The sequence below is a fragment of the Macrosteles quadrilineatus genome, unplaced genomic scaffold (assembly GCF_028750875.1).
Source record: "Macrosteles quadrilineatus isolate MER2022 unplaced genomic scaffold, UCM_ALF_1.0 Scaffold_4__1_contigs__length_99947679, whole genome shotgun sequence".
Classification (NCBI taxonomy): domain Eukaryota; kingdom Metazoa; phylum Arthropoda; class Insecta; order Hemiptera; family Cicadellidae; genus Macrosteles; species Macrosteles quadrilineatus.
Window position 1 is genome coordinate 69541093 of NW_026542597.1, and position 72089 is coordinate 69613181.

Below are 72089 nucleotides of genomic sequence, written 5' to 3' on the forward strand. Positions count from 1 at the left end.
CATATGTAACATGTGTAAAAGAGTTTTGAACAAGACCTCTGCAAAGATTTATTGAAAAGAAGATATAAGGATATTGAATGTTGGTAACAGATAAAATTTTGTCTGCAATTTATAAACTAAAATGTCAGTTTCATACAAATATTATTAAGTTGTTATATTATCTTGGGTAACCTATAACTTGATTAACATGTTTTAATCTGTTAACAGTGTTTTTGTCTATATATTTTTTTACTTATCCCCATTGCAAAACAAATAATCTAACCTCTTCCTTAATCTGCGAAATCAGTAGTCTAATTACTGTACTTACAAATAAAACACAGATTATAGCTACGCTGTAGTGAATGACAAAAATATCCACTAATAAATTCAAATAATAATAATAATTTTAAAAATAGAAACTTATATCCTCACTTTGTATGTAGTAGAAAATGGGCATATTACTTAGTAAAACATAATTTAAATAACCTGAATATACAAGAAAACACTTCCAGCGACGTGTTGTTTCACCAACTTAATAAAGAAAAGATATTACCGAGTACCCTGTGGAGTTTATAGCACCCGCGGGACTTTTAACCCCTTTAAACAAGATCGTGGCAAGAATTGCTAAAGGCAAATATGAGGAGGTGAAGTGGTAATAAAGTAATAGTAAGGGGTTTCTGAGTGATTACGTCTAATGAGTAAGCTAGGACCTTATCATGACCGTTGCATAACAGAAAGTTTAAAAAGGACTTGGGATGTTTCATAAACATTTGAATGGCGTACTAGAACAACAACAAAAACGTGATTCAATTTTGTTGTTGGAAGGAATTTTAAGTATTTGTTTTATCCTAGTATACATCTAGGTAACAAAGCACTTTCCAATATGGTTTACATTTTTTCTCTGCGTCATCGTTTTCTGTCTTCGGAGAAAACTGGGCAAGTAGAAATTTAAGTATAACCAAATAAACTAGACATTTTGGTTTTAATACGATTCACACAAAAGTGCAGGAAACTAATTTAAATTAACTTCCAGCTTATAGCGCCAGCCAGTGACTGGTCCCATTTTGCATGCTTGGCGTGGATCACCAAATCGAAAATATACAATAACATTGCATTGGCATTACTAAAATAAGCTTGTAAACTTATATGAAGAAATCTTAAAAATAGTATTCAGCCGAAATCGAGGAAATGATATTTTGTCCCGACTCGAAAAGAATCACTTGTAAATTATGTTTGTGGATTGTCACAACAAGGTTATAGGACTCGTGTAGTTCCTTCGACAACAGTTACATTTACATGACACGACCACACACAGGACGACTGGGTTGGACTGCTGGAAGTTGATTGTCATAAAGGGACGGATGTTGTTAAGGTGGATAGGTAATCCGGTGGGGTTGGGTAAAAAAATGTTGATTGAAAAACATACGATATTGTACTGTTACAGGACAAGTTGTGCAATAGGAACTGGTTACACTGATATGTTTTATATATTACACTGTATATATACACTGTACATATGTTAAAACATATATACACATTATTACACATATTAAATATATTCACTGTGATATATTACACTGTATTCATTGCATATTTAAACATTTATGTCTCTTATCATCTGCATCACGTCCAAATCATACGTTTTAATGAAGAACATCTAATAAAAAAATCATGATAAATCTTGGAACGATAACATTGTTTGAGGAATTACAAGATGATAGTATGGATACGACGCAAAACAGGTTTCAGCTAACAGTCAATGACACACCGGAAATTTGAAAAAAAAACATAGTTATTGAAAATAATATTTGTCAGTTGAGCACTCTACAGCCTGTTTATGAACTATTTTGCAGCCCGTAAAAGCGTAAAGCAGACTTCTCCCCTTGAGCGTTAAACACTTTCTGGAATATACTTATGTCGTAAAACATGATGGCATAAAAGATTTTGTATGAAGTTAAAAGTCTCATGCCACTAAGGAGCATTTTGGGGCTTAATAATAAGACCCAAGTTGCAACAAACTTACAGACTCTACAAACAAAATGTTGTTTTAATTATATTTCAAGTGAAGATTTGATTGTTGTTTACTAATGTTTATGTTGATGTACATGTAACTAAATGTTAAGTTATATGAACGAATGATAAGTAGCTAAAACATAATACAAACGCACTATTTGAAGTTATGCTGTGTTAATGATAACCTATCAATCCTTAAAAATGCATTAATGATATTGTTATTAGATTGATTCTGATTTTAGTAAAAATATTTCAAATTACAGATCACCAGTCAAATTCAGTATTCTTCAGGGTGGATATGTCAATGTCATACAAAATAAATTTAAAAATACAATATGCCTTTATTAACCTTATGATTAAATTTAAACACTACAGGAACACATAATTGCATAATTTCACATAGTTAAATGTTTAATGAGAACCTTATTTATCACTCACATTAAGAGAAAGAAAATTAAAGTTTTCTTTTAAAGAAATGTTTACACATTGAACAATAATCTATATTCTATAAAAAAAAGAATGCTTACTTTTGAAAATATATTCTTTGGCATAAGAGAATATCAAACAAAAACAAAGCTAGAGGGGATTGAACATTTTTGTCAAATGAAAGCCTCGAGACTTCGTTATATTTCTGCAGCAAAGCATGAAATAGAACCCTTTATCTTGGACGCGTCTTAACCGGATTCAACAGATTTCTGTAAGGTGAAAGATGTTCTATGCTGGCATTTCCGTTCATAGATTTGTAATCTTTCTTTCAAGTGGTATGGCAAAGTTTATTTTGTGGATTTAATAATAGTGAACTGCACACCTTTAAGGAACATGCTCGATTTGTTTTCTGGATCATCAAGCAAGTATTCACACACTCGTCTAAGTAACAATTAACATTTAGCTGCATAACGTAATACATTTGTCCACTTGTTATATCTGGTACATGAGATATTGGAATGTTATCTTGTATAAAGTCCAGGTTTTAATTTGAATTTTTTATGCAGATAAATTGGTAACTAAATGACTTAGAAACAAAAACTGTTTGCATGCTAGACGTTGAGTTATCTTAACTGAATTGGTAATAAGAAACCCGTAATCCTGTATACAACCAAACAGGATAGAGAAAAGTGAATGGGTTTTAAAGGTTTTTACATAACTATTCCTCAATTGGTACATTTCTTTTGTAGAACCAATGTCACCAGAAGTATAAGTCTCTGTCCTCGTAGCTCACATATTAATTTATTTCACTCGCTTATTACGAATATTACTTCAAGCACAATAATTTACAGTTTGGCACTTAATTAGCTCATAATCCTTCTCCATGGTTTATTGAAATATGCCTTACTACATCTGTGATAATCATATTCGTAACATATTACGATGAAACATACATTTCCATGAATAGAACACGAGCTTAGCAACTTAAATGCATAAATATGTTCTACATTTGATAAGAAGTCCCGTCTCCTGCTATAAAATAAAATAGCCAATAGGTTTGTCATAACTAATTTACTCAATGTAACATGCCCGTTGGTTGGTTTTAAAATGATAGTGCGGTACTTTGCGATAAGAAAGTACGTATTTAAAAGTGAGCATGCCAAGTAATATTTAGGTAATAAGTAGGTGCAAAATATGATTATTTATAATATGATAAATTTAAATATGCAGTTTGCCTTAGGCCTTGATAACAGGAAAATTGACTATTAATCAAAATGGTATCTTCGTATGGCAACAGCTTTTTATAAATTGTTCTATTTTAAGTTATAATTTACAAATTGATTGAGACAAAATGAATCAAATGACTGAGACAATAGACCAAAATCCGTTAACATTGTGAACTGCAGAGCACATTTGTTTGTCGTTGGCCGAAGTAATATTTCTCCTATTGTGATCAAAACCGGATATCTGCAAACAAATCAAACTCTGACAGAACAAAACACACAATTCTGCATTCATTGTGTTCAATGGAAACCAAATTTGGGGAAGTTTTTGTTTTCCAGTTTTTTAAATCCTGACAGTAAATATTTCACATAAAAATATGTAAATATAATAATTTAGTTAATTGATTAAAGTGATACTTCTGATTTCATATGTAGTTACATTGATCTGGATTTCCTTATAAATAAATGGCCTAACATTTGATTTATAAAAATATATTTATGTATACATGTATTTTGAATCACGGTCGTTATTAATATAAAAATATACCGTATACAGTAATAACGATTGGAATTAAGATATTTATATTACTATTGTGTCTAGATCAACCAGAGTTACAGTTTTTTTTTTGTTCAAGAGATGAAGGTTTTTGGGTTTCAAAGAAGGTAATTTTGAGTTCAACGAAAGATTTCTCACGGTAGGGACTCAACCAATTTTGTTTATCATTTATGTGGAATAACAGCTTGAGGTAAACTCGAAACCAATAGGTCGGTACGTTATCAGAGGGTGCAATGCAATGGATGATTTGTAGAAATTAATTTAGTGTTTTAAGAAAATATGTATCACGTTTTAGATCTCTAAAATGTAAAAATGTTTAAGTTAACGTTAGAACTGCCTTTAAATTAAGTATGAATTCGATACATGAATACCTAACAATATTTTTAGATTTAGTCACTAGGCTGGAAATATTTATAAATCGAATAACTTAAACTGTTATTGCTAGTTAAATGTTTAACTTACAAGAAAAAGTTCGTAAAGTATCAAAAGTTTAACTCCTTTGCTTTACAGGGATCGATGGTAATGGAACGTTAAAAGGTTTTCGCTTTCCTTTCCTTCTTGAAACAGTTAACGAACCTATTTGCATTTTAATTCAATAATTAATTTCCTCAATTTTCGTGAGTTTACATTAAGAAAATCTTGGATGAATTCTGTTGTACTACTATGTAAATATTTAAATTTTCATCATTTTAAAACAAAGTAAATTAAATGAGCACTTAGGATAAAATACAGTATATGATATAATTTGTTGTTTGGTTAAGAAGAGCAAATCACTCTAACCTGTTGGCTATCCTGCAAATCAGCTGTTATCATCCTTGGTCAAAGATGAGATTCATGGTAAAGTCATTAGTTCAGTTCTAGTTCATGTCTGGGCCCCATAGCAAACACACACTCGTTGTCATGTAAGTTACAAATTATATAATTTTAATATTAAGTTGAAGAAATATGTATTGTATTGTATTTCAGGTATCAAGAATCTTATATGGTCAAAAATACACAATTCATATTTTTGCAAGTCATCACAAAGTGTAATATTGTAATGTAAATACAAAGTCAATTTCCTGTTACAGATTGTATAAAAAGCACATGTTTCACAAATATTGAAAATTAATTAAATATTACTCAAGCTATGCTAATTAATGTAAATATGTTTGAATTAATAATTGTGTGATGATTTTATATAACTTCACCTTGAGAAACTGTTAAATTAAAATGTAAAGTAACAATTGTCACAGTACTATTCATGATTGTTTTGGTCAGGAAATCACATGCTGTGAAAGGTATGAATATATTTTAAAATGCTCTAATATTAAAATAATGATTACCTTTTACTAGTATTTTCTGGACATATTTCCAGAACGAGTTTCAAGTGTGCTGTGGCTATCAATTTGACAACTCGAATCCGAGCCCTGGGGTACCATTCCGGTACTATATTTGCAAGTCTACTGACTAAAGTAAGACTGTTCTTATTTATATTAGAAGTAATTAGTTACAAGAAGTAATGTACTTAGAAGGGAAGAATTTGATTTAATTAAATGTCATTGTATATTACTATGAAGATCGTTGATTGCTCACCATTTAACCAATTGTAGTATAGCATATGAATATCTGAAGAAGAAAATAATATTTACTATTTAAAAAGGCTAGACAAGGGGAAAATCAAATAGTAAAGTACTGTTTGTCCCAAAATTGGCATATAATTGGGCAAAGTGATACATGGGGAACCAACACTGCTGCTATCTAAAACATCTTGTAAATTACCCTATATCATCAAGTGTTTGAACAAAAAGTGCAAATTATGCAATTAATCATTTTACCATCAAATGCAAGCACTTGGTTCAAGGCTTGCGGTACACTGTGAACCAAGTGACATTCTCGTAGTTTGGCTCTTATATTGGGCCAATATTATTTATAACATTAACTGTTGTAGGCTTTATTCAATAGAAAATTATAATGTGGGATTTAACTAAGCTATTACTGTATACCCTCAAAGGTAATTTCTTAATTAATTCTTTTTTAAGGAAAATTATAGATACATATGCAACATTCTTTTCTTTCCTCGACATATGCTATTTGTTCTTGAACCATTTTACACTATAAAGCGTCTGTACCTAAAACAAGCGTAGGCCTACATAGCGATCCAAGTATGACAAACGACCCATGCTGCCACATATTCACGCTCTCTTTTACACTTTATGTGGTCGTTTCAACCGAGGTCCAGATTTATTAAGCGTTCACTTGCCAACCAAGCAGTTATAAAAATTTTCTCTCAAAATATTATTTTCATAATATCTCCAATTATAACTTTAATTGGCCTTATTGTATTGTTTTATATACGTATCAACAACACAAAAGCTCCAAATTAAAAATATTACAAAGTTATAAAATATTATTGCTTAACATAACATTATAGAGCATGTTTCATTAACTTACAAGTTTATTTTTAAGAATGAAAATCAGACTACGGTATTAGTTGTTTAAAAATGTATATACAAGTATAAATACCACATTTATTTACTAACCAATAAATAAATGCAAAATTAAATATATTACATAAAAAAAATAAACAATACATAAATACATTACGACCAAATCGATACTATATGTTTTGTTTCAAGGATACAATCTGTTTTTTAAAACCTTTTTAATATTATGTTTTTCCCAATTAGAAGCTAAGCTTGGAACATAATTTGTTTTTAAGTCCTAATTGAAGTTTCTAAGGCTTGTTAATATTAGTATCCTGATTATTTAAATTTCATCACTAAAAGTGCAAAATATTTCATAATATATTGTGGAGAACCAGAACGCTATAAAGTGTGCAGCAATGCAGGAATCTCAGTTCATAACAATAGGAATTTATCGACTGTCATGGACGCCTAAAATCTCACATCTACCAGTTGAGTATATGCAACCAAGATGTGTTTACTTTGATTTCATATAATTTAAATGCTTCATTAAATTAATACGGAAAATATTCTTACTAAATACAATCATGCTATCATATTTATAAGATTCATTAGTATAAAACTCTCCATTTTGAAAGTTAACCATATTAAATTAAACTTCTGTATTTTTACAAGTGTTCATATCAAAATATGATAAAAGTGACTTGAATAAAAACACACATTAATTTACACTTGAAAAATTTCTAGTACTAAAAATATAACGCGAAATAAGAGCAAACATTTTTTTAAATGTTGATAAAGTTGATATTTTGAGAATAAATTATCTTTTAACATTTCCTCTGATTTTTATGGGTGAAAGAAATATAATAATATAATTTTCGTATGTAGTATCTTAAACACTACACATTTAAAAGATGAATATTTTGTTATAATTTGAACAGCCATTACATAATTTTAGATGCGCAGGCCTAGAGATTTATATTTTAATATAGGCTGATCTATCGCTAAAAATATCTGGCTCACACTATTAATTCTTCCTTAGCCTTTTTTTTGGACAAACTATATCTTAATCTTTTAACGAACTCAAGGCTACATTAAACTTTTTAAATTAACATAATAATAGAAACTTAAATATTTTTAAAGAGTAACAGCAAGGGGATAAACGTAAATCCCCGGGCTGCAAAACCTGTATCGGTAATGGGCCCTTAAAAGGTTTCGATCGCTTCCTTTTGCCTGTATTTTTCATAACTTGTGTTGAAAAAATTACTTTGTTAAAGTTGATTAACTTAATATTCTATTTGTTACGGTTTTTCAGTGAGTAATATGTATCAAATTATATAAAAATCGTAGCACATGTATGTTAAATTAATAAAGTTTTCTCATAACTAAATAACTCTTTCCACATCTCCTTGATACTCACATCTTTAGTTTATGCGTAATAATGTTTGGCAAATAAGTGCCTTGACGAATCAGTATTTTATTGTGATAATACTATTTTTACTACTTAATGATGAAACCAATATTAAAACACGCCATAGAGTAAAATGTTGCTTAAAGTGCAAACACTCATTGAAAATTATTACAATAAAAGAAATTGTTCCTCGAAAGTGTTAAGCAATTTATCTGAATCAACACCAAACCTAAAATATGACACCGCGGTTTAAACAGATTAAATTAGCTAATGTTCAATAGAATAAAGCACCTTTCATTCTTCAGTGAAACCAAAATTCAATTAAAATTGTTCTTTATGTAAGTCATGGGGTTGTTCACGATTTCTAAATAGCTTGGAAACGATTTTTAAGGCTTAAAAATACTAACTAAAATACTAACAAGCAAAGATTTCGACCACTGTGACCTTTAAAATACATCTACAAACATAAACAAAAAAATTAAGAATACAAGTTTTCTTCTCTAAAATATATTATTTTGTAATAAAATGAAGGTTGGCAACGTATTGCATTAAGTCCAGGGGATTTTTTTTTATTCTTTCTGCCTTATGTAAATAATATCAAGCTTAAATATTTCTTAAGGCATTTAGGTCAGAGAACGTATTATTTATTAATATTTTAAGTAAAAGGCTTAACTATTAGATGTAAACATCAGAGCTTAATTACAAAGACTAGATTATAAACTATTTGCCTTGAAAATTGTTTGTTTGAATTGGAATTTAGGTTTTGGTTACAACGCAAAAAGTACAGACTTATGTTGTTAACAGAGGCTGACGATGGGTTTAGAAGTAAACTCAAAATATACCTACACATTTTTTTGCAAATTGTGTATGAATTTATATATATGATGAGTAGCCAACCAATCAACGATAATTGATTGTTAATCAAGATTAACATCAATAATACCATCAAGAAAAAAACATACCGAAATGAATAAAGTACAGACAAGCTCAATATTAAAACAATCTATTGCTTGTCTTTAAAAATGATAATGTACAAACAAAGTACTTCCGTCTATAGATGAATGATCCATATGCATACTTTATGTGAGCATTTGTATGAAATGACACCGGAACTATACGCCACATTGCTAGGCCATCCGGAGATTTAGTGGCCAGAGTGATGTGAACAGCTTCCACATCCGATATCCAATCCAGCTTTGTATTATAAAAACCTATTACCATGTCATTAACATTATAATCTAATAGCCTATAAAAATCTTAACGTTGTCTTAATTTGTATATACAATGGTTATGACATCTAATACTAAATCATATTTAAGTGTATATGTTTTAAGTATTACACAGTTTATCACTGTATTCCATTATTTACGCATTTAACATTTCGAATATTGATGGTTAGTAAAGGTGTCTGTTGTAGAATCCCAAGTAAAACTCTTAAGTAGTTATTTTATGTGTTTATAATTGTCAAGATTAAACATAAAATTCATTAAGACGGTTAAGGTACATGTAGGCCTATGACTTTGAGAATTTCCAAAGTTTTATTAGCGTATTTTCGGCTAGGGTGAGTGATAGAAGTTGTTTATAAGTTTTTATAGGCCATAAGTTTGCTTAAACGCTCTTTGTTCTTTAAGATTGGGTGTTGATACGCTTACAATGTAATAGTCTAAACAAATTTTAGAGGGATTTGAATGAATGCTTCTTGCAGTGCCTAACTATTTTTAAAAAAATGCAGATAATATTGTTCAGCAGAAAAACTGTATTAACATTTTCAATAGTCTTATTTTTATTTCTCGTGTTTACATTTTAAAGAAGTATATGCAAAGTATGACATTACGGAAGTGGTCATAGTTGTTGTAATTTTATTTTAATTTAAGTTGGCAAAAGACTAAACTGTACCATTTAGTAATCATTTCATTTCATTTATTTTACAATGATAAACCAAATTAGAATTATGGTTATACTTGTAACACAAATGATGGATTTAATTTATTTTACTCTCATTTTAATATACACGTGCGTTTCACCAACATCCTTATTCAAGCTTATACAGGGAGATATTCCATTGTATTACTTTTATGGATTTGCTTACCAGCCAATGATGTATGTAGAAGAGAAGCAGTGTATTTTAACGAGTACAACATCCATATATAAATCCCAAAGTACCCATGAACCTTTGAGAAAACTAAAAGGCACACACCCATAAACCATATACTTAAAATGTTCGTCATGACAAGAAACCTTGCGCAAAACTATCCATTGTTTCATAAATTGCCTTTTAAGGTCCTAATTCCGTCCTAAAGGGAACTTTCTATATACCTCCTCAGCTGTACTTATTTGTATGTTATTTTTATTTATTACTTATTAAAATCAGGCGTGATTATTTGTTTGTATTACTGTATTCTGGTTTGTTTATTTCAGCTTAACTTAACGAATCAATAGTTTTATTAATACTTATCAAGTCAAACGGGGTGAAGACCATGGGTAACAGCTAGTTTACTTAAAATCCCTTTTCTATACCTTCGGTAACATACAGTAAGAAGTAAAACGAAAACAATTAAGAGCAATTTAAAATATTATTTTACAGTTAAAACGTCAATAGGTTTTTAGTAAAAAAATATATATTTGGTTTACTCTAATCCAATATTATGTTTATATTAATTTCTTCCTCTTACAACCTAGTACATGTTCATTATTGATGTTAAGATACTTTTAAGGATTTACAAAGATGTTAAGATACAAAGGATGTTAAGATACATTTTTATTACACAGACATTTTAAACTATAGTTAAACATTTTTTATGCGAATTTTACGTAATGCAAATAACTTATTTACCTGAAATAATGTATTATTTTCAAACTAATATATAAATCCCAGTCACAGAATAAAAATTTAAAAATTGATGAATTGAAACATTTTTTACCAGTCGTGTAAATCCAAACTGAGAAACTCAATCACTCCAGTTGAGTGAAATGGATTGTGTTTTACGCTCTAACGCTGCTTGTATTTCGATGATAATACTCTGAATCGACTTTCAAACGAAAAATACATATTTCAGTAAGGAAAACCTTGCATTTTTAAATTATAAAAATAGAGAAATAGCTTTTAACAAATTTGTCTTTGGTAAAAAAAAAACAATTTCTAAATCTTCTTTCAAAGTCCTTAATGCGTTTTAAAAAAAGTAATGCATTAACAATCATTTTATTGACGCTTGGTTTTCCAAATACCCTTTGTAAGAAAAACAATATTTTTTATATTAATATTTTAACAATGAAACTTTATCCGGCAATATATTGAAGCTGCATATTACCCTTGTACTCATGAAAAGAAAACCCGCCTAAAAGTAATAGTATAAAGTACAGGACATTTTCAACATGTTTGCCGCTATTTACCGCATACCATGGATTTGATTTTTTATTTCAGCAAACAAAAAATAGTAAGGCCTATGACTGTAAAATGCCTTATTTAAATATCAAACAAAAGTTCAATATTAGCACCAATAACTTGAAAACTTCTATTAAGATTACAATTAGTTAAACATTTGTTAAAGGGATAGGTAAAAAGTTACAGTTTGCTACAAAGAAACTGTAGATCCCATTTTCTTCTCAAATATTTACATTTAACACTTGCATATTGTAGAATACAAAAAATAATTAAACGTAGCATATCCAATCTACTGTATATAGAGATTGCCAGAAAAACAAAACCAGTTAAAAATATAACCGATGAGTCGAGATTGTCCGGGTCATTCAGATGAACGGATAAATGGTTGTAACTCAAACTTTATTTCTGTGATATTTGACCTTCCACGGTAGATTTACCAAATCGGAGAGAGGTTTTTCAGTATTCGAATCCACATCACACTAAAAATCGTATGCTTTTTTCAACGGAAATGTATAACGATAAATCAAGAATATTTTATTTGATAGTATATTTATGATCATGTTACGTCTTAGAGCTTTTCTGTGATTATGTTCCATGCCTTTAAAGACGAAAATAGAGAACGTCTCCATAAGGCCCATGTTATATACAACAAATTCATTGCTTTATGAATGTTAACGCTCCTGCGCTTGAACTATCCACTGTAAACTCAATTACTCTTAAGCAGCTTACTAATAGCACGTGTTTAATCTATTTAAGTAATAAAACGTCCAAAGCCTTTACATGCATGCCTTGATAGTAGCATATATATGAAGTTGTCTAAAGCTATACAAGAATACGAATACATAGTTTAAGATAGCTGGTTAAAAGTGTCAATGGTAATACGTAAAAACCAATGATTTAAATGATTTTTTTTCAATTGTTAACATCATCTGAATTTATAAAATAATAAATCACAACTTCTTATATTAAAAACCTTTCCAAGCCCACTAACGTTTTATGGATACCAAGGCTTAAACTAATTCCTTTCAAAATTAATTCTGAGGTGAACACTAGTCAAATCTTTCTAAAATTGATTCCAACAAAAATCATAAAACTAAATTACGGATTATCTGAAAACAAGGTGGTTGATTCTGTTATGGTATGAAGCGTTTAGCTTTTAAATTATAAACATGTTTAACCAACTTCTTAATACAAGAATGGAATTTATTTTCTAAATTACTTTTTGCGTATTTGTATAAATGCAACGATGTATTCAGTGAGATAAACCTCCACAAGCTGGAAGTAAAACGGGGTTTTTATGATGCGATATGACTTCCGGTATTTAAAAGTTACTGCTACGTTTCATGTTCAATGTTTGGGTGAAAATTCCATCCCTTGTTGAATGCAGCACTTTGTAAAATGTTCGCTTTGGAAAGCTTTAATTTCAATACTAATGTCATATCATCAACCCAAACTATTAAATTTGCATACTATAATATGTTTGTAAATACGTCCATCGAACATTTTGGTAAAATTTTTTATATTTTTTTTTTCAAATATAATTGTTTAACAATAACGGATGTGACAATATATCATCGCAGCAGACCAATATCGTTCCACAGTGGCCATGTCTACATTGTTGTGGTGACAATACATGTTGATGGCCGCTGATACAAAACAAGCGCTGATGCCTGGACACTAATTGATTTATAGTTTATGGTAACATTGATGAAGTTTTGATGTTTCAAACATTGACAGTGAGTTGTTTGTCAATTGTATTTAGAATGTAAAACAATTATATTCATATCATGTCGTTTATATGATGTAGGGTCTTTTAGCTTTAGAATATATTTAATTGTTTTAATTTAAGATAAAATGTTTAGATTTTTATTATAAAATTAAGATTAATTCAGCTAAATAAAAATTCTTAAATAGGGTTTGTAAATTGTTTTTTTTTTCAAATGTATTTCTTCATAAATTAATAAGATGCAAATAAAAACAAAGCGACTTAAAATTCAGAGGTAAATTTAAATTCTAAAATAGATCACATTTATTTACTTGGTTTATTGACTAATATTGGTAAATATACTGCCATGCGTTCACCATTAAAAGGTTTAACACTGGAAGCAGGTGATGATACAAGCCTATAGTACAAATATGATCACTTAAAGTTTTGGACAATTCAACACTTAGAACATCGTTTATTAATAGCCCAAGTTATATTTACTTATACATTATGCCAGATTTGATTAACTAAAATTGGTATGCATGTGCGTTCTAACCAAAAAATAAGTAAATATTGGTCGTAGAATGAAGTTGCCTGTTGATACATTAATACTGACAAGCCATTTTTCTACCCAAGACTTCGCCTAACGACGAAGAAAAGCTGGGTTCAGTTTTAATTTAATTTTTAAATAATAATGACAGCTTTAAATAATAATAGATTTTAATAATAGCATAATAATTATAATAATATATTTATATAATCCAATGTAATAATTATTATAATAATAATAACGTTTTAAATACAGGGTGGTTCTAAATTATTGTTACACTTTTGAAACTGTTCATTGTACGGTTTTTAGAGGTTTTAAATCATAATAAACGAAATGCTTATGTAAATATGGTCATTTGAATCTAAAAATTTTAATAAATATGTTTAGAAACGGGCAAGCTCAATTTACTATCCACTACTTTTATACGTGTTTTAATTTGAAACAAATAGCTTTGACGAGTGTAATGTTGCTGGATACAGTTTAATGTAGATTTATAAATCCTTAAATGTATTGCTACCTTAGTTGAAACTATTTCGTTACTATTTTATTAATGACTCACGTTTTTATTTACAAAAGAAACATACAACAGAAATTGCTAAAAAACTATTTCCTTAACACAATTTACGTTTTATTTTACTTCTATGTGTGTACTTATCTTTTTTTCCAAAAACGGCGTTTAGTGCACAGTTATGGTTTTCTAAGTACATATGTTACACAAAAAGTAATGTAAAGTAACAAGCACACAATAGCTAGAGATGTGAGATCTTTGAGAATATCTCCACAGACTTGGCATCGCCACAAGGCAGCGATACTTCGTGTGATGTATTTTAAAGTACATCTTACTTAAATATTGTACTTATATGAAATTTTAAAGGTTGTACTTATGTGATTCTTTTCTGTCAAACCGAACATTTTTTTATCCAACAATAAGACACGTTTCATTTTTTTACTAAGATAAAAAATATATATTACGAAGAACTTATGAATTGTAAACTACGACAAAAACTTTAACAAACAAACCTAACTTCCACAAAGGTATGTGGCTTTGCTTAGTTTATCCCACATATAGGTATATGCTTTGATGTGGCTGAAAGCAGATTCGGCTAACCGTCGTAAAGCTGGCTGAAACAGTTGGATCATGTTAAAACTTGCAGTTGGTAAGCTGGGTTTGTTACAGACATCATTAAAGTAGCGCGCTTGAGTAGAGTAAAACTACTCAAAACTCAGTAAAAATGATTAAGACCTTTTTATGTAATACTACAATATAAGATGCTATAACATTTATAAAGTAAGATAATTTAGTAATGTCAGTTTTAAGTATTACTACTGACTATATGATTTGCTATAACCTATATGAAGTAAAATGGAACTATGGAAATATACATAACTATTTTCGTCTTCCAGAGCTTTTCCGATCATAATAAACACCTTGCATTTAATACGATAGTTATTTAATTTAGAATGCTAAGTTATCGAGAGGCGAAGATACGAACTCATTAGATCATGTATTCCGATGCTAGGGAAGGGGTTTTTTTTATCTTGGATTACAACATTCTCACCATAGCATATCCCCGACGGAAAGTTAATTTATAATTTTAAAATCAATTTTAATACTATCACTAATGCAAAATATACTTACACTGGCAATTTACACTCCTTACATGTTAAAATACAATTTGGAAATTAAAGGTTAACAATGATTAACTTAAAAACCTACATTGTTATTTATAATAGTCAAGTTGTATTAACCTTTTTTTTCTTAACAATTACCCGTAGTTTCAATGGTTATATCAAACCGTTCTGAAAAAGCTTTATTCAATACACGTATTTTGAATTCGAGTTAGTTTAGGTTATTATTGTGAACAATATTATCATTATTGTTATCAATTGAAATGGGACGCCACTAAGGTGCGTATTTAACCCAAATTTGAGTGAAGAAACAGTTTAGAATGAAGTGAGATAACTTCTTTTGTGTCTGTTTTACTAATTTAGATAACATTTTTTCTTAGTCCAATAATATAATTACTGCTAAAAGACCAATGATACGGACAATTGGGTTTAGTTTTGAACAATCAAAATGCTTCCTAATTTTCTCAGAATTGAATCGGTGACCTTTTGGTAACCAGGCGAGATCTATAACCACTAGCTACGGCTCATAATATCACCGTATTACGCCGTACGGCTTATCACCGTATTAATGGCTCATGAAAATAAGATTAAATAAATTGCATAAACCTCTCAGGAAGCAATGTTCTAAATAACGTTATGCAAAAGCTGGTTTGGATGTCCTAAGGGATATTTAATCATCACCTCAAGGAATTGTTACTTCATGTAATTTTAAGTACGCAAGCATATTTTCAACCGAATCCAAAACTGGCTTTTACGCATGCACGTTAATGTGATTTAGTATTTGTTATTATTGCTTTAACTATTTGATGATCAGCATAGTTAGTTGTATTTTTATAAACATTCATATTATAGACCAAATATTAAAAAGTGTATTCGTATAATGCCAATTTTATTATCGAAACTGGTAATGTCTGAATATGTTTATGCTATTCATAAACGTAGATTTTTTGTATAAATCCCTATTAAGGAGAAATGAAAGATTTACTCAAATCTTCTTTATATTCTGGACAGCCCTTCATATAAAAACAAACCTGTATTTAAATACTTTAAAAAATTAAAACATTACTATCCTAATAGTTATTATACTATCTTAATATTATTAGTTGTTTTATCTTGAAAAAAGCTTTTCTGGAAATGGCATAGCTGGCTAAAATTTGTCGTTTCGGCCTTTTATAATTTTCCAAACCACTGAAAACGTAAGAGCCTCGCCGCTTTTATGACTACACGTTATTAACGTTAAAAGGTTCTTAATGCCTTTTGTTTTTATAAAGCTTATAAAATGATGTATTTGCATTTCAATGATTATATGTTTTTTGTCTCTTTTGAAATGATTTTTTTACTTCCGTATAGTATGGTCACTTATAAATTATGGGTTAAAACATCTAAACAGCTGTTCTAGTGACTAAATTTTTTTACAATTTGAGTATGTAATTCAAAAATAAATATTTAACCTGAACCAAAAAAACACATTTTCCAAACTTTAAATTCACTTTTTAAAAACAAAAACCGGGTTTTCACTCTTTAGTCTAGTGTAACGTCTCTTAAAGGAAGGCACGTGGTTTTACATTGCATAACGTAATGGCATAAGTTGCATATGTATATGAGTCAATCATTCTGTTGACTTATACAAAAATATAGAGTTTTAGTGTATTTTATATTTTTACGTGTTTAAGACTTCAGTATAATTTAGAGTCTTGTTTATAATGCTCCTAGACATCTTGCAACACATACCGAAGACAATCATTACTTGATTAATTTTTCTAGTTTAATTTTAAAATGGGAATAAGTAAACACAAACCTTTAATTTTCCCCCAAAAATTTAATCCCTTTTTTATAGTTCAAAAATAGCATGCTTTAGTTAAGGCAGTCTACAAAATTATACATGTTTAACTGTAAGAACACAAGTATATTAGTTAAATAATATAACAGAAAGTAATTGTATTTTCCTTTAAAGTAATAAAGTCATCAAAAAATATTTGTTTTAGGAAGTCCATAAGATAAGCGTCCGGTAGATAATGACAGTAGTCTCGTGATGTGAGTACAAAGAGCCTTTGTATGTAGACAAACAAGGAACAATAGAGAGGATTTAGTAGCTGGACCCTAGTAAGTAAGAGACCGGTCATTATAAAATGTTTGTGTTAACACGTTTTAATTAGTCGTTGCAACAGAAAAAACAGTTCTGGTTCAGCAAAACAATACAATATGTAGCAGTTCGGTGTTTGATATTTAAATAATTATTGTTTTGAATTTCAATCAAAGACTTTGTTCACAATCTGGCTTCTTTAAGGAAGTAGTGAGGTTTAGTTAAACTATACACGTTCTTTATATTTGCCATACAATTCTAGATTTTTTTATGTTATTCCTGTCAAAAAATATACTTTTTAACCCCTAAGATATTTAATTTAGGCATTATGCCTAATCATGTTAAAACAGTTCAGATACATCTAACATTACAGAATAATCGGCGAAGAGGAACAGTTGAAAAAAAGTATTTGTCAAAATCGATTAATTCTATTTCATAATTCAGTATAGTTTAAACTATGACACACATTATTGTTTAGCTTATTTGAAATACCATAAAAGTAATATTCAGTTTATAAATGACAAAATGCATTATACATTTTCTTATTACGGATTAGATGCCAATAGTATTTTAGGAAAAAACTTCTTAAAGACTTAAAAAAACCTAAATAACCATGGCTTTCTAAAGCTAAAAACTTTAGTATTTTCCCATGAAGGAGACTTTTTGAAAATAAAAATATTTGTAGAATAGATAATAATAATGCATTGGCATGTAAAAAAAAGAATTAAAATTGGATAAAACCGTATCAAAGAAGACAAACGATAGACATCTCATCACTCAATAGTAAAAAAGAAGATGATTGATGAAACTAAGCGAGGTTTCAGATTATATCAGACGCTTAGTGTAAGGTTCACGATAAAGTGCTTTTAGAATATTATCAGCTGATTCAAAGTTAATTATTTCTAAAATGTGTAAGACCCTTAGGTAACTTTTCATCACGATCAATATAAACCGTGAATGTAACCAAATAAGTACAGTTTTAATGTCGGTGAATAATCTGGGAAAACATTTTAAACATTATAATCTGTTATACTACCTTAAGATAGCACATAACTAAAATCAAAATCCTTTAAATGATAAGCCGTAAATATAGTAAAAAAAGGTATTTAAAAAAAATTAACAAATGTTTTTTTTACAATGACATTGGATTTCTACCACCATTTTTTGCAAAATTATAGAGTAATGTTGCCTAATGATTTAGTAGCCCTCACATCCCTGTGAGAGGGTGTGTTTTGTGTTTGTGTTATTATAGTGAACCATTTTGTTAGAAGAAACACTTAAAGCACCTAATGAAACATCGTTCTATGAAATGTATATAACAAGCTTCTCATATTATTCCTTAATCATTGGATCAAGCATGTATGCTAATATATTCTGACGATAAACACATACTACACAAAATTTTGTAGATTGCACCAACATTTTGAATCCTGTGGTAAATGCCAATTTTTTTAACTTTGCTTATGAAAAAATACTTTCTATGATTACATTTTTGAATATAGACACAAGGCTTTTGTAAACTAAAAGATATTAAATCTTTACATGTTGTGATGTGTTGTTTGGAAATTGTACATAACATGCCTAAAATCTGTGTTATTTCATGTACATTTATGCGGAGGAAAAGTACATTTTACAAACAATGCAATAATTATTATACTTCGTAAATTAATCGCTTCAAACAAAGTATTCTAAAGAGCAGTAACTGACTAAAATGTATTGTAAAAGTAACAATGTAAATATACAAGGTAATAATATGCAAGGTAATATACAGAGAAAAAAACCGCATGCTTACTTTTGTTGGGTAAGCTCATTAAAGATAGGTTCGTAGCAGAATTTCTTTATGGCAGAAATACTGAATGGCTGCGTATTTTTATTCACAGTAATATTTTATAAATAGTTAAAGCAAAATATGTGTTCCTTTATTTTTTTTTTAAAGCTTTGCACCTTTTTATCATAGTCCTTAAATAAATTACATTAAATAAATGAACTTAAGCTATTTTTACATCAATCGAAAATGAGTATGACAATTATATGAGTAAAACCAAATATTTATATTACTTCGTGAAAAGTCTTAATTAAAAAAAAACTTTAATATGGTAAATATTTTGCTAAAGCCAACCCAGATTAGCCTTAAGTAAAATATAACGCCACAAGGTACATCCAACCAGACAAGGTACCTGTCATTAGCCTGTGGTGGGGAGAGGAACTCAAGATATATTATTATTAAATCAACCTCCTCCTGCCTAACATTATTATACTTTCTTCGTACTCAGTAATGTAGGTCCTATAAAGCATAAAATAAAAATGATTTGGTTTAAATTCAACAGTTGGAGAACACAAGGAAATACGACTGGATGCATATTTGATTTAGCAATAAGTTATAATACCTGGTAAACGTCTAGCGTGATTTCGGAAATAAATAGTTTAATACTGATTTAATATGTTATTTGTATTTCTTCCTATTTGTATGAGGTGTTGTTGAAAAAAAAGAATCCAAATATTATTATAATTGGATTAGCTTCGTTTTTTCACGATAAAATGGCCATTTAAAAATAATTTTCTGATTAAATTGATAATTATTAAACTCCTCTAAGCACAAATCACAATTTCATGAGATATTTCCACACCGGAAGTCTTTTTGCAGATTGTTTTTAGATTTTGTAGGTATATTTTGAGAACTGACTTATGGACTTTGTATATAGCATGTACACTGCTAAATACAACGTTATGTCATTCAAGGTTGACAGATTATTGATGATGCTGAATAACACGTAAGATAGTTGCAGGTACTTGTGTATTACAAGATGTAATACTATTCCCAATCAATATTTCCTTTATTTGTTTGAAGGCCGCTTGGAAAGTTAAAAGAATATAGTCAAATAAACTCTTTTGTATGGTAAGGTTTTCTATTTAAACAATTGCAACTGGTCTATGATTAATCTTTAACCAGAGGCAAGGTTAAATCCCTTGAGACTAAGCCAACAGCTGGCTGAAGCATACATTATGTATAGATCAGCAAAGCAGCTCTGTAAATCCATATTTAATTGTGTGTATTGTAGTGGTAAATCAGGTATTTTAGTGACAACTATTCTGTTGATTATGTTATGTAACTGTATAATACACATATATTTTAGTAACTTTGGAAAACAATGCAATTCCGTTCATGCTAACGAGCAAATTTTAACACATTAGTTATTCAAAAATAAGTTTTGATTATTCTTAGACTTTGAAATGTAAGAGATAAGTTTTAAAAATTACAATTTATCTAAAAAAAATGTTTTGGCCTATTATCCAACGTGAAAGATTAAGGATTTTGGATTAAGGACATTGTAATATTATGCATTAATGTTGTAACAAAGTCAGGATACGTATTTATGCAAATCATTATAATTATTTGATAGGAAAACAATTAATTTATGTTCTTAAAGCTATTGCATTTCCTGTATATTTTATGCCTAAGCAGCATCTTCACACAATAAAAGGAATTGTTAAATCGAAAAATACTTTTTAGTATTCCATACAAACGCAATTGATTCGATACTTTTTGGATAAAGTTTACAGTTTATGACTTAGGTTTTATGAGCAACCAACTTTAATGTACAAAGAATGAAATTATATGGTATCTTAATATATTAAAGTATGTATCCTTATCTATAAAAGCTAATCAATCTCTTCACTACCTTCCAGGTATTCGTACCTTTATTTTATAAGTAACGATATAAATCAAAATAGGCCTTTATTGTTATGTTGATCAAACGGTGCATATAAGATATGTTATACAAAACAACAAAATACTCAATATTTTAAATATAAAAGTACAGTCTGGATAAAACTACAACTTGTTGTAAAATCTACATATTTAGAATGGATATAGTGTATTTAAATATGCTCTAAAATTGGTACTAACGGATACTATGGGGTTTTAACGGAAAAAAGGTCGTATCAATGCTTATTCATAATGTATCCATCTTACAAGCTGCAAATAAAGATCCAGTGTGGAATATATTGTAGGTAAACACAACATGAAGCAGCTATATGAGGTAATCTCCAACGGAATATATTTAAGCCTTCCTGCAGCGAAATAGCTCCTCTATTCTTCTATTCTATGTTTTCCATTTTACATATTTCATATTTTGCATTTTGCCTTTAAACTTGAATATTGAAAAGAATGACATTTTCAATATTTTATTTAGAGAAATTTGATCAGCATGATTTACAGAAAATCAAAACACGTTCGTTCGTAATAATCAAGGTTAAAAATGAACGTAGATGAATTGAGCCGGCAATCTGGGTACTTTAATGTCTGTTACTGATTTCTACTTAATAAACCAGATTTTAACCAAATACAACTGATAGCACTATTAGATGGAAGCAAAAACATAGTTTTCAATTCAACTAAAAGTAAGAAAACCTAAAAGAGAAAATATAATCAATATTTTAGTGCGCTCTGTGAGTAATTGATAAAACTATGTTGAATTTTCACAAACAATCTGTGGCATTCATTACATTTTAATATGACGTGTTCTTTACTCTCTAAAAGACAATGGTAATATAAACTGACAATTTTCTTACTCACGTATGAGAAAAAACCGTTTCCAACTAAAGTTTCACATTATTTCAGCCAAAATAGTATTTTCAACTAATGTACGATTTTAGAATTTAATCTTTGATCAAAATTAGTTGTTTTAGTCTTAGGATCAACAAGCGTCTTGAAAGTGACATGAATTTGCATTACTTCTGTAACTAGTATTATGTGGATAGGTAACATTTGTAAAGGATAAGGTTGGACACTTTGCCTTTTAAATAAATATTAAATTACCTTTCTTTTGTTTTATGGAAACGTTCAAAAATCCTCAGAAGAAGGAAATTAAGGACTTGAAGTTGGAGTTCGCTCGATGTTCTTTCGGCAAAGAACTTATTGAACTGTCATCCCTTCTCAAAGAGAATAAAACTAAATATTTTCCTATGAAACATTTATTAACTTTCTTAACTTCCCGAACCACCATTATAGTACTGAAACAAGTAAAATATACTTAATACATATTATTATAAACATTCGACAAAACGTGTATTTTACTTTTACAGAAGAAGATGTCATAAGGTTTCTTAATATTTGTTCTGATTCTGATAATGAAAATATTGGTTTAGTCTTAAAAACAATGACAATAGATTCACTTAAGCTAGTTTTATATTTGGATATAGCTATAGTTATTTCTTTAAAAACTCGTGTTACCAATCCAAAACCAATTTTTAAAATAATAGTAGTGTAAGGTATAAATCATTTAAAGTGTAAAGTTTGATACTTTATTTTAGTTTGAATACCCGTTATATTTCATCTAAAGTGTATCGTCAGTGTCTTACACTTAATAAAACTGTACTTATAACTGAATTTTTACTATATCTAACACCTTTGTTAAAGGTTAAACTACTTTACCTACTCACTTGTTCTTAGATCTAATCTAGACATGTGATTATAGTCTATAGTTTAGTTTTTAATGGTAAGTATTGTTAGACATATTTTTAGATTGGTACGTGAAGAAGCAATGAGAGCAAATTCGTATGTTAACGTATAGTTCGTAATCGTATTTTATATACTCATCTATCAGTTTTTGTTGGCAATTCATTGTACTATACAATATTTGTGGCCATGCTAATGAAAGTTCTTTGCACTTACATAAACAAGAGTTTCTACCTCGAACATTTTGTTTAAGCCATTGACGTCACAGGTAAATTCGATAAGAAAAATGAAATACACGTTTTTGTACATATTTGGGAATTTTGATAAAAAATATGCAAAATCCAAATTAATTTTCAATGGACTACATTTTCGTTTAGAAAATTATGTATTTTATCATTTCAGGGATTTAAAACAAGTAATTTAAATGTAAAAGGTAAAAGATCAAACACTTTTGATAATTTTATTCTAATAATTTAAACGAACTTGAGAATTTCAAGTTAAAATCAAATTTCAATTAGCAAATCTGTAAATTACTTTAATAATTGTATGAATGGGCCGTTAGTTCTAAGTCTTGTTGCATATTAAACCTAATTTATTTTCAATCCGTGTTGTCCTACATATAAGTGCTAGCTTGTAATTGATTTTCAGTTGTATACTGGATATTTTGATTCAATAGTAATGGAATAGTGACAGTTTCGATCAAATAACAATGTTTGTTCAGTGTTGGAAATATGTTATTTATCTTACATTATGTTATGTGGTTTTAACATATAAAAGTAAAAGGTTAAATGTGATTTATTTAACAGTAATTGACGGTTTTATTCTCCTGGTGTATGCCAGAATGACAGTATGATCAACAACCATAAGGATTACTTATATTTTTACCATAATAAGAAACACTATAACTAATTATACATACAATACGTCTACCGTCTTTTTGTTGGAATTTAAAAATAATAAATTAAATGTTAAATGATCACTTTATGTGATCGTGACGTTTCAGTTGATGATGTGTCCTCTGGGGCTGTCCTCAACTTTACCTACAACAATGAAAACATAATGACAATGACTTACAATTATGACTTACATGTACAAAAACATGTTTCCCATTTTTCAAAGTGAGCACTTCAAAGATGCAAGTGACGTCTGGCAACTTTTCAAGAGTTGAATATAATGCCAAGTGGGTCGGGATAGAAGAAAATTATAGTTCAGTGGGACAAATGGCTTACACATCGATAACAATGGCTACGTGCTTTTTCCAAGAATATTTAGCAGTACATTTTTTTTTTAAATTTACATTCATAATGTTTTAATATAAGTACACTAATGTTAGTATTATGAGTATAGGCTACGCTAGAGGAAGCGAGTTGGTCTAGTGGTAGAGCGTGGGGCTTCGTTGCCCGAGGTCCCAGGTTCAAATCCTACCAATGGATTATATCTATGTAATAATACCGCAACGATCTAGGACTAGCCTGAAGTAAAACAGTTCCAAGCTGTACCGTATTTATAGGCATGCACTGTGGATGCGATACTCCCTGGTGTAGATTAAATACAGCACGAGTGAGTACTACGACTATCCGCAGTACTATTCTGATAATTAGACCAATTCGTATATATATACCAAGGCAAATATGTGGTTCGAATTCCACTATAAACTTTAGGTCCCTTAGTTGTCATTAGCTGTATGTGCTATTAATTAACAGCTGTGTCTAAGGAATGTCGGCATTAGTCACTAACAAGACTACAAGATCACCCCGCTCATCCTACACTCATCTATTCATACTTGGCTTAAAATACCTACTTTGTATGGTCACCATTTAATTAGAAGGTATTAAAGAAAGTTTTAAAGTATTAAATAGCGTCCTTGGAAGTACGGATGGAACATTAAAATATATAAACAAGTTGTATGAGTTTCAAAGAAATTTAAAAGCAATTTGAATAAATTCAAAAGACTATCCTACAATACATTTGGGATAAGGTATCTGTTTTGTAGCTATAAACAAATACAATTAGGATGCAATTAAAATGTAATTGTTAGTAATTCAATTTTTGATACGTGGTTTTTCGAAGAGTTAAACACACATTTTCTAAAAACAAATAACAATGATTTATAAATACAACAACCTTGTATATAATCGTATTTGTATACTACACATTTATGAATACATCCGACCAATTCATACCAAAATCTTTTTACACATAACTTTTGGGGAGGCGACTGTGGTCGACCTTTACATAGACTTAATTCTGGATCTGAACCTCTGCAATTACCAATTCTATTTTAGCTGTTAATCCAAAAGCTTGAGAAATAACAAAATAGGGCTGATGTGCGGGGAAAAATAAATGTAACTAAAATTCATACCTTACATAAACAGAATATACATAGACACCCCAAGCTTATTAAAAATACGTTACGACCCTGGAAAACATCTTATTAGATTAAAACAAGTCCTTGCCTCTTTGTGTGTAGAGTTCTACGTCGTAAGGACGCAAGGGAAATCATTCTTGCTCACAAACATTTAATCCAATTCACTTTTACGTCTGTTAGTAAAATAAAAAGGACTGGAGGGCAGCACTCACTTCCAAACTGGCTGAGTAACACTTTTACTTAACTAAGCAAAGTATTTAATCTAAAAAATGTGTGTAGTTGAGGCAATGCGAGAACTTTAACACAATCAATGCAAAATCATAATTTTGTTTGTAATTCTATGAGTTTTATTGATAAAATTAAGTTCTTTAAATTCCTAAACAATAGTAAAATTATAAGGTTTTCAGTATTTATTATTTAATTTTCTTCATTTTATTAAACTGTATATACCAATTAGTAACACATTTTGCAACAGGATTCATAATTATTAATCAACAGCAAATTTTAACCTTGTGATTTAAATTATAACCAATTCTGTAATTTTGTAAAACTAACTAAATGTCTTAAACGATTTAACTGTGTATTTTGAAGTTATAAACAATAACTTGTTAAACAAGTTGTTACTTTTGTGTTTCGTTTTCAACACTCGACTTTCCTAGTTATGACATACTTCTGACATTTTACACCCTTAAAATTCTTCCACCCTGGACTGCAGCCCCTTCAACCCCCCCCCCCCCCTAAGTCCGCCACTGCATGCGCATTTGGGGCCTTTCATAATTATCAGATCTTCAGTTAAGAACTGTCACGTCACAAAACATTGATGGCCAGGCTTTGAGACTGGCCAATTTTGAAATTTTAAAAGCAAACCTATATTACCCGGAATAAACTTATGTTTAAGGTAAAAACTTGCTTATGGCAAATGCACAATTTAAATATACTGAGAACTAATAGCATAGGTCTTCACGTACCTGGATCATGACTGAGACTGCCTCTTATCGCTTGGCTTCATCCTCTGATGGGTTATAGGGCGGACAGGTACAGAGTTCATTTTAGGCCCTATAGCCCATTATGCTATTGTTCTTAGATTGTCTGTTTCCTGATTATTGTATGAAAACTAAACTAAGGCTCTTCTACCTTTTCCATAATATTAATTTTGATTTAATAAATAAACTTTTACTTTATAACAACACCTCCCCGCCAAAATAAAAAAGATTTCTTCACGTTACACAAAATGTATTTACACAAAAGTTTTTGGGAGGTTAGCTCTTCACCTTACATGTCCATTCTTGGGGGCACTCTGCGGCTTCTTTGAGAGCGCCGGAGGCTAGGTACCTCAGGTTCCATACTATTGTTCCTCTGTTGTGGTGATTGTCTTGGACTTACAAGTCTCGGTGATGAAATTGGTCTTGAAATGGTAGGAGAGCTATCATGGTCAGACGTTTTCTCAGGTGTCATTTGAAGTGTTACGACCTTTTGAGCTTTTTCATATAATTCCCTGGGAAATTGGATCACAATGTCGTCATCATCATCTTGGCCTGACGGGTTACTCCTCAAGTGGTCTGCATGAACAAACCGAATGCGGCCCTCTACTTTAACTAAGTAGGTTACCGGACTTATAACCTTGTTAATGATACCTGGCTGCCAATTTACCTTCTCGTTGCGTACAGTACGAACATACACTGCTGCTCCTACTTCAAAGGCACGAGCTTGGCCTCTGTACTTGTTGGCTTTTTTTACTAGGATTTCTTGTTTATCTTGCATTCGTTGAGGCAATGAGTGTGGCTTCAAGAGGCTAAGGTGAGTCTTAGGCTTGAATTTGTATATTGCTTCAGATGGTGATATACCTGTGGTAGAGTGAGGGGTGTTCCGGTAGGTAAACAAAAATGAATCAATCCGGTGTTGTAGAGAGCGGGTTGTGTTATGCTTGGTATCATGGAGCATCTGTTTGAGGAAGGCTTCCTTGACAGTTTGCACTGCTCGTTCGGCTAAGCCGTTTGATGCAGGGTGATAGGGCTTAAGAACTTCGTTCTTTATGTGCTTCTTCCAAATATAGGTGGACTTTTTCCATTCAGTAATAAATTAATATGGTTATCAATATTCCTGTGTAGTTTAAAGTATCAATTGCGTAAAGGAATTGGATAATATGAAAGCTAGGATGACATGAGATTTCTATATTTCCAGTGATTTTTTTAAACTGTAACGGATAATGGCAGGAATAAAAATAATCTTACATCGCCTGAATATCTTAATATGAGAAACGCATTAACAAACTTCCTGAGACAACATTGATAATGACTGAAACTTTGTTTGTTGGGATATGGTTTAGGTTTTGGAGACAAATGCTGTGTATTGTTCTTTTAGTATTATATATTTTAGGTTTCAGCAAACCTATACATTGTATTATATTAAATCATACATACAAATTATCACTACTTGTTATGGTAAATATGATATTTTACAAGTGATCCCCGTAGTTTTAAAAATTTTCCTAGACAGTTTTTTTCTCATAAAAAGAAAAAAACATAGGTAAATCAAACCTTTTTTTTATTGTTAAGTCATATGACTTGTGAACTGGATACGTATTGGGTAAGTTTGTTTGATTAAAAAAACAACTGTGTAAATCAAATTAATTTTAAAGAAAGTAATTCATAAGTATAATTCAAATATAACAAAATAGTTTATGCTGTTTGAAAACACTATTTTGTATTGCCGTATGACAAAACAATATTTTAAGTCAATGATATGCGTTGATACTGGTTTTGACGTTACTTTTTTTTAACAGTTATACATTAGATTACATAACACATTACCAAAATTGGACCACCACAATGAATCATATTCCAAAAAAATATTGTTTTGCTTTATATTTGACAATAATATATCTTTTTTCAACAAATAGCAGCCCACATTTTGTGTTTTATTTCATTTCATGCAAAGATCTTGGAGCTCATACATTGTGCAGTGCAAAGCCTATGTAATAAAATGTTTCCAGGTTGACGATACAACCCTCGTGAAATCCCAGATGTGTAAGACTCACACGTCTGAAATGTGACTCATCAAAATGAGAACACTTCCAGCCTGGAATCATTAAAACTAACTACAAAGTCGACACACGCTTTGAAAGACATTGACAAAGACAAACTCTCTATGCGTTTGGTTGAATAAAAAACGCATAATGATTTATATTACCGTCATTAAAATGTATTTAAACGGTTGTTTAGTTAATAATCCAGAAAAAAATTTGGATTTGTATAATCCCCTATAAATATAAATTATCCTTAAATTTACTAAAATAGCTCTTGATGAGAATACGAAGTAAGTGGTTACAACTAACTATGGGTCTTAATTCTCTTAGATAATTCCATAAACTTGAAAAAAAAACGCTTTGATTACTATAAAGCATAATATAGGAGCAAGATGGTGAAATGATAAAGCGGGGACTTCGGTACCTAAAGTCTCGGTACACACTTATCAATTGTTAAAAGCTTTTAATAATAAGATGTTGGATGATGAATCCTGTACAACTAACCTTATATAATGTGTAAATGGTTTCACGATATGGCTAAGTAACTTTAAAAGTAAAGCGATAGCTAAAAAAAAAAAACAACAAACGATATAACATAATCAATATTCTTGTATTGAAATTGTATTTTTTTACAAATACTGTACTCAAATTTTATTGGATTGAGAAAAAAAACTTCTTTCTTTTAAGCTACCGAGGAATTTATGTTTTAATAATTAGTAAGGACTGTACCCCACAATCACATTCAACATGGGGAGTAATCCATTTACACGATGCTATTGTAGGGGTTTTGCTGTAAACTGTCTCTATTAGCATCGATAAGTATTGCGTTTAATTTAAAACATATTTACTGCTCCATAAAAAATAGAAAACTTTTCCAAAACATTCAAAATCAAATCCTTAATAAGATGTCAATTGGAAATTCATAGAATGATTTTAAAACTGCCTGTAATATGATTTACTCTAAGTACGTATACACCAACGTCTATTGAGAATAACCTAGGCAACATTGGCATTCACACGCTTCAGTCAGCCATAGACTTGTTACACCAAACATTAAACTCCTCAGCAAAGATTGAACTTACTGTCATCAAGGTAGGTGGAAGGAAGAGCTCATTACATCCTTTGTTGGGAAGACTCCCAATAAACTCCACCACTCCACCATTATTTTCTCTCGTGACAAGACCTTATTGCATTCCTTTCTGAATATTTTACTTTTAAATGTCAATAAATGCATTATACACATGCAACCTATTATATTTTCTTTCGCAAATCTTCATTAAGAAAATAAATAACAATTTTTTAAACTACAGTAATTAGTTGCGTTAATTATACTGTAGTGTAAATCTGTGACATAAGTAAAAAATAAAGTAAGAAGTTATCTGGAAGTTTTCATTTTGGTATAGGATCGGTCCTTAATAATGAATTCCAATCACAAATTTATAAAACAACTTTGAGGTAAATTTATCATATAGGTTACATTTAGTATATCTGAACTACAATTGAAAACATCTATAGGTAAACAATTATGTAAATGAAAGTGACTGTAAGTAGACAATGTATTCAACAAAAACGGAGCAAATAGAAAACATAATAAGATACAACAGGTATTATACTGGAACAAAGAAGCTATTTGCCTCGCTGCAGGAAGGCGTAAACTGATTTTGAAGATCATCCACGACCGACTTCAAGTTTTGTTTACCAAGCAAATGATCTCTTTTTTGCTCTTGTTTTATACTTTTTTTATTGTATGAAAATATGTTTATACCTTATTAAAAAGGCTAACACAATTTTATTTTAATTTGGTTTATAAGATAAATAACTACTGTAAATTTTTCATAGCTTAAATGTTGGTTTCAATTTTCAAAAATGCAAATAATATAAATAATGCAGATTAACTACTAAACTTACAAGAAGAAAATATCAGAAAGCAAATAGTGAACTTTAAAACTAACTTTGTACTAACTAACTAGATTGTTGTTTTTGGATAAATATCAAATGAGTGTAGCTTTTATTTGGATTAACAAAATTTATCAACAAATGAAATCTTATAATCGCCTTATAGTTGTAAATAATAATTAAGTTAGAATTTTGAATTTTAAAAAGTTTTGAATAAAATAGAACGTTGAAAAAGTCTTTTTACTTCTTCTAAAACTAAAGAGTATGTAGGCCTACTAACACCTAGAATACCTGTCTTAAGAAAATGCACACGAAATAATATCATTTAATATGAATTTATGTAGCCGATTTGCAGATATACTGTATACACAATGTAGGAGCTTTGGCTAAGCCTTGGTCTTTGTTATTTCTCTAGATAAATATCTTTGTTCCTAGGTAGAAATCAATCACACATTTTATTGAAATATTTATGTGTAGGGATAAAATTATCGTTACACAGAAACATAACAGTATGCATATGAATGTTTATGTATATTTATTCGCAACATTAATTTTTTTCATACAAGAATATACGACAGTTTCTTAACGAATTTTTCATTTACCTACTGTTGCAGATTATACAAATTTATTTAGAAATGTTTAATTCAAACGCTTTTTTTATGAAATAAAAGATATATTTGTGGAAAGTTATTTATTTATACGAAAATAAAAATAAAGTATTGTTGTTGTAATATTACTGATTTGGTGATTCCTTTAATAACATTTCCCATTAAATTTACTATGAAGAATTTAATTTTGAAAATTCACACTTAAATCAAGACGCAACATATATATTTTTCCAACTTAATATAAGACTTGCTATCGTAATAGGTTTTTCGAACGTAATATATATAAGCCATATCCTTTTAATATTTTTCACCCCTGAGACGCATACGTTTTTCTAGGCATTAAAACAAATTACTTTACTTGATTAGGTCATAGTGCAATCAAAGACCATATTCCCATTAGTGTTTGGTTTAATTTATAAACAACTCCCCTTCGTAAATACAATATAAAGTATTCAAGGAAAAATAACGATTTTACTACTACCGAAAAAGGTCATATTTTGCAACAGCAGCTTATCCTTTGATTTCCTAGCCATGCTTTGCTTACAATTTATTAAATATCCACACAAATAAATACATTTTCATAAAAATTAAACATTTATTAGTTTGCTACAAAATTTCAAGTATGCTTATTTGATAATACATATTAAACAAATAACTGGCTTCAAGGATTAAAATTGAAGTAAATAATTACATTGGTAAAGAGTATTTAAGTTATGGATTGCATCATAACCAAAATTATACAGAAATGCAAAATCTGTACGTATATAGATGAAACACTGCTATAGTAAAATTTCTTGCATATTGTTTAAGTGAATGCCAATTGTGTGTGTGTGTGTGTTTTTTTTTTATATCATAATCAATACCTACTGTACCTATATACCTGAAACCTTATTAGTCCCTACTGTATGTAGTTAAAAATACTAAGGTTTATTATCAATACCACAGGATCATTTAACATAAAAAAATCCCCAAGTAGGCGAAGCCTGTACATGGTGATGAGTTAACATAAGTCATTTGCATATCGTTAGAGCCCAAAAGTTATCTCTTGATCAGTGACCTCACGAGGGGAGCAAAACTGAAAAATATCACTGAAGAGCAACAAAAGGTAACTTAAATATTAAATAAACATACAATGTAGTAAACCTGCCACCAATCGAATCAATTTTCTGATTATATTTTTACCAAAACATTTCCTGAAATAAATCAGATTTATTCCCTATTTAAGTAACCTTAGTAGTCACAAGCACCTATGTTTGCTGCTAAAGGGGAAAGGAAAAGGGTGTTTTTGTAGAAAGTTAATAGTAGCCTATAGCATAAAATAATGTATTTGCTAAATTCGATTAAACTATATCCAAGAACGAGCAACCTAAAACAACAGTTTATTTTTCCATCAATGAATTTGATATTATTTTTTCTCTCTGACCTATAATCGTACAATATACAAATGCATTGGTCTTTTAAACGCTACCTTACCTTACCTTACTGGTGATGCCATTCAAACCTAAGTAGGTTTTTAGTCTCCACGATTATGTGTAATATAAGCTGTACAACATAGATGAAACAGAAATGTTTTAATATTTATGTTTGATAAGAATACTCATCTTTAAAAAAAAAGATAAAATTTGAATAATAGAAAGAAGTATATGCATTTGCATACAAAAATTAAATTAACATTAATAAATCCCATCTGAAGCTTTCTAACCAGAGAAGGATCAGGATACGAATGCTATATACAAAGAGGTAGAACGATGTTATGTAAAATCCATAACTGTCAAAAGAACTTAGCCCTTCAATACCTTTACTAAAAGCTTTTATTAAAAAAACTTTCCATTTCTACATTTTTATACCAATACATACAAGTAGCGAAAATTAGAAATATATTTATTCAGTGTTGCTCTAAACGAAATTTGAGGTTATAACTATCCGAAATCTCCAACATCACAAACAATACAACCAATATCGAATATCGTGTACATAAAACTCACAAGTAATAATTTGAACCACAGGTAAATGCCAAGCTAAAATATCGTACTATGATTTCTTTGTTTCCAACCAGCAGTTGGGTACTGTATATAACAGTTTTCTCGTATGTTTTTATCTTATTGTACCAGTAAAAAAATAGAGTGGGTTTTTTTTTAATACCTAATGTTTATCTTTTTAAAACCATTTCGCTTGTATTCGTGCAAACAAATGTGTTATAATAGTTTACAGAGGCACAATGTGTTTTCCCATGTACTTATCGCAGATGGTACCTAAAATATTTATTACTTTTTTAAGCTTCACTGTTCTATCAAAATACATCTTAAATCTAAAGATACGTACTGAACATAATATTTGTTTTATAGTACTTCTTGTCATTTCGATAGTGTTGTTCGTGTGTTCAATAATTATATATTTTTTTACAGTAGTCTTCTGTTGAAAAAAATAAATAAAAATCTATTATACATTTGTCAAAGACCAAGTTAATACAACTTGAAATTTATTTACTTTCATATAAAAGAACTACAGTACATATATAACCATATATAACCAAGATATTGATATTTTAAATACCCGGGGACTGAGCCGGGCTAAGTAGTGCTTCAAACAAGCATCAAACTACTGCCCTTTACCAGATTAGGGGTTTAACTGTGAACTACTAACTATTGCAGTCAGCTTTACAACTGTCTGCCAAATCTGATTGAAGCCTCATCCATACTTGCGTTGTGGGATTACTTAAATAAAAATTCTCATTTGAATGATTTTGTGTATTATTTCTATTAATCTTTTCGTGATTAATGTTAGTGTTAACAGAAATTTATAGTAGCTCATTTTTATGTTTTTATATTTTTATATTTTCAAATTTAGTCAATTGAATATTGATTACTCGCTGTGGTTGGAGTTTAATATGTATTCTTGTTAATAATTTTCATACTTGAGTACTAGGAAATCGTGCTATAATATAATATTACTCTAATAAATATAATACATTAATCTATAAAATTTCTTGTACCAAACCGTTTAGCTATGTAAAACATCCAAACCGAAATGTTTTGTTTAGTTCTAAAAGGCAGAAAAAAGAAGCAAAAAGGTGTATATTCCTGTCTATTGAAACAGCATATACGTGTCTGTTAAGTAGGCTACAAGTATTTTGTTTCATTCTTAAGCTATGGAAGAGTACTATCATTGAGTATACACATATTAAGCTTACGTTTATACCCAATAGTACTATTCAGCAGGGATTTGTCGATACCGGAAATGTTTTAAAGTAAGCACTGGCGCCAATTGCTGATCTAAATTACTAGGTAATACTTCTAAAACTTCAAATACTATCAAAATACTTTTTCGACCTAACCACGTTAAACGTGCAACCATGTATGTACATTTTGTAAATATGTAGACTATAGTGTTGGTGATGGTCTACAACATGTGAAGACGCCCATGATTGTTGAATGCACAAAGGATAATATACAAACTAATACCCAATTTACAAGAAATTTACAAGAAAATGTAATAACTACCACTATTATTTAAAGAAACAATGGGGCCTACCAAAATTTGTATAAATTGAGAAACTGTTAATTAATGCATCATAAAGTAATATCTAGGCTCGTGAGTTGTTATTACTTAAGCTGAATAAACAATGGATATTAGTGAGTTCCCAGAGAGTAATTGAGTTTACAGCACTCGTGGGACCTTTAACATTCATAAACAGCATCGTGGCTTGACTTGGTAATAGGAAATAGCTGTTGTAAGACATTCTAGAGACCATTTTAAAAGCAATCCTTCGTACAAATATATTCACCTGTGATCCTATCGTATACAGCCAGAAAAATCATGTCAAGAATATATCTGGTGATCTCCTGAATTAAGTGATTGTTCATATTCTGCTAAATAAATAACCCGGTAATTGATAGTACATTTGGGTTTTAAATAATTATCCGTACTGTTATTATCTGTAAGAAAGCACAAAATTGAACATAACTAAGCACATCCAAGACCCGATAGAGTTGTATTGTTCAGAAATTTTAACAACAAAGTAAAATATAATATGTTTTTTTTTATAGTTTACTGAATTAAATATTATTTAAATATATCCCATAAGACATGTACCTCGTAACATTTCGAGTTTATAGTTTAATTATATGTTTAGGTATACTTGTTATTTAAATAAAATAGCGAAAAAAATGTCAAAATTTTTTTTCGAAATGGTTATGCTTTTTTATCATTTTGTAACATTATATTGATTTTATTAAAGGTAGTAATTTTGTGTTATCCTGAAAAAAAATACAATAATCTTTGCCCTTGAAAGTAAATTGAATAGTCATTACAGTAGACTCATTCTAGTATTTTTATCAAGATATTTAAAACATGAGATTGAGTTTGCTTTAAATGAACAATTTTTTTAAACAGTATTGAGGCAACGAATCCAGGAAACGCAATACCTAACAAACCTTTAAATATCGTGTAATTTACTTATTCGGGCCTTTGGTATAATTATACATAAATATATTTTACTTACCCCTCCAAATAAGTTTTAAGTGATAAAACCAACGATCCATTGCCAGTTCAGTAAAAATTAAGGTAAAATCATGGTAAATTCAGGGCACATAACTTAAAAATTGTAGGTTTAATCAAGGTCAAGATTTTTAGCCGCGATAAAAAAATCATTGCTTAATTCAGGTAAAATTAAAGTATATTCTTGATCAACTTATGGTACATAGAAGTAATTGATTGAAAAGAAATTAAAATATTCTTATAATTACGGTCTTATAGCAAACCGGTATTTATTGTCAAGCCAAATTCAGGGTTAATTTAAGGGTCGTACTGAACATTTGTGTTGCCTGAATTAACCCTAAAAATTATAGGTTGATTCAAGGTAAACATTATTTGCAGAAATCCATAATCAATGCTGAATTGAGGTTGAATCAAGGTATAAATACGTTTAAATTGAGGTAAAATCATGGTCAATTTAGGGCACATAACTTAAAAATGTTAGGTTTAATCATGGTCAAGATTTTTGGCCGCAAAAAATGATTGGCGAGTAGCCTAGTGTGACTGCTGCGTCGGGGATATTTAGTCATTAACCCTGAATTAAAGTAAAGAAATCAAGCCATCAAGCCAAATTCAGGGTTTATTCAAGGGTTCAACTGAACACTTGTGTGGCCTGAATCAACCCTGGAAATTGTAGGTTAATTCAAGGTAACCATTATTTGTAGAAATCCAAAATCAAGGCCCAATTGAGGTTAAGGAAGGCAAACAAAAACGTCTTACGAAATACGAATCATTGGCTTAGCCCGGATAGATATTTTTCCTGATTTAGTATTGAATCAATGTTTAACTCTCAAGGATGCAAACCTGAATTAAGGTTAAAAGATCAAGCTATCAAGCCAAATTCAGGGTTATTTGCAGAAATCCAAAATCAAGGCCAAATTGAGGTTGAATCAAGGTATAAATGCGTTTAAATTAAGGTAAAATCATGGTTGATTCAGGGCACATAACTTAAAAATTGTAGGTTTAATCATGGTCAAGATTTTTGGCCGCAAAAAATGATTGGCGAGCAGCCTAGTGTGACTGCTGCGTCGGGGATATTTAGTCATTAACCCTGAATTAAAGTTAAGAAATCAAGCCATCAAGCCAAATTCAGGGTTAATTCAAGGGTTTAACTGAACACTTGTGTGGCCTGAATCAACCCTGAAAATTGTAGGTTGATTCAAGGTAACCATTATTTGTAGAAATCCAAAATCAAGGCTTAATTGAGGTTGAGGAAGGCAAACAAAAAAGTCTTACGAAATACGAATCATTGGCTTAGCCCAGATAGATACTTTTCCTGATTTCGTATTGAATCAAGGTTTAACTCTCAAGGATGCAACCCTGAATAAAGGTTAAAAAATCAAGCTATCAAGCCAAATTTAGGGTTGTTTGCAGAAATCCAAAATCAAGGCTTAATTGCTTAATTAATCAAGGTATAAATGCGTTTAAATTAAGGTAAAATCATGGTCGATTCAGGGCACATAACTTAAAAATTGTAGGTTTAATCAAGGTTCAGATTTTTTGCCGCAATAATAAAATCATTTTTTTTCAGGTAAAATTAAAGTATAATCATGATCAACTTATGGTACATAGAAGTAATTGATTGAAAAGGAATTTAAATATTCTTATTCTTAAGGTCTTATAGCAAACCGGTATTTATAGTCAAGCCTAATTCACGGTTAATTCAATGGTCCTACTGAACATTTGTGTAGCCTGAATTAACCCTGAAAATTATAGGTTGATTCAAGGTAAACATTATTTGCAGAAATCCATAATCATTGCTGAATTGAGGTTGAATCAAGGTATAAATGCGTTTAAATTAAGGTAAAATCATGGTCGATTGGGCACATAACTTAAAAACTGTAGGTTTAATCAAGCTTCAAATTATTGGCCGCAATAATAAAATCATTCTTTTTTCAGGTAAAATTAAAGTATAATCATGATCAACTTATGGTACATAGAAGTAATTGATTGAAAAGAAATTTAAATATTCTTATAATTACGGTCTTATAGCAAACCGGTATTTATTGTCAAGCCAAATTCAGGGTTAATTTAAGGGTCGTACTGAACATTTGTGTTGCCTGAATTAACCCTAAAAATTATAGGTTGATTCAAGGTAAACAATATTTGCAGAAATCCATAATCAAGGCTGAATTGAGGTTGAATCAAGGTATAAATGCGTTTAAATTAAGGTAAAATCATGGTCGATTTAGGGCACATAACTTAAAAATTTTAGGTTTAATCAAGGTCAAGATTTTTGGCCGCAAAAAATTATTGGCGAGCAACCTAGTGTTACTGCTGCGTCGGGGGTATTTAGTCATTAACCCTGAATTTAGGTTAAAAATCAAGCCATCAAGCAAAATTCAGGGTTAATTCAAGGGTTCAACTAAACACTTGTGTGGCCTGAATCAACCCTGAAAATTGTAGGTTGATTCAAGGTAACCATTATTTGTAGAAATCCAAAATCAAGGCTTTATTGAGGTTGAGGAAGGCAAACAAAAAAGTCTTACGAAATACGAATCATTTGCTTACCCCGGATAGATATTTTTCCTGATTTAGTATTGAATCAAGGTTTAACTCTCAAGGATGCAACCCTGAATTAAGGTTAAAAGTTCAAGCCATCAAGCCAATTTCAGGGTTATTTGCAGAAATCCAAAATCAAGGCCTAATTGAGGTTGAATCAAGGTATAAATGCGTTTAAATTAAGGTAAAATCATGGTAAATTCAGGGCACATAACTTAAAAATTGTAGGTTTAATCAAGGTCAAGATTTTTAGCCGCGATAAAAAAATCATTGCTTAATTCAGGTAAAATTAAAGAATAATCATGATCAACTTATGGTACATAGAAGTAATTGATTGAAAAGGAATTTAAATATTCTTATTATTACGGTCTTATAGCAAACCGGTATTTATAGTCAAGCCAAATTCACGGTTAATTCAAAGGTCCTACTGAACATTTGTGTAGCCTGAATTAACCCTGAAAATTGTAGGTTGATTCAAGGTAAACATTATTTGCAGAAATCCATAATCAATGCTGAATTGAGGTTGAATCAAGGTATAAATACGTTTAAATTAAGGTAAAATCATGGTCGATTCAGGGCACATAACTTAAAATTGTAGGTTTAATCAAGGTCAAGATTTTTGGCCGCAAAAAAAATGATTGGCGAGCTAGCCTAGTGTGACTGCTGCGTGGGGGATATTTAGTCATTAACCCTGAATTAAGGTTAAGAAATCAAGCCATCAAGCAAAATTCAGGGTTAATTCAAGGGTTCAACTGAACACTTGTGTGGCCTGAATCAACCCTGGAAATTGTAGGTTGATTCAAGGTAACCATTATTTGTAGAAATCCAAAATAAAGGCCCAATTGAGGTTAAGGAAGGCAAACAAAAACGTCTTACGAAATACGAATCATTGGCTTAGCCCGGATAGATATTTTTCCTGATTTAGTATTGAATCAATGTTTAACTCTCAAGGATGCAAACCTGAATTAAGGTTAAAAGATCAAGCTATCAAGCCAAATTCAGGGTTATTTGTAGAAATCCAAAATCAAGGCCAAATTGAGGTTGAATCAAGGTATAAATGCGTTTAAATTAAGGTAAAATCATGGTTGATTCAGGGCACATAACTTAAAAATTGTAGGTTTAATCAAGGTCAAGATCTTTGGCCGCGATAAAAAGTCATTGCTTAATTCAGGTAAAATTAAAGTATCTTCTTGATCAACTTATGGTACATAGAAGTAATTGATTGAAAGGGAATTTAAATATTCTTATAATAACGGTCTTATAGCAAACCGGTATTTATTGTCAAGCCAAATTCAGGGTTAATTTAAGGGTCGTACTGAACATTTGTGTAGCCTGAATTAACCCTAAAAATTATATGTTGATTCAAGGTAAACATTATTTGCAGAAATCCATAATCAAGGCTGAATTGAGGTTGAATCAAGGTATAAATGCGTTTAAATTGAGGTAAAATCATGGTCGATTTAGGGCACATAACTTAAAAATGTTAGGTTTAATCATGGTCAAGATTTTTGGCCGCAAAAAATTATTGGCGAGCAGCCTAGTGTGACTGCTGCGTCGGGGATATTTAGTCATTAACCCTGAATTAAAGTTAAGAAATCAAGCCATCAAGCCAAATTCAGGGTTAATTCAAGGGTTTAACTGAACACTTGTGTGGCCTGAATCAACCCTGAAAATTGTAGGTTGATTCAAGGTAACCATTATTTGTAGAAATCCAAAATCAAGGCTTAATTAAGGTTTAGGAAGGCAAACAAAAAAGTCTTACGAAATACGAATCATTGGCTTAGCCCAGATAGATACTTTTCCTGATTTCGTATTGAATCAAGGTTTAACTCTCAAAGATGCAACCCTGAATAAAGGTAAAAAAATCAAGCTTTCAAGCCAAATTTAGGGTTGTTTGCAAAAATCCAAAATCAAGGCTTAATTGCTTAATTAATCAAGGTATACATGCGTTTAAATTAAGGTAAAATCATGGTCGATTCAGGGCACATAACTTAAAAATTGTAGGTTTAATCAAGGTTCAGATTTTTTGCCGCAATAATAAAATCATTCTTTTTTCAGGTAAAATTAAAGTATAATCATGATCAACTTATGGTACATAGAAGTAATTGATTGAAAAGAAATTTAAATATTCTTATTCTTAAGGTCTTATAGCAAACCGGTATTAATAGTTAAGCCTAATTCACGGTTAATTCAATGGTCCTACTGAACATTTGTGTAGCCTGAATTAACCCTGAAAATTATAGGTTGATTCAAGGTAAACATTATTTGCAGAAATCCATAATCAATGCTGAATTGAGGTTAAATCAAGGTATAAATGCGTTTAAATTAAGGTAAAATCATGGTCGATTCAGGGCACATAACTTAAAAACTGTAGGTTTAATCAAGCTTCAGATTTTTTGCCGCAATAATAAAATCATTCTTTTTTCAGGTAAAATTAAAGTATAATCATGATCAACTTATGGTACATAGAAGTAATTGATTGAAAAGGAATTTAAATATTCTTATTATTACGGTCTTATAGCAAACCGGTATTTATAGTCAAGCCAAATTCAGGGTTAATTTAAGGGTCGTACTGAACATTTGTGTAGCCTGAATTAACCCTGAAAATTATAGGTTGATTCAAGGTAAACATTATTTGCAGAAATCCATAATCAATGCTGAATTGAGGTTGAATCAAGGTATAAATGAGTTTAAATTAAGGTAAAATCATGGTCGATTCAGGGCACATAACTTAAAATTGTAGGTTTAATCAAGGTCAAGATTTTTGGCCGCAAAAAAAATGATTGGCGAGCTAGCCTAGTGTGACTGCTGCGTCGGGGATATTTAGTCATTAACCCTGAATTAAGGTTAAGAAATCAAGCCATCAAGCAAAATTCAGGGTTAATTCAAGGGTTCAACTGAACACTTGTGTGGCCTGAATCAACCCTGGAAATTGTAGGTTGATTCAAGGTAACCATTATTCGTAGAAATCCAAAATCAAGGACCAATTGAGGTTAAGGAAGGCAAACAAAAACGTCTTACGAAATACGAATCATTGGCTTAGCCCGGATAGATATTTTTCCTGATTTAGTATTGAATCAATGTTTAACTCTCAAGGATGCAAACCTGAATTAAGGTTAAAAGATCAAGCTATCAAACCAAATTCAGAGTTATTTGCAGAAATCCAAAATCAAGGCCAAATTGAGGTTGAATCAAGGTATAAATGCGTTTAAATTAAGGTAAAATCATGGTTGATTCAGGGCACATAACTTAAAAATTGTAGGTTTAATCAAGGTCAAGATGTTTGGCCGCAATATAAAATCATTGCTTAATTCAGGTAAAATTAAAGTATCTTCTTGATCAACTTATGGTACATAGAAGTAATTGATTGAAAAGGAATTTAAATATTCTTATTATTACGGTCTTATAGCAAACCGGTATTTATTGTCAAGCCAAATTCAGGGTTAATTTAAGGGTCGTACTGAACATTTGTGTAGCCTGAATTAACCCTAAAAATTATAGGTTGATTCAAGGTAAACATTATTTGCAGAAATCCATAATCAAGGCTGAATTGAGGTTGAATCAAGGTATAAATGCGTTTAAATTAAGGTAAAATCATGGTCGATTTGGGGCACATAACTTAAAAATTTTAGGTTTAATCAAGGTCAAGATTTTTGGCCGCAAAAAATTATTGGCGAGCAACCTAGTGTTACTGCTGCGTCGGGGGTATTTAGTCATTAACCCTGAATTCAGGTTGAAAATCAAGCCATCAAGCAAAATTCAGGGTTAATTCAAGGGTTCAACTGAACACTTGTGTGGCCTGAATTAACCCTGAAAATTGTAGGTTGATTCAAGGTAACCATTATTTGTAGAAATCTAAAATCAAGGCTTAATTGAGGTTGAGGAAGGCAAACAAAAAAGTCTTACGAAATACGAATCATTTGCTTAGCCCGGATAGATATTTTTCCTGATTTAGTATTGAATCAAGGTTTAACTCTCAAGGATGCAACCCTGAATAAAGGTTAAAAAATCAAGCTATCAAGCCAAATTTAGGGTTGTTTGCAGAAATCCAAAATCAAGGCTTAATTGCTTAATTAATTAAGGTATAAATGCGGTTAAGTTAAGGTAAAATCATGGTCGATTCAGGGCACATAACTTGAAAATTGTAGGTTTAATCAAGGTTCAGATTTTTTGCCGCAATAATAAAATCATTCTTTTTTCAGGTAAAATTAAAGTATACTCATGATCAACTTATGGTACATAGAAGTAATTGATTGAAAAGGAATTTAAATATTCTTATTATTACGGTCTTATAGCAAACCGGTATTTATAGTCAAGCCAAATTCACGGTTAATTCAATGGTCCTACTGAACATTTGTGTAGCCTGAATTAACCCTGAAAATTATAGGTTGATTCAAGGTAAACATTATTTGCAGAAATCCATAATCAATGCTGAATTGAGGTTGAATCAAGGTATAAATGCGTTTAAATTAAGGTAAAATCATGGTCGATTCAGGGCACATAACTTAAAATTGTAGGTTTAATCAAGGTCAAGATTTTTGGCCGCAAAAAAATGATTGGCGAGCTAGCCTAGTGTGACTGCTGCGTCGGGGATATTTAGTCATTAACCCTGAATTAAGGTTAAGAAATCAAGCCATCAAGCAAAATTCAGGGTTATTCAAGGGTTCAACTGAACACTTGTGTGGCCTGAATCAACCCTGGAAATTGTAGGTTGATTCAAGGTAACCATTATTCGTAGAAATCCAAAATCAAGGCCCAATTGAGGTTAAGGAAGGCAAACAAAAACGTCTTACGAAATACGAATCATTGGCTTAGCCCGGATAGATATTTTTCCTGATTTAGTATTGAATCAATGTTTAACTCTCAAGGATGCAACCCTGAATAAAGGTTAAAAAATCAAGCTATCAAGCCAAATTTAGGGTTGTTTGCAGAAATCCAAAATCAAGGCTTAATTGCTTAATTAATCAAGGTATAAATGCGTTTAAATTAAGGTAAAATCATGGTCGATTCAGGGCACATAACTTAAAAATTGTAGGTTTAATCAAGGTTCAGATTTTTTGCCGCAATAATAAAATCATTCTTTTTTCAGGTAAAATTAAAGTATAATCATGATCAACTTATGGTACATAGAAGTAATTGATTGAAAAGGAATTTAAATATTCTTATTCTTAAGGTCTTATAGCAAACCGGTATTTATAGTCAAGCCTAATTCACGGTTAATTCAATGGTCCTACTGAACATTTGTGTAGCCTGAATTAACCCTGAAAATTATAGGTTGATTCAAGGTAAACAATATTTGCAGAAATCCATAATCAAGGCTGAATTGAGGTTGAATCAAGGTATAAATGCGTTTAAATTAAGGTAAAATCATGGTCGTTTTAGGGCACATAACTAAAAAATTTTAGGTTTAATCAAGGTCGAGATTTTTGGCCGCAAAAAATTATTGGCGAGCAACCTAGTGTTACTGCTGCGTCGGGGGTATTTAGTCATTAACCCTGAATTTAGGTTAAAAATCAAGCCATCAAGCAAAATTCAGGGTTAATTCAAGGGTTCAACTGAACACTTGTGTGGCCTGAATCAACCCTGAAAATTGTAGGTTGATTCAAGGTAACCATTATTTGTAGAAATCCAAAATCAAGGCTTTATTGAGGTTGAGGAAGGCAAACAAAAAAGTCTTACGAAATACGAATCATTGGCTTAGCCCAGAAAGATACTTTTTCCTGATTTCGTATTGAATCAATGTTTAACTCTCAAGGATGCAAACCTGAATTAAGGTTAAAAGATCAAGCTATCAAGCCAAATTCAGGGTTATTTGTACAAATCCAAAATCAAGGCCAAATTGAGGTTGAATCAAGGTATAAATGCGTTTAAATTAAGGTAAAATCATGGTTGATTCAGGGCACATAACTTAAAAATTGTAGGTTTAATCAAGGTCAAGATCTTTGGCCGCGATAAAAAGTCATTGCTTAATTCAGGTAAAGTTAAAGTATCTTCTTGATCAACTTATGGTACATAGAAGTAATTGATTGAAAGGGAATTTAAATATTCTTATAATAACGGTCTTATAGCAAACCGGTATTTATTGTCAAGCCAAATTCAGGGTTAATTTAAGGGTCGTACTGAACATTTGTGTAGCCTGAATTAACCCTAAAAATTATAGGTTGATTCAAGGTAAACATTATTTGCAGAAATCCATAATCAAGGCTGAATTGAGGTTGAATCAAGGTATAAATGCGTTTAAATTGAGGTAAAATCATGGTCGATTTAGGGCACATAACTTAAAAATGTTAGGTTTAATCATGGTCAAGATTTTTGGCCGCAAAAAAAATTATTGGCGAGCTAGCCTAGTGTGACTGCTGCGTGGGGGATATTTAGTCATTAACCCTGAATTAAAGTTAAGAAATCAAGCCACCTAGCCAAATTCAGGGTTAATTCAAGGGTTTAACTGAACACTTGTGTGGCCTGAATCAACCCTGAAAATTGTAGGTTGATTCAAGGTAACCATTATTTGTAGAAATCCAAAATCAAGGCTTAATTGAGGTTTAGGAAGGCAAACAAAAAAGTCTTACGAAATACGAATCATTGGCTTAGCCCAGAAAGATACTTTTTCCTGATTTCGTATTGAATCAAGGTTTAACTCTCAAAGATGCAACCCTGAATAAAGGTTAAAAAATCAAGCTATCAAGCCAAATTTAGGGTTGTTTGCAAAAATCCAAAATCAAGGCTTAATTGCTTAATTTATCAAGGTACACATGCGTTTAAATTAAGGTAAAATCATGGTCGATTCAGGGCACATAACTTAAAAATTGTAGGTTTAATCAAGGTTCAGATTTTTTGCCGCAATAATAAAATCATTCTTTTTTCAGGTAAAATTAAAGTATAATCATGATCAACTTATGGTACATAGAAGTAATTGATTGAAAAGAAATTTAAATATTCTTATTCTTAAGGTCTTATAGCAAACCGGTATTTATAGTCAAGCCTAATTCACGGTTAATTCAATGGTCCTACTGAACATTTGTGTAGCCTGAATTAACCCTGAAAATTATAGGTTGATTCAAGGTAAACATTATTTGCAGAAATCCATAATCAATGCTGAATTGAGGTTAAATCAAGGTATAAATGCGTTTAAATTAAGGTAAAATCATGGTCGATTCAGGGCACATAACTTAAAAACTGTAGGTTTAATCAAGCTTCAGATTTTTTGCCGCAATAATAAAATCATTGTTTTTTCAGGTAAAATTAAAGTATAATCATGATCAACTTATGGTACATAGAAGTAATTGATTGAAAAGGAATTTAAATATTCTTATAATTACGGTCTTATAGCAAACCAGTATTTATTGTCAAGCCAAATTCAGGGTTAATTTAAGGGTCGTACTGAACATTTGTGTAGCCTGAATTAACCCTAAAAATTATAGGTTGATTCAAGGTAAACATTATTTGCAGAAATCCAAAATCAAGGCTTTATTGAGGTTGAGGAAGGCAAACAAAAAAGTCTTACGAAATACGAATCATTTGCTTAGCCCGGATAGATACCATTCCTGATTTCGTATTGAATCAAGGTTTAACTCTCAAGGATGCAACCCTGAATTAAGGTTAAAAGTTCAAGCCATCAAGCCAATTTCAGGGTTATTTGCAGAAATCCAAAATCAAGGCCTAATTGAGGTTGAATCAAGGTATAAATGCGTTTAAATTAAGGTAAAATCATGGTAAATTCAGGGCACATAACTAAAAAATTGTAGGTTTAATCAAGGTCAAGAATTTAAGCCGCGATAAAAAAATCATTGCTTAATTCAGGTAAAATTAAAGTATATTCTTGATCAACTTATGGTACATAGAAGTAATTGATTGAAAAGAAATTTAAATATTCTTATAATTACGGTCTTATAGCAAACCGGTATTTATTGTCAAGCCAAATTCAGGATTAATTTAAGGGTCGTACTGAACATTTGTGTTGCCTGAATTAACCCTAAAAATTATAGGTTGATTCAAGGTAAACATTATTTGCAGAAATCCATAATCAAGGCTGAATTGAGGTTGAATCAAGGTATAAATGCGTTTAAATTAAGGTAAAATCATGGTCGATTTAGGGCACATAACTTAAAAATTTTAGGTTTAATCAAGGTCAAGATTTTTGGCCGCAAAAAATTATTGGCGAGCAACCTAGTGTTACTGCTGCGTCGGGGGTATTTAGTCATTAACCCTTAATTTAGGTTAAAAATCAAGCCATCAAGCAAAATTCAGGGTTAATTCAAGGGTTCAACTGAACACTTGTGTGGCCTGAATCATCCCTGAAAATTGTGGGTTGATTCAAGGTAACCATTATTTGTAGAAATCCAAAATCAAGGCTTTATTGAGGTTAAGGAAGGCAAACAAAAAAGTCTTACGAAATACGAATCATTTGCTTACCCCCGATAGATATTTTTCCTGATTTCGTATTGAATCAAGGTTTAACTCTCAAGGATGCAACCCTGAATTAAGGTTAAAAGTTCAAGTCATCAAGCCAATTTCAGGGTTATTTGCAGAAATCCAAAATCAAGGCCTAATTGAGGTTGAATCAAGGTATAAATGCGTTTAAATTAAGGTAAAATCATGGTAAATTCAGGGCACATAACTTAAAAATTGTAGGTTTAATCAAGGTCAAGATTTTTAGCCGCGATCAAAAAATCATTGCTTAATTCAGGTAAAATTAAAGTATATTCTTGATCAACTTATGGTACAAAGAAGTAATTGATTGAAAAGAAATTAAAATATTCTTATAATTACGGTCTTATAGCAAACCGGTATTTATTGTCAAGCCAAATTCAGGGTTAATTTAAGGGTCGTACTGAACATTTGTGTTGCCTGAATTAACCCTAAAAATTATAGGTTGATTCAAGGTAAACATTATTTGCAGAAATCCATAATCAAGGCTGAATTGAGGTTGAATCAAGGTATAAATGCGTTTAAATTGAGGTAAAATCATGGTCAATTTAGGGCACATAACTTAAAAAATTAGGTTTAATCATGGGCAAGATTTTTGGCCGCAAAAAATGATTGGCGAGCAGCCTAGTGTGACTGCTGCGTCGGGGATATTTAGTCATTAACCCTGAATTAAAGTTAAGAAATCAAGCCATCAAGCCAAATTCAGGGTTAATTCAAGGGTTTAACTGAACACTTGTGTGGCCTGAATCAACCCTGAAAATTGTAGGTTGATTCAAGGTAAAAATTATTTGTAGAAATCCAAAATCAAGGCTTAATTGAGGTTGAGGAAGGCAAACAAAAATGTCTTACGAAATACGAATCATTGGCTTAGCTCAGATAGATACCATTCCTGATTTTGTATTGAATCAAGGTTTAACTCTCAAGGATGCAACCCTGAATAAAGGTTAAAAAATCAAGCTATCAAGCCAAATTTAGGGTTGTTTGCAGAAATCCAAAATCAAGGCTTAATTGCTTAATTAATCAAGGTATAAATGCGTTTAAATTAAGGTAAAATCATGGTCGATTCAGGGCACATAACTTAAAAATTGTAGGTTTAATCAAGGTTCAGATTTTTTGCCGCAATAATAAAATCATTCTTTTTTCAGGTAAAATTAAAGTATAATCATGATCAACTTATGGTACATAGAAGTAATTGATTGAAAAGGAATTTAAATATTCTTATTATTACGGTCTTATAGCAAACCGGTATTTATAGTCAAGCCAAATTCAGGGTTAATTTAAGGGTCGTACTGAACATTTGTGTAGCCTGAATTAACCCTGAAAATTATAGGTTGATTCAAGGTAAACATTATTTGCAGAAATCCATAATCAATGCTGAATTGAGGTTGAATCAAGGTATAAATGAGTTTAAATTAAGGTAAAATCATGGTCGATTCAGGGCACATAACTTAAAATTGTAGGTTTAATCAAGGTCAAGATTTTTGGCCGCAAAAAAATGATTGGCGAGCTAGCCTAGTGTGACTGCTGCGTCGGGGATATTTAGTCATTAACCCTGAATTAAGGTTAAGAAATCAAGCCATCAAGCAAAATTCAGGGTTAATTCAAGGGTTCAACTAAACACTTGTGTGGCCTGAATCAACCCTGGAAATTGTAGGTTGATTCAAGGTAACCATTATTCGTAGAAATCCAAAATCAAGGCCCAATTGAGGTTAAGGAAGGCAAACAAAAACGTCTTACGAAATACGAATCATTGGCTTAGCCCGGATAGATATTTTTCCTGATTTAGTATTGAATCAATGTTTAACTCTCAAGGATGCAAACCTGAATTAAGGTTAAAAGATCAAGCTATCAAGCCAAATTCAGAGTTATTTGCAGAAATCCAAAATCAAGGCCAAATTGAGGTTGAATCAAGGTATAAATGCGTTTAAATTAAGGTAAAATCATGGTAAATTCAGGGCACATAACTTAAAAATTGTAGGTTTAATCAAGGTCAAGATGTTTGGCCGCAATAAAAAATCATTGCTTAATTCAGGTAAAATTAAAGTATCTTCTTGATCAACTTATGGTACATAGAAGTAATTGATTGAAAAGGAATTTAAATATTCTTATTATTACGGTCTTATAGCAAACCGGTATTTATTGTCAAGCCAAATTCAGGGTTAATTTAAGGGTCGTACTGAACATTTGTGTAGCCTGAATTAACCCTAAAAATTATATGTTGATTCAAGGTAAACATTATTTGCAGAAATCCATAATCAAGGCTGAATTGAGGTTGAATCAAGGTATAAATGCGTTTAAATTAAGGTAAAATCATGGTCGATTTGGGGCACATAACTTAAAAATTTTAGGTTTAATCAAGGTCAAGATTTTTGGCCGCAAAAAATTATTGGCGAGCAACCTAGTGTTACTGCTGCGTCGGGGGTATTTAGTCATTAACCCTGAATTCAGGTTGAAAATCAAGCCATCAAGCAAAATTCAGGGTTAATTCAAGGGTTCAACTGAACACTTGTGTGGCCTGAATTAACCCTGAAAATTGTAGGTTGATTCAAGGTAACCATTATTTGTAGAAATCTAAAATCAAGGCTTAATTGAGGTTGTGGAAGGCAAACAAAAAAGTCTTACGAAATACGAATCATTTGCTTAGCCCGGATAGATATTTTTCCTGATTTAGTATTGAATCAAGGTTTAACTCTCAAGGATGCAACCCTGAATAAAGGTTAAAAAATCAAGCTATCAAGCCAAATTTAGGGTTGTTTGCAGAAATCCAAAATCAAGGCCAAATTGCTTAATTAATTAAGGTATAAATGCGTTTAAGTTAAGGTAAAATCATGGTCGATTCAGGGCACATAACTTGAAAATTGTAGGTTTAATCAAGGTTCAGATTTTTTGCCGCAATAATAAAATCATTCTTTTTTCAGGTAAAATTAAAGTATAATCATGATCATTTTATGGTACATAGAAGTAATTGATTGAAAAGGAATTTAAATATTCTTATTATTACGGTCTTATAGCAAACCGGTATTTATAGTCAAGCCAAATTCACGGTTAATTCAATGGTCCTACTGAACATTTGTGTAGCCTGAATTAACCCTGAAAATTATAGGTTGATTCAAGGTAAACATTATTTGCAGAAATCCATAATCAATGCTGAATTGAGGTTGAATCAAGGTATAAATGCGTTTAAATTAAGGTAAAATCATGGTCGATTCAGGGCACATAACTTAAAATTGTAGGTTTAATCAAGGTCAAGATTTTTGGCCGCAAAAAAAATGATTGGCGAGCTAGCCTTGTGTGACTGCTGCGTCGGGGATATTTAGTCATTAACCCTGAATTAAGGTTAAGAAATCAAGCCATCAAGCAAAATTCAGGGTTATTCAAAGGTTCAACTGAACACTTGTGTGGCCTGAATCAACCCTGGAAATTGTAGGTTGATTCAAGGTAACCATTATTCGTAGAAATCCAAAATCAAGGCCCAATTGAGGTTAAGGAAGGCAAACAAAAACGTCTTACGAAATACGAATCATTGGCTTAGCCCGGATAGATATTTTTCCTGATTTAGTATTGAATCAATGTTTAACTCTCAAGGATGCAAACCTGAATTAAGGTTAAAAGATCAAGCTATCAAGCCAAATTCAGGGTTATTTGCAGAAATCCAAAATCAAGGCCAAATTGAGGTTGAATCAAGGTATAAATGCGTTTAAATTAAGGTAAAATCATGGTTGATTCAGGGCACATAACTTAAAAATTGTAGGTTTAATCAAGGTCAAGATGTTTGGCCGCAATAAAAAATCATTGCTTAATTCAGGTAAAATTAAAGTATCTTCTTGATCAACTTATGGTACATAGAAGTAATTGATTGAAAAGGAATTTAAATATTCTTATTATTACGGTCTTATAGCAAACCGGTATTTATTGTCAAGCCAAATTCAGGGTTAATTTAAGGGTCGTACTGAACATTTGTGTAGCCTGAATTAACCCTAAAAATTATAGGTTGATTCAAGGTAAACATTATTTGCAGAAATCCATAATCAAGGCTGAATTGAGGTTGAATCAAGGTATAAATGCGTTTAAATTAAGGTAATATCATGGTCGATTTAGGGCACATAACTTAAAAATTTTAGGTTTAATCAAGGTCAAGATTTTTGGCCGCAAAAAATTATTGGCGAGCAACCTAGTGTTACTGCTGCGTCGGGGGTATTTAGTCATTAACCCTTAATTTAGGTTAAAACAAGCCATCAAGCAAAATTCAGGGTTAATTCAAGGGTTCAACTGAACACTTGTGTGGCCTGAATCAACCCTGAAAATTGTGGGTTGATTCAAGGTAACCATTATTTGTAGAAATCCAAAATCAAGGCTTTATTGAGGTTAAGGAAGGCAAACAAAAAAGTCTTACGAAATACGAATCATTTGCTTAGCCCGGATAGATATTTTTCCTGATTTAGTATTGAATCAAGGTTTAACTCTCAAGGATGCAACCCTGAATTAAGGTTAAAAGTTCAAGCCATCAAGCCAATTTCAGGGTTATTTGCAGAAATCCAAAATCAAGGCCTAATTGAGGTTGAATCAAGGTATAAATGCGTTTAAATTAAGGTAAAATCATGGTAAATTCAGGGCACATAACTTAAAAATTGTAGGTTTAATCAAGGTCAAGATTTTTAGCCGCGATCAAAAAATCATTGCTTAATTCAGGTAAAATTAAAGTATATTCTTGATCAACTTATGGTACAAAGAAGTAATTGATTGAAAAGAAATTAAAATATTCTTATAATTACGGTCTTATAGCAAACCGGTATTTATTGTCAAGCCAAATTCAGGGTTAATTTAAGGGTCGTACTGAACATTTGTGTTGCCTGAATTAACCCTAAAAATTATAGGTTGACTCAAGGTAAACATTATTTGCAGAAATCCATAATCAAGGCTGAATTGAGGTTGAATCAAGGTATAAATGCGTTTAAATTGAGGTAAAATCATGGTCAATTTAGGGCACATAACTTAAAAATGTTAGGTTTAATCATGGTCAAGATTTGTGGCCGCAAAAAATGATTGGCGAGCAGCCTAGTGTGACTGCTGCGTCGGGGATATTTAGTCATTAACCCTGAATTAAAGTTAAGAAATCAAGCCATCAAGCCAAATTCAGGGTTAATTCAAGGGTTTAACTGAACACTTGTGTGGCCTGAATCAACCCTGAAAATTGTAGGTTGATTCAAGGTAACCATTATTTGTAGAAATCCAAAATCAAGGCTTAATTGAGGTTGAGGAAGGCAAACAAAAAAGTCTTACGAAATACGAATCATTGGCTTAGCCCAGATAGATACCATTCCTGATTTCGTATTGAATCAAGGTTTAACTCTCAAGGATGCAACCCTGAATAAAGGTTAAAAAATCAAGCTATCAAGCCAAATTTAGGGTTGTTTGCAGAAATCCAAAATCAAGGCTTAATTGCTTAATTATTCAAGGTATAAATGCGTTTAAATTAAGGTAAAATCATGGTCGATTCAGGGCACATAACTTAAAAATTGTAGGTTTAATCAAGGTTCAGATTTTTTGCCGCAATAATAAAATCATTTTTTTTCAGGTAAAATTAAAGTATAATCATGATCAACTTATGGTACATAGAAGTAATTGATTGAAAAGGAATTTAAATATTCTTATTATTACGGTCTTATAGCAAACCGGTATTTATAGTCAAGCCAAATTCAGGGTTAATTTAAGGGTCGTACTGAACATTTGTGTAGCCTGAATTAACCCTGAAAATTATAGGTTGATTCAAGGTAAACATTATTTGCAGAAATCCATAATCAATGCTGAATTGAGGTTAAATCAAGGTATAAATGAGTTTAAATTAAGGTAAAATCATGGTCGATTCAGGGCACATAACTTAAAAACTGTAGGTTTAATCAAGCTTCAGATTTTTTGCCGCAATAATAAAATCATTCTTTTTTCAGGTAAAATTAAAGTATAATCATGATCAACTTATGGTACATAGAAGTAATTGATTGAAAAGGAATTTAAATATTCTTATAATTACGGTCTTATAGCAAACCAGTATTTATTGTCAAGCCAAATTCAGGGTTAATTTAAGGGTCGTACTGAACATTTGTGTAGCCTGAATTAACCCTAAAAATTATAGGTTGATTCAAGGTAAACATTATTTGCAGAAATCCAAAATCAAGGCTTTATTGAGGTTGAGGAAGGCAAACAAAAAAGTCTTACGAAATACGAATCATTTGCTTAGCCCGGATAGATACCATTCCTGATTTCGTATTGAATCAAGGTTTAACTCTCAAGGATGCAACCCTGAATTAAGGTTAAAAGTTCAAGCCATCAAGCCAATTTCAGGGTTATTTGCAGAAATCCAAAATCAAGGCCTAATTGAGGTTGAATCAAGGTATAAATGCGTTTAAATTAAGGTAAAATCATGTTAAATTCAGGGCACATAACTAAAAAATTGTAGGTTTAATCAAGGTCAAGAATTTAAGCCGCGATAAAAAAATCATTGCTTAATTCAGGTAAAATTAAAGTATATTCTTGATCAACTTATGGTACATAGAAGTAATTGATTGAAAAGAAATTTAAATATTCTTATAATTACGGTCTTATAGCAAACCGGTATTTATTGTCAAGCCAAATTCAGGATTAATTTAAGGGTCGTACTGAACATTTGTGTTGCCTGAATTAACCCTAAAAATTATAGGTTGATTCAAGGTAAACATTATTTGCAGAAATCCATAATCAAGGCTGAATTGAGGTTGAATCAAGGTATAAATGCGTTTAAATTAAGGTAAAATCATGGTCGATTTAGGGCACATAACTTAAAAATTTTAGGTTTAATCAAGGTCAAGATTTTTGGCCGCAAAAAATTATTGGCGAGCAACCTAGTGTTACTGCTGCGTCGGGGGTATTTAGTCATTAACCCTTAATTTAGGTTAAAAATCAAGCCATCAAGCAAAATTCAGGGTTAATTCAAGGGTTCAACTGAACACTTGTGTGGCCTGAATCAACCCTGAAAATTGTGGGTTGATTCAAGGTAACCATTATTTGTAGAAATCCAAAATCAAGGCTTTATTGAGGTTAAGGAAGGCAAACAAAAAAGTCTTACGAAATACGAATCATTTGCTTACCCCGGATAGATGTTTTTCCTGATTTAGTATTGAATCAAATTTTAACTCTCAAGGATGCAACCCTGAATTAAGGTTAAAAGTTCAAGCCATCAAGCCAATTTCAGGGTTATTTGCAGAAATCCAAAATCAAGGCCTAATTGAGGTTGAATCAAGGTATAAATGCGTTTAAATTAAGGTAAAATCATGGTAAATTCAGGGCACATAACTTAAAAATTGTAGGTTTAATCAAGGTCAAGATTTTTAGCCGCGATCAAAAAATCATTGCTTAATTCAGGTAAAATTAAAGTATATTCTTGATCAACTTATGGTACAAAGAAGTAATTGATTGAAAAGAAATTAAAATATTCTTATAATTACGGTCTTATAGCAAACCGGTATTTATTGTCAAGCCAAATTCAGGGTTAATTTAAGGGTCGTACTGAACATTTGTGTTGCCTGAATTAACCCTAAAAATTATAGGTTGATTCAAGGTAAACATTATTTGCAGAAATCCATAATCAAGGCTGAATTTAGGTTGAATCAAGGTATAAATGCGTTTAAATTGAGGTAAAATCATGGTCAATTTAGAGCACATAACTTAAAAATGTTAGGTTTAATCATGGTCAAGATTTTTGGCCGCAAAAAATGATTGGCGAGCAGCCTAGTGTGACTGCTGCGTCGGGGATATTTAGTCATTAACCCTGAATTAATGTTAAGAAATCAAGCCATCAAGCCAAATTCAGGGTTAATTCAAGGGTTTAACTGAACACTTGTGTGGCCTGAATCAACCCTGGAAATTGTAGGTTGATTCAAGGTAACCATTATTTGTAGAAATCCAAAATCAAGGCTTAATTGAGGTTGAGGAAGGCAAACAAAAAAGTCTTACGAAATACGAATCATTGGCTTAGCCCAGATAGATACCATTCCTGATTTCGTATTGAATCAAGGTTTAACTCTCAAGGATGCAACCCTGAATAAAGGTTAAAAAATCAAGCTATCAAGCCAAATTTAGGGTTGTTTGCAGAAATCCAAAATCAAGGCTTAATTGCTTAATTAATCAAGGTATAAATGCGTTTAAATTAAGGTAAAATCATGGTCGATTCAGGGCACATAACTTAAAAATTGTAGGTTTAATCAAGGTTCAGATTTTTTGCCGCAATATTAAAATCATTCTTTTTTCAGGTAAAATTAAAGTATAATCATGATCAACTTATGGTACATAGAAGTAATTGATTGAAAAGGAATTTAAATATTCTTATTATTACGGTCTTATAGCAAACCGGTATTTATAGTCAAGCCAAATTCAGGGTTAATTTAAGGGTCGTACTGAACATTTGTGTAGCCTGAATTAACCCTGAAAATTATAGGTTGATTCAAGGTAAACATTATTTGCAGAAATCCATAATCAATGCTGAATTGAGGTTGAATCAAGGTATAAATGAGTTTAAATTAAGGTAAAATCATGGTCGATTCAGGGCACATAACTTAAAATTGTAGGTTTAATCAAGGTCAAGATTTTTGGCCGCAAAAAAAATGATTGGCGAGCTAGCCTAGTGTGACTGCTGCGTCGGGGATATTTAGTCATTAACCCTGAATTAAGGTTAAGAAATCAAGCCATCAAGCAAAATTCAGGGTTAATTCAAGGGTTCAACTGAACACTTGTGTGGCCTGAATCAACCCTGGAAATTGTAGGTTGATTCAAGGTAACCATTATTCGTAGAAATCCAAAATCAAGGCCCAATTGAGGTTAAGGAAGGCAAACAAAAACGTCTTACGAAATACGAATCATTGGCTTAGCCCGGATAGATATTTTTCCTGATTTAGTATTGAATCAATGTTTAACTCTCAAGGATGCAACCCTGAATTAAGGTTAAAAGATCAAGCTATCAAGCCAAATTCAGAGTTATTTGCAGAAATCCAAAATCAAGGCCAAATTGAGGTTGAATCAAGGTATAAATGCGTTTAAATTAAGGTAAAATCATGGTTGATTCAGGGCACATAACTTAAAAATTGTAGGTTTAATCAAGGTCAAGATGTTTGGCCGCAATAAAAAATCATTGCTTAATTCAGGTAAAATTTAAGTATCTTCTTGATCAACTAATGGTACATAGAAGTAATTGATTGAAAAGGAATTTAAATATTCTTATTATTACGGTCTTATAGCAAACCGGTATTTATAGTCAAGCCAAATTCACGGTTAATTCAATGGTCCTACTGAACATTTGTGTAGCCTGAATTAACCCTGAAAATTATAGGTTGATTCAAGGTAAACATTATTTGCAGAAATCCATAATCAATGCTGAATTGAGGTTGAATCAAGGTATAAATGCGTTTAAATTAAGGTAAAATCATGGTCGATTCGGGGCACATAACTTAAAAATTTTAGGTTTAATCAAGGTCAAGATTTTTGGCCGCAAAAAATTATTGGCGAGCAACCTAGTGTTACTGCTGCGTCGGGGGTATTTAGTCATTAACCCTGAATTCAGGTTGAAAATCAAGCCATCAAGCAAAATTCAGGGTTAATTCAAGGGTTCAACTGAACACTTGTGTGGCCTGAATTAACCCTGAAAATTGTAGGTTGATTCAAGGTAACCATTATTTGTAGAAATCTAAAATCAAGGCTTAATTGAGGTTGAGGAAGGCAAACAAAAAAGTCTTACGAAATACGAATCATTTGCTTAGCCCGGATAGATATTTTTCCTGATTTAGTATTGAATCAAGGTTTAACTCTCAAGGATGCAACCCTGAATAAAGGTTAAAAAATCAAGCTATCAAGCCAAATTTAGGGTTGTTTGCAGAAATCCAAAATCAAGGCTTAATTGCTTAATTAATTAATGTATAAATGCGTTTAAGTTAAGGTAAAATCATGGTCGATTCAGGGCACATAACTTGAAAATTGTAGGTTTAATCAAGGTTCAGATTTTTTGCCGCAATAATAAAATCATTCTTTTTTCAGGTAAAATTAAAGTATAATCATGATCATTTTATGGTACATAGAAGTAATTGATTGAAAAGGAATTTAAATATTCTTATTATTACGGTCTTATAGCAAACCGGTATTTATAGTCAAGCCAAATTCACGGTTAATTCAATGGTCCTACTGAACATTTGTGTAGCCTGAATTAACCCTGAAAATTATAGGTTGATTCAAGGTAAACATTATTTGCAGAAATCCATAATCAATGCTGAATTGAGGTTGAATCAAGGTATAAATGCGTTTAAATTAAGGTAAAATCATGGTCGATTCAGGGCACATAACTTAAAATTGTAGGTTTAATCAAGGTCAAGATTTTTGGCCGCAAAAAAAAATGATTGGCGAGCTAGCCTAGTGTGACTGCTGCGTCGGGGATATTTAGTCATTAACCCTGAATTAAGGTTAAGAAATCAAGCCATCAAGCAAAATTCAGGGTTATTCAATGGTTCAACTGAACACTTGTGTGGCCTGAATCAACCCTGGAAATTGTAGGTTGATTCAAGGTAACCATTATTCGTAGAAATCCAAAATCAAGGCCCAATTGAGGTTAAGGAAGGCAAACAAAAACGTCTTACGAAATACGAATCATTTGCTTAGCCCGGATAGATATTTTTCCTGATTTAGTATTGAATCAATGTTTAACTCTCAAGGATGCAAACCTGAATTAAGGTTAAAAGATCAAGCTATCAAGCCAAATTCAGGGTTATTTGCAGAAATCCAAAATCAAGGCCAAATTGAGGTTGAATCAAGGTATAAATGCGTTTAAATTAAGGTAAAATCATGGTTGATTCAGGGCACATAACTTAAAAATTGTAGGTTTAATCAAGGTCAAGATGTTTGGCCGCAATAAAAAATCATTGCTTAATTCAGGTAAAATTAAAGTATCTTCTTGATCAACTTATGGTACATAGAAGTAATTGATTGAAAAGGAATTTAAATATTCTTATTATTACGGTCTTATAGCAAACCGGTATTTATTGTCAAGCCAAATTCAGGGTTAATTTAAGGGTCGTACTGAACATTTGTGTAGCCTGAATTAACCCTAAAAATTATAGGTTGATTCAAGGTAAACATTATTTGCAGAAATCCATAATCAAGGCTGAATTGAGGTTGAATCAAGGTATAAATGCGTTTAAATTAAGGTAAAATCATGGTCGATTTAGGGCACATAACTTAAAAATTTTAGGTTTAATCAAGGTCAAGATTTTTGGCCGCAAAAAATTATTGGCGAGCAACCTAGTGTTACTGCTGCGTCGGAGGTATTTAGTCATTAACCCTGAATTCAGGTTAAAAATCAAGCCATCAAGCAAAATTTAGGGTTAATTCAAGGGTTCAACTGAACACTCGTGTGGCCTGAATCAACCCTGAAAATTGTAGGTTGAATTAAGGTAACCATTATTTGTAGAAATCCAAAATCAAGGCTTAATTGAGGTTGAGGAAGGCAAACAAAAAAGTCTTACGAAATACGAATCATTTGCTTAGCCCGGATAGATATTTTTCCTGATTTAGTATTGAATCAAGGTTTAACTCTCAAGGATGCAACCCTGAATAAAGGTTAAAAAATCAAGCTATCAAGCCAAATTCAGGGTTATTTGCAGAAATCCAAAATCAAGGCCAAATTGAGGTTGAATCAAGGTATAAATGCGTTTAAATTAAGGTAAAATCATGGTTGATTCAGGGCACATAACTTAAAAATTGTAGGTTTAATCAAGGTCAAGATGTTTGGCCGCAATAAAAAATCATTGCTTAATTCAGGTAAAATTTAAGTATCTTCTTGATCAACTTATGGTACATAGAAGTAATTGATTGAAAAGGAATTTAAATATTCTTATTATTACGGTCTTATAGCAAACCGGTATTTATAGTCAAGCCAAATTCACGGTTAATTCAATGGTCCTACTGAACATTTGTGTAGCCTGAATTAACCCTGAAAATTATAGGTTGATTCAAGGTAAACATTATTTGCAGAAATCCATAATCAATGCTGAATTGAGGTTGAATCAAGGTATAAATGCGTTTAAATTAAGGTAAAATCATGGTCGATTCAGGGCACATAACTTAAAATTGTAGGTTTAATCAAGGTCAAGATTTTTGGCCAAAAAAAATGATTGGCGAGCTAGCCTAGTGTGACTGCTGCGTCGGGGATATTTAGTCATTAACCCTGAATTAAGGTTAAGAAATCAAGCCATCAAGCAAAATTCAGGGTTAATTCAAGGGTTCAACTGAACACTTGTGTGGCCTGAATCAACCCTGGAAATTGTAGGTTGATTCAAGGTAACCATTATTCGTAGAAATCCAAAATCAAGGCCCAATTGAGGTTAAGGAAGGCAAACAAAAACGTCTTACGAAATACGAATCATTGGCTTAGCCCGGATAGATATTTTTCCTGATTTAGTATTGAATCAATGTTTAACTCTCAAGGATGCAAACCTGAATTAAGGTTAAAAGATCAAGCTATCAAGCCAAATTCAGGGTTATTTGCAGAAATCCAAAATCAAGGCCAAATTGAGGTTGAATCAAGGTATAAATGCGTTTAAATTAAGGTAAAATCATGGTTGATTCAGGGCACATAACTTAAAAATTGTAGGTTTAATCAAGGTCAAGATGTTTGGCCGCAATAAAAAATCATTGCTTAATTCAGGTAAAATTTAAGTATCTTCTTGATCAACTTATGGTACATAGAAGTAATTGATTGAAAAGGAATTTAAATATTCTTATTATTACGGTCTTATAGCAAACCGGTATTTATAGTCAAGCCAAATTCACGGTTAATTCAATGGTCCTACTGAACATTTGTGTAGCCTGAATTAACCCTGAAAATTATAGGTTGATTCAAGGTAAACATTATTTGCAGAAATCCATAATCAATGCTGAATTGAGGTTGAATCAAGGTATAAATGCGTTTAAATTAAGGTAAAATCATGGTCGATTTGGGGCACATAACTTAAAAATTTTAGGTTTAATCAAGGTCAAGATTTTTGGCCGCAAAAAATTATTGGCGAGCAACCTAGTGTTACTGCTGCGTCGGGGGTATTTAGTCATTAACCCTGAATTCAGGTTGAAGATCAAGCTATCAAGCCAAATTCAGGGTTATTTGCAGAAATCCAAAATCAAGGCCAAATTGAGGTTGAATCAAGGTATAAATGCGTTTAAATTAAGGTAAAATCATGGTTGATTCAGGGCACATAACTTAAAAATTGTAGGTTTAATCAAGGTCAAGATGTTTGGCCGCAATAAAAAATCATTGCTTAATTCAGGTAAAATTTAAGTATCTTCTTGATCAACTTATGGTACATAGAAGTAATTGATTGAAAAGGAATTTAAATATTCTTATTATTACGGTCTTATAGCAAACCGGTATTTATAGTCAAGCCAAATTCACGGTTAATTCAATGGTCCTACTGAACATTTGTGTAGCCTGAATTAACCCTGAAAATTATAGGTTGATTCAAGGTAAACATTATTTGCAGAAATCCATAATCAAGGCTGAATTGAGGTTGAATCAAGGTATAAATGCGTTTAAATTAAGGTAAAATCATGGTCGATTTAGGGCACATAACTTAAAAATGTTAGGTTTAATCATGGTCAAGATTTTTGGCCGCAAAAAATGATTGGCGAGCAGCCTAGTGTGACTGCTGCGTCGGGGATATTTAGTCATTAACCCTGAATTAATGTAGTAATCCAAAATCAAGGCTTAATTGAGGTTGAGGAAGTCAAACAAAAAAGTCTTACGAAATACGAATCATTTGCTTAGCCCGGATAGTTATTTTTCCTGATTTAGTATTGAATCAAGGTTTAACTCTCAAGGATGCAACCCTGAATTAAGGTTAAAAGTTCAAGCCATCAAGCCAATTTCAGGGTTATTTGCAGAAATCCAAAATCAAGGCCTAATAATTGAGGTTGAATCAAGGTATAAATGCGTTTAAATTAAATGGTTGAACTCAGCGCATACAATTTATTAAACAATTTACACTTCTTAAATGTTGATGTTAATGGATTTTGATGCTCGGCGTTGATTGGTAAAATTAAGTTTCACCCACACGAAAAATGTGGGTGAATTGGTTGTAAACCTGACCATTATGAAAAAGGAGCCTCTACTAATCCAGGTCAAATATAATCGAAATAAAGATAAAGTTACGACCATTTGTCCACACAGCCAAATGACTCTGGCTATCTCGGGCTATTAATTTAAACTTGAACCGGTGTTATGTTCAGACAGGTTTTTTTGCTTATGGGATTTTTTTTTTATTCATTGGTAAATATTATTAAATTTTACACGAATATAGAACACAACTATTAAGATTTAACTTTTAATATGATACACAAAGTTTATTTTTGCCAAAGTTAATAAATTAAATTGAAATTCGTGTGATAATAAAATTGTAGGCCTCTATTACTTTTTTCATCGCAAAAAAGCTTAAACTAGTTTAAACGAAATTCACGCACTATAATTTATTACATAGTCGAATGAAAGAAAAATATTATACACTGAAAAAATCCAAGATTATGGTTGTTCTTTTGATCGTATTACGAATACCCCGAAACAGTCTCTTAAAAGTAAGGTTCTGAGTCTTTTGCCATGTTATCTTACTTTTAAAACTTAATTCTTACAAAGACTTCAAAGGAACATAATTCCTTTCCCTCAGCCACCGCCTTAGGTCTTATGAAAGCTTTCCCCATTTCTTGAAACATACAACAAATATTTATCGTTTATTTATTACAGCAGTAGAACTGAGAAATTTTTATTATAAAAGTATGTAAAGCCAAATTTTTTTTTAATTTTAATATTTATAAATTGATTTCTTCATTGGAATCATAATTAATATGATTTAACATATTTAATCCAACCGTCACAAACAAAGTTATAAACGTACACTTAATTAACTAACGCCTACATAACAAAGTAAGGAATAAAACATATCCACAGAAATCATTGGAGAAACCCTAATCATCTACAAATTTGTTTATCGAGGCGTAGAGCAGTACAAAAAAATATATGGTTTAAATTTTTTTTCTAATATTACTGAAAAACAAAGAAAGATAAGAAGTTGTTTATAATTTACGATCACAAGCAACGATTCATCACCTCGGCTCAGATTATACCCGTAAAATTTTAATGTATTAATCTTAAATATTGCAAATATACAATACTGCCTGCGCTGTACATGCATGAAAAGAGTCACCAAAACATCGTCGAAATACTTGCTTTAATTTCAAGACCTGGTATTTTTGAATAACTTCTTGTAATAATACATATACAATATAATAATAATATAATACTTATACTGTTGACTCGCAAGGTGGTAAATACATATAAAAAGTGGTAAGTGGTGATCGATTTCGATTGGACAGTCCAGTCATCATCAGCAAAATGGCAATCAAATTAATCAAAATATAAGGGACGCCATTTTGATTCTTGTCATTCGCCTATTACAGTAACATTTGTGATTTTATAGCAGTAGAACATTACAAAATACCAGTAAATATATAATTAAATTGAATTAGTTTTCAAAATTTTTATTATTAAAAAGTGTTTTTAATTGGCTACAGCATTTATTTATATTTTAGAAATGGTTAAATGACCATTTATAGATTTTCAAAAAGATACAATTCTTACTTAAGTGTAAAGGTTTATTTCAGAGTTAATCACGCACATTCTTCACCAATATTCAATCTCTTTGCTAAAGGGAGAACTCTTTCCACACCTTTAATGTGACTAAGTTTCGTGATTTTGAAATTTTATTGCCAGAAGTTAAGGAATCATCTATTCTCTTTAATACATCACTAATTAGTACAGCTAATACATAATATACATCCGTATACATGATTTAAATTGAGCTGGTTTTTAGAGATTTTCATATATTTTTATTTATTGAGTTTATTACAATTAATGTTATCTTACGTGAACGTTTTTAACCTCAACTAACTAACTAACAACAACAACAACCTTTTATATAGTTCTAAACATAATGGACTCACGGGGGTTTCAGTTTAAGATAACAACTAATACACATTCCAAATTCGTATTTTTTCACCTTATATTTTTAACACCAGTTTAACAAACATAAAAATGTAAAACATTATTTTCGGAATCACTAATGATTTATATAATTATATAAATATATTGTTAAATGCGTACTAAAGTAAAATGTAACAAAAACACATGATCCAATACAATATCCAAGCCCCTCCAGTTTTAGGTTGAAGTAATCAGAGTTATCGGATTGAACCCTCTAAGCCGCTTTACTCCTTAATCTCCTTAATCTCATAAACGTTTACCATCGAATGGCACGAGACTTAAAATTGAAAGTAAACTGAAATGATAGAATCTACTAAGAAATGTTGTACTTTAGATGAAAAGAGTATAGCAATATCAGGAAGAGACGAGACCTCTTTGCAACAATAAGACCTTAAAAATCTTTTCTCGTCTTTAAACTTGCAAACTACTGTATATATATATATATGTGTATTCACAAATACACATTGAATTGCTTTATTATGAATCTAAAATGTAACAGTGTTTCTCAAGTTTTATATGACGCAAGTTAGGCCATTTGTAGACGGCCCATAGTGATGGAACGGTCACATAACCATTACATGGCAATCTGCAGTCAGCGTAGGGTACAATTACGATTACTTGGGGTAAAATTTTTTAAAAGATTGTTTTGTGAAATGTTGCCTGTATGTATTGATTTATTTTCGTATCTCTGAATAATTTGGAATGTGGAACAACAACTAGAGGATCTCCTTTTAAGAAAGTCAAGGTATATGCTCATAGCTTGCTCTTGGTGATTGACAGAATTTAACCAGACCTGGGTCTGTATATATCAGTTTATGCAGGCTGCTTGAGATCTGCCGTTATACTCACGACTGATAAAAGTTTTAATATATTTATTTATAGATGAACTTGAAATATAACGATAAACTATCCTAACAGAAACTGCTGGGATGAAATTTTGTAGAACCTGTATGGTTTTTTTATCATTTGATATAGTCGAAATTTCAATGAAACGTACATTGTAAAATTGTATCCTCCAAAAACGTAATACATACAATATTACGTGGCATTAAATGACCCAGTCTCAATACCATTGACAATTGTTACTTTGTCTATGTTTTATTGTTATAGAATGGATTAGTAAGTATTTTACCCTTTAGTATGCACAATCAATAATCAAATAAATTAAGGTACCTTGGTGTTGCCTTGGCTCAGATTAATAATTATACATGCCATAGTACAATTTAATCTTCTAAAACTGACTATGTTCAATTCCTCTACTTCCTTCCTCTACTATATTCAATTACTACTTGTTAAAACTATTATGATAAACTACCATCCAACTACAAAAACAATCCTTTTGTAAATTAACAACAAACCTCAATTTAATCCTAAATGATTCCTTGGGATAAGATCAAATCTGCCGTATTGATTATCCAAACAGTTCGAATAATATGGCCTATACCAGAATATTAATGAATTGAATACGTTGTCATTGCTCCAGATAACAAAATATTTGATCATAAATTTAATATAGATTGTACACAACCTACCTATTGTTATGGACCTGCTGATTCTATTGGTATGGACCTGCTGATTTTCAGTTTCTTTTCGTTGATGCTAAGCACGAGCCCGGAATCGTTTTTCTTATTACTTCAGGTTAGACGTAGGGGTTGCGGCATTATCACACACATAAAAATAGAGATTTGGCGTGATTTGAACCCGGGACCTCTAGAACCGCGCTCTAGTCACTAGATAAGTTTGCTCCCCCCACTGATTTACAAGTAGCTGTACCTCTAATAAAAAATTAGGCTGACAATTATTTTTCTTGCTGGAAAACCTGATAAGTGTTTTTTTTTTTCATTTTTGAAAACCTTAGGCATAGCTCATTTGTTATACAAGGAATGGCATATTTCACCGACGTTATTTTTTAACATTACCAAGTCCAGCCAAGATCCGGTTTATGAATGTTAAAAGTCCTGCGGGAGCTGTTTACTCAATTACTCTCAGCAAACACACAAGCATCAGTGTTTATTCAGCAGGAGTAATTATTCCTTATCTATACTATTATAAATAAGACTATAAATCTCTTATGGTAAACGTGCAAAAGGATTCTGTTTTATAATTCAATTTTGTGTGTATTAAACAATATTTTTTTTTTTTTTACTATATTGATATAATCAACTTATATTAGCAATATACATGTAGTTTAACATGGCGACGCTAATAATAGCTTGCCAACCTAAATTTTCTGATATTAGATAGGTGTACTTTGTTGGACATTTTTCGTTAGGCTAAATTAAAATTTGTACATTAGTTAATAGTCTATATCAATATAAATGTGTTGATTAAAAATATACAAATTTCTACAATGATTATAATGTTTTGTTATAAGGAAACGTTTACTGTAAACTTGAATAAACTTGAATATTTTTTAAGCAATCTAATTATCATGACGTAATATCTATTCACCTATAGTTACAGATGAGGTGTTAACTCCATTGTTTAAGACAAAGAGGCTGAATTAATGTTAGCCTAATTTACTGAGATGACCTTACTATTGTTAGCAAGAATTATTTCGGTAGGTTTAATAACTGATTAGTAGCAACGCCTAAGGCTTTCCTCCTTGGTATACCACAATCAAGATGACTTAGGTGAGGAAATTAATCATTGTATATTACGTAAGCCTTCGGAACTTTTTACTCATAATGCTATGCAAATATATGGTTCATAGTATGTTACTTATATTTGTCATGTTGATATTTTATAATTTAGTGTATGTTATAGTAATACGTTTAAAATATAATAAATTAATATTTTTTCTGTATATTATAGTATAAATAATAATACATTTTGCAAAGGAATGACTGAAATTTTCCATATGATACAAAAAAGGTCTTCTTAATCAAAATATGAAAAGGTTCAAGATTAACACTATAAATGAATGAACAGCAGCATTGTTGTTGTTTTAATAAACCAACATTAATATGATTAAAATGGTTCATAAGAATTTAGTGTATTTAATAAAAAAAATAATGAAAACAGATTAATGATAAAAACTAGTTTCTTAAAAATCTAGTTTTTAAAATTAAATTTTGATTAACTGTTATCCAGGTTTTTTTTTAGAAAACCCCCCTAATAAATCACAGTCTTATATCCGAATAAATCCCTGCATACCACTGGTATCATTATTAGAAAAATAATCCCCACTCAGCCAAATATAAAGCCTAACACTTATGGCAAATATTATTTTAGAATTGTGATATGTGCTCATTTATCAAAATTTTAGTCACATATAACTGTTGTATCACACATTAGTACAAACTTAAACAGGAACACGACGTAAGGGTTGAAGCTGGTTATAATCGTGTAATTACGTCAATTTTAAGGGTTTTGTTCGGCGGCACGTGCAACACATTTCAATTGTAAAAATACTTCGTTTGGAGTGAATAAATTAGGCTAACTTATCATAATCGTTAAACTAGTTTTACATATATATGATACAGTTAACAGTAAAAGAAAAAATACCAAATTATAAGTTTATAAAATTAAAATTTTTAGTCAAAATCTACATGGTAACCAATAAATAATTGGGTAAAAATAAAGATTTATTAAGATAAAATGTACAGCTAAGTAGTCAAACAAATAGACACCATATTGTATCAGAGATTGAAGACTGAGGATAGATTCTTGACCCAGCATAATTATGCGACTGGGAAAACGAGATTGCCTTAAACAGATTTGTTTGCCTAAATCCGTTCATGGCCTGATTGAGTGAATCATAAAATCTAACATCTAGAGTGGTTTAGACGTAGTCATAAACCAAACTCTTTTTGTGGAAATTGTAAACTAATAGAAATATAAGCTCCACATCCAACATTCAGATCTGTTTTTGAACTCTTCCGAAGCTTTGAAAAAATATATTAAAATTGATCTAAGGAATTTGACTGAACTAGATTCTTAAAACCATACTACCTTATTACATTTTGTAAGTATTTAAAGTATTTAGAAAGTCCAAAACATTGTAACTTATGCACTGATTAAAAAAAAATATTATAAGAATACTTTATTTTCATAGCATGTGATGGAATGTAATGGATAAACAGTTTAATGTAGTGAACATTGTATCTACTACAATGCACCTGATTTTCGCATAACATGTTTATGTTGTTGCGATATCTTAACATTTTACATTCGGATGTACAACTTCATTCATGCGAATACTAATTATTGAAAAAAGTATTGGAAATTTGAAGTATAAATAAAAATTTATATAATATTAAACATGAATCAGAGAACAAATAATAAGTAAATAAAATATATGTTTATGCTCGTACAGTCTCCAAAAATAAAAATAAGGAATAATATAATATAATATATATATATATATATATATATATATATATATATATATAATATAAGGATATCATTTAGGTTAAAACATGTGATTACTGTTTCGTATATTTATAATCCTTTCGAGATAATGATAATATTTGACTAAGATTTGAGTATAATAATTACTGTAAAGTAGTATTATTTTCAAAAATGCTACTTTAGACCCACAATACATGTAATAAAAACGGCGGTTTTTGCTGCAGTATGACGAAAACCTAATTTTCACATAATCCACGTTTACAATAATAATAGTTTTATTAACTGTTAAATTGTTTTGACTAGTTTAAATTAACTTAAATAATTGTATTTTTATATGACTTTACTGATTATTTCGGAGATGCATTAAAATGACAAATTATAAGTGTGGGCGATGTTGAACTTTCTATTTGAATCCTTTAACACAAACCCTAGTTTGTTTGTAATAAAGAATTTTATTATTGTCTTAAAGTCAATGAAACTACTGGGATAGAGACACCCCATTAAACAGATTTACACCCCATTTGCATAATTGTTTGGACGTTCAAGCTATTCGTGGAAAAACAAATAGCCTTTGATCCTTGCTAATCTGGACCTTTTGGTTAATCGTTTTTTTTCCAAAGCCACGTTCAGTATACTTTCCACTCGAGGAAATATTTAACTAGTTTTCTAAAGTACTGTTAACCTTTAATTTTGCTATACAAATTACGAAATTAGTTTGTTCAATATTTGACCAATTCACTAAAGAGGTTTAAGCCCCCGCAAAAAATGTAATAAAAATATCCATATTTATTTTGTTTGAATCCCCTCGTGACAGGCATTCTATAAACGTAAATCGTATAGTATTAAATACAATTAATTGCTCAGTGTCATGATGTAAAATTTTAACACTCTTCGTTTGTACCACATGTGTACCATAAGTTCACCCTTATGAAAAAGTTTATATATGGCCATATAAAAATTTTTTTATCTGGTTATATTTGGTTTTGGACCAAATATAACCAGATATGATCATATATGGAATCCCCCATATATGGAAATTTTTTAATAAAAAATATATAAATAAATAAAAAAATTACAATTAAACATATTTTCACATTAAATCTTATAAACTATGCATTAAAACCATAATAAAAATTTTTAATTTGAAAATTTCAAAACAAAATTTTCAAGTAGCCGACTGGGATTCGAACCCGGGACTCCAGCGTGGGAGTCTACCCCTTTGACCACTACACCACAACCGCTTCATATCAGATGTCTTTACAAAACCCATTACGAATAAGAGAAGCTGTATTTGGTCTCGTAAAACAAGATTTTCTTAGACATTTTATGTCATTTGAAGAATTTTATTATTAATATAGCCTAACTACGTGACATAGATATTTGCAGCTGTTTGATAGCAAAGGTACAATAAATTAATTATTAATATAATATTCTCTTTATTTAGGCCTACTACACTTACAATTTTAAAATTATACGTCAGTTTTAAGATTTTGTTGCGTTATAATAAAATTGTACGATAGATGTATGTACAGGATTTTGTCATCTGGGTTCAAATCTGGATACTTTATTACTTTACTACTAATTACTTTAAATGAGAAATGCCTATATTATCTGCCCCCCACTGTACCACATTTCAACTCAATCAGTTCAGTGGTTTGTGCTTCCGAGAGCAACAAGAAAATACACAAACTCACAAACTTTAAGATTTATAGTATTATATATATTATAAGAAGTGTTTGGGAGTCCAGTTACAAAATCCAAATGTGGCAACTATTCCTTATAATAATTCCAGTTATTGTCAAAAACTCATTTATACATGAGCATAAATGGAAAATTATTATTCCGTATATGAGTAATTTAATTCCATACCTGGGAGTCATATATGGCCATATAAAGACCATGATTCCATATATGGAGGATATTTATGGCCATATATGGGCAATAATTTCATATATAGAAAACATGTATGGCCATATATGGACAATCATTTCATATATAGAAAACATGTATGGCCATATATGGCCAATAATTCCATATATAGACTACATATATGACCATATATGGACACCACCATATATGGATACAACCACATCTGGCCATATCTGCTTCCATATATGTCCATAAAAACCCATATATGGCTTTATGAAACCATATATGGAATTTTGATATGGCCATATATGGCCAGAAATTACTTTTTTATAGGGGCATATTCCATAATGTGGTATACTTATATATTATATAAATATAAATATTATATTTAGTAGCAGAATTATGCAAAGTAAAACAACGATTAAGGCGTCTATTGTGTTGCGTAAGCTTAGTTTATTTTGTGGACAATAGACAAAACTAACTCTTCTTGGCTAATAAAGTTGTAAGAGCTGTAAATGCTTGATGCATATACCTTAACTCCCTTACTTGTTAATGTGCTGTAATAAACTAGCACTATCTTTATATTAGTTAACAAAAGCTTCACTGTAATACTAATTGATCCCCTGGCATAGTAAAGCTGTGATATTCATTATTTAAAGGTTAGTATGAATTTATATTTGTAATTAATTTCAGTTGTTGCAAAAGTAGAGATTAGATTGAATTTGGATTTCTAATTCGTATATCTTTAGTATATCGTTATAGGGTGCATATTAAAATAACATTGGAATTTTGGTGACCAGTAGGCTGAGAACTTGAAGGGTTTCAAAATAGGTGTGTGCCTATGTCCATACGTTTTATATTGCTTCTAATTCTGAAATATTTCAGCTCGGTAAAATGCCATGATACAAACATACAAACTTTCAAATTGTCGATTTTATAAATAGGTATGGATAACTGTGACTTTAAAGTTTAGCAATTATTTTTGATTTCAACATTATAACTTCTATGTAGTTTTGACTTTACCCATTAGTTGTACAAATAACGCAATAGTAAATTTATATGTGTAAATTGAACTCTGTATATTCAATTATTCATTATTCATGTCAAACCTATATCTGGAGAATGCATATCGAGCTTTTGATGATAATGTACAACTAATACCCACCTGCATTAACTGAGATAACTGTGTCTACACTGTATTTTTTCGTATGTTACGACTTAAGTAATCACGAATATTTTATTTTAATATAAATGTGCTTACTAAGAAATTATAAGCCTCTACAACTAACTATAATAACGTTTAAGTTTTTAGGAATTTTCTTCTGAGAGGATGAATTACGAGTTTAAAATAGTTAACAATAGTCCTGCAAAATATTTAACTTCATACTATTATATCGTCATACTCAAAATACAGATTTTAAAGAAAACCCGGCAAATTTACTTACGAATATAGAGTTTATGGTAGACTTAGATGTTGAGAAAATTAGAATGTTTTTGAAAATCAGTGATATAAGATCAGGTGGTAACTACTTTGTTTAAGACGAAGAGCCTGAATAATTGATTTTCAGCAAGCCTGAGGCTTACTTCCTTGGTTTACCTTGACGAAGTTAACTTAAGTGAGGAAAGCAATCATTTTACATCCTCTAAAACTTCAGTTTCATTTATACTATTAAAAATATAAAAATTTCAGTTTGGTTTGTAATGTTAGATAACGTGTTAAGATTAATCTTTTTAATTAATTTAACCCTTTAGTATGAAGAAGAAATTCTGATAGCACGGTATAAATGGATGAAACCGTAGTCAATGGTTTGATGTAAAGTGACAGTTATCGAGAAATATCGATTCGGTCCAACTTACTACAGCTCTCAACAGTTTAATGTGGTTTGTGTAGTTTGATTTGTATAGTTGTTTGTGTACTAGAAAAGTTTTAAAATATTTTACTACACTACACTACATTTGCGTTGAACATGTTTGCTGTTGTTGAGATACGTAAACATAGTTTTATGTATATGCAGGTAAGTGATATGAAACACATATAGCGGAAACAAAACAATGAACACAACTAAATTTATATTTTTCATAACCTATTCAATCCCTGTAAACATAAATGTTATTCAACGCTATTAGTCATTATTACACATTTTTAGACACTTATTTCCTTATAAATTTACAGTCGTAAAACAAAACATTACGATTTATAAAATATGTTTACATAACCCGTGTTTAAGTAATAATAAATACGCAAGAAATAGTTTTTTGCAAAAATACTTTTACCAGCTAATGTAGGCCAATAGATGTTGGTAAATAAAATGTCATTTTACCTTACTTTCCTAGAAGCTAAAAACATTGTTCAATTACGTAAGAGACGAATTTACAAATTCGTACGTTACACTTAAAGATGATGTTGTTAACATAGGTTCCGTTTATTATACATTTACTTTTTACTGACATAATGACTTTGTAAAATATACAGTTATACATATAACTTCATGTCAAACTTGAACATGCGATGTATTTTGTCAAAACAAATATTCAACCAAATACAATTTGGTACAATAACAGAGTCATGTTAGTTACTGGGATAGAGACACTCAATTAAACAGCTTTACAACCCATTTGCATGATTGTTCGGATGTTCAGACTATTTCCGGAAAAACAAATAGTCCCCGAAGCTTTTGGTGTCACGAATTAAGTATTAAACAGTCCCTGTAGTATTAGGAAACATTATCTTTGTTTTGACTAGAGATATTTAGTTTAATTGTTATTTGATTTCATAGTGTATTCATGCAATTCGCATATTACTATTTATCTCTAAAATGAACATAACGTAATAAATCCTAGTAGCTACTGTATTTAACCTTCGTTTATGTATATTTTAAAGACAATATTCTTAAAAAATATGTCCTCTCACACAACAAATACATAATGGTAAATTTATAATGTGAAACAAATATTTTAATGGGCGTAATTTATTGTTTAATATATTTACTTAATATATATAAAAAGTATATACTTTGTTGAATAGGGTTGCGATTAAAATTTAAAAGTTTAAGTATCAGTAATTACATATAGTCACCAGTTAGTAGTTCACATGTTAATAAAAAAATACATAATCCTTGATGAAGTGTTCCCTAAAACAATAGCCAATGCAGCTCACTGATACTACTTGAGACTGTTAGACCCACACTGACCACGGACGGGTTGTCTCAATAATGATTATGTGGCAATTTAAAAAAAATTAAGTCTTTTACAAGAATGGGTTTCATTACTAACGCTTCAGTTTCAAATTTATGTAAAATCCATATGTTTTTATTATAAAATCTTCACAATAGTACCATCTAATTGAAACATAAATACTTAAATTCAAATATTACAGACTTTATATATGATAAAAATAGATTTTCAAATTTATCACTATCAAACTTTTTACCTTACTTGAATGGTTGTTAAACAAATCTGAATCATTCCAGTAATCTGTGTACATTATTTAAAGTAATATTAACTATAAACCTTTCAATAATAATTTTTAAATCTTTGAAACCTTTCATTGTTCAAAGTTCATTTTTGGTGATAGTGGTTTTTGTTTTTTTTTAGA

The 72089-nt window shown here is 30.7% G+C and overlaps 1 protein-coding gene across 1 annotated transcript; it reads right to left on the bottom strand.

Moving 5' to 3' along the window:
* Positions 1-26460: 26460 nt before the first annotated feature.
* On the bottom strand, positions 26461-26949 carry LOC128993023 (uncharacterized). The gene has a single exon (XM_054416776.1). The coding sequence runs from the start codon at positions 26947-26949 to the stop codon at positions 26461-26463; it is 489 nt and encodes a 162-aa protein (XP_054272751.1).
* Positions 26950-72089: the final 45140 nt, after the last annotated feature.

Bases quoted from the DNA above. Each gene is read 5' to 3' on its own strand.
- LOC128993023 (XM_054416776.1), bottom strand. From the start codon at position 26,949: ATGCAAGATAAACAAGAAATCCTAGTAAAAAAAGCCAACAAGTACAGA.